The sequence below is a fragment of the Paramormyrops kingsleyae genome, chromosome 5, assembly GCF_048594095.1.
Source record: "Paramormyrops kingsleyae isolate MSU_618 chromosome 5, PKINGS_0.4, whole genome shotgun sequence".
Classification (NCBI taxonomy): Eukaryota; Metazoa; Chordata; class Actinopteri; order Osteoglossiformes; family Mormyridae; genus Paramormyrops; species Paramormyrops kingsleyae.
The window spans coordinates 37,647,318-37,715,127 of NC_132801.1; the positions used below are offsets into that span (position 1 = coordinate 37,647,318).

The 67,810-nt window shown below is 46.4% G+C and overlaps 1 long non-coding RNA gene and 1 other non-coding gene across 3 annotated transcripts; both read right to left on the reverse strand.

Annotated features, from left to right (window-relative positions):
• Window positions 1-40,429: 40,429 nt before the first annotated feature.
• On the reverse strand, window positions 40,430-41,454 carry LOC140590931 (uncharacterized). 2 transcript variants are annotated; one of them, XR_011991835.1, is made up of 5 exons: window positions 41,132-41,454; window positions 40,911-41,021; window positions 40,756-40,794; window positions 40,590-40,652; window positions 40,430-40,476 (listed from the first exon to the last, which is right to left on the reverse strand). It is a non-coding gene; the product is annotated as an uncharacterized lncRNA (long non-coding RNA). The 2 variants fall into 2 exon arrangements; XR_011991834.1 differs by having other exon boundaries at window positions 40,430-40,479.
• A 13,759-nt stretch (window positions 41,455-55,213) lies between these two features.
• On the reverse strand, window positions 55,214-55,296 carry trnal-uaa (transfer RNA leucine (anticodon UAA)). The gene has a single exon. It is a non-coding gene; the product is annotated as a tRNA-Leu (tRNA).
• Between the last annotated feature and the right edge of the window lie 12,514 nt (window positions 55,297-67,810).

Genomic DNA, 67,810 nt, shown 5'->3' on the forward strand with positions numbered 1-67,810 from the left:
ATATACTGGCTGTCCCAACCAGAGATACAGGAAGATCCTGTGTCTCGGGATTTAGCCAGCCGAAGCGGGACTCTTCTTGAGGAGATCACCCCGCTTACGGAAGCACACGTCATCGCAGACGTCCGCGATAATTTACGGCAGGTGTATGAGAGGATAACGGAGAGGCGGCTCCAGCCGCTCACCCTCTCCGCGACAGCCCTACCTCAACCCTGCCATGGCCGGAGAAAGAAGAAGAGACGTAAGGAGAGGTCCCCGGAAGCCCAACCGGTGATCTACCTGAGGGCATGCTCTTTCTCTCCGGCTCCTCTTTCCGTCACCCCGGAGGACATCACAGCCACCGCGAAGGAACCTTCGCGGGCAGCTGCCCCCTTCGAGGGTACACGGCTAGCCCTTAAAGGGGCCCGGGCCGTCTGGGACGCTATTCCCCGGATCCCCGAGGCCCTTAAAGGGACAGTGCATGCCCGCCCGGCGCCTATCCTGGCACCTGTTTCGGACCAGCCTGCTCCGGACCTGCCAGCAGCACTGGCTGCTGCTACGGCTGCTCTACCAGCGGCACCGCCTGCTGCAGCTGACGCCGCCCTGCCCACGACACCGCCTGCAGCACCAGCTGCTACTGCCGCCGCTCTGCCCGCGGCACCGCCGGCTGATGCTGACACCGCGCTGCCCGCGGCACCACCCGCTGCTGCTACGGCCGCCCTGCCCGCGGCCCCGCCGGCTGCTGCCGCCAACCTGCTGGCTCCGGACCTGCCAGCAGCACCGCCCGCTGCTGCTGAGGCCGCCGCCGATCTGCCCGCGGCTGCGCTGCCTGCTGCCGCCGCCGATCTGCCTGCGGCACCGCCTGCTGCAGCTTCTGCCGCTCTGCCAGCGGCTACGCCTGACCCGCCTGTTCTTGCTGACCCGCCTGTTCTTGCTGACCCGCCTGTCCTGCCTGACCCGCCTGTTCTTGCTGACCCGCCTGCCCTGCCTGTGGTCCCTGCTGCTGCTGCTGCCGTTGCTGCTCTGCCCGCGGCACGGCCTGCCGCAGCTGCCGCCGCTTTGCCAGCGGCACCGCCGGCTCCGAACTGGCCTGTAGCAACAGCCGCTACTGCCGCCGCTCTGCCCGCGGCACCGCCTGCTGCTGCTGCCGCCGCTCTGCCCGCTGCACCGCCTGCAGCACCAGCCGCTGAGGCCACTGCTCTGCCCGAGGTACCTGCTGAGGTGCCCGCAGAGGCGCCCCCTGCTGGCTGCTCGCCTGAGGTGCCCGCAGAGGCGCCCCCTGCTGGCCGCATGCCCGAGGAGGCCGCTCTGCCTGCGGCACCGCCTGCAGCTCTGGCTGCCGCTCAGCCCAAGGCGCCTGCCGGGGCGCCCCCTGCTGGACTCACGCCCCAGGTGTCTGCTGAAGCGCCCCCTGCAGCTCCGGCCGTCGCCACTCTGCCCGAGGTATTCGCTGGGGCGGCCCCTGCTGGTCGCTTGCCCTGCTCGCCTGACCTGCCCGTCCTGCCCTGCTCGCCTGACCTGCCCGTCCTGCCCTGCTCGCCTGACCTGCCCGTCCTGCCCTGCTCGCCTGACCTGCCTGACCTGCCCGTCCTGTCCTGCTCACCAGCAGCCACGCCCGCAGCTTCCCCTGCTGATGCTGCCGCGCTGCTTACGGCGGCCCCTGCGGACCGCTCGCCGGCCCTGCCCGTCTCATCGGTCCAGCTCAGATCGCCTGTCGGCACTGCAGCCACGCCCGCGACTGCCGTCGCCGCTCTGCCTGCAGCACCGCCTGCAGCTGGCTGCTTACCTGAGGTGCCCACGGAGGCGCCCCCTGCTGGCCGTGTGATGGCGGCGCCCCCTACTGGCTGCGTTATGGCAACGCCCTCTGCTGGCTGCTTGCCCGAGGTGGCCACGAAGGCGCCCCATGCTGGCCGCATGATGGCTGCGTCCCCTGCTGGCTGCGTGACGGCGGCGCCCGTTGAGGTGCCTCCTGCTGGCCGAACGCCCAAGACGCCCGCCGAGGCGTCCCCTATTGGCCGAGTGACTGCGGCGCCCCCCGAGGCGGCCCCTACTGGCCAAGGGACTGAGGCGTCCACGGTAGCCACAGAGGCGCTCCCTCTTGTTCCGCCTGTCCTGCCGGCACCTGAAGTGTCTGTCCCGCCTGTCCTGCTGGCACCTGAACTGCCTGTCCTGCCGGCACCTGAACTGCCTGTCATGCCTGTCCTGCCGGCACCTGAAGTGCCTGTCTCGCCTGTCCCGCCGGCACCTGACGTGCCTGTCTCGCCTGTCCTGCCGACGCCTGAGCTACTTGAGGTGGCTGCGGTTGCGCCCCCTTCCGGTTGCAGGTTGGTGGCGCCCACAGAGGTGCCCCCTGCTGACCGGACGCCGGAGGAGCCCGCCGAGGCGCCCCGTGCTGGCCGCACGACTGAGGTGCCTACTAGGGCGGTCCCTGCTGGCCATGTGTTGGTGGTGCCTGCTGCATCGCCCCCTGCAGGCCACGTGCTGGCGTTACCCACGGCTGTGATGGAGGTTCCGGTGCGACCCCCGCCTACACCCACGCCCGCCGAGGTGCCTACTCTGTCTGCGGCACCTCCTGCTGGCCGCACGCCCATGACTTTGGCTGCCCCGCCTGCGGCCACGCCCGCGGCTTTGGCTGCCTTGCCTGCCGCACCTCCTGTTGGCCGCACGCCCAAGCCCGGTTCATCGGTCCAGCCCTGCTTGCCGGTCCAGCCGGCCCAGCCCTGCTCGCCGGCCCAGTCCTGCTCGCCTGTCCAGCCGGCCCAGCCCTGCACGCCGGCCCAGCCCTGCTCGCCTGTCCAGCCGGCCCAGCCCTGCTCACCGGTCCAGCCGGCCGCGCCCGCGGCTCCGCCCACTGCCACAGCCAGGCCCGCGGCCCCACCTGAGGCCGCCGCTCTGCCCGCGGCCCCGTCTAAGGCCGTCGCTCTGGCTGCTCCGCCCGCGGCCACACCCGCGGCTCTGGCTGCTCCGCCCGCGGCCACGCCCGCGGCTCTGACTGCCCCTCCTGTTGCCTCTTCGGAGGCTTTGACTTCTGTTCGCCCTACACTAACCTCCCTCTTGACTCCCTCACCCTTGCCTCAGCAAGGCCGACACACCCCAGGACCGCGCCTGTCTGTTTCCCGTAAGGGACGGGGACACAGACGTCGGTCCCTGGTCCCGCCTACCCTGACTCCTGGCTCGCCCGTGCGCCCCCTGGCCGTGGTTCGGTGGCTGCCTGCGGGTCCTACGGCTCCGGCTCGGCTGTCGCCTCCGGATCCCCCTCCGGTGTCTCGTCGCCCGCCGGTGGTCCCTCCGTCAGCGCCTCGTCGGCCGCCTCCGGGCCCTCCCACTTCGGCTGGGCGTCGGAGGGCGACTACCCTGGCTCCGGCTACGCCTCCACCTGCGCCAGTGTTCCCTCCTGCTCCCTCCTTGTGTCCTTTGTCGGTCCCTACGTCTGTCTCCTTGTCCCCTGTGTGGTCCCCTCCTGCTCCGGCCTCCCTTCCGCCTGTGGCCCCTGCGGCTGCCTTCCCTCGCCCGCCTGGGTTCCCTCGAGCTCGCCCTATTCTTTCTCCTCCCTTTGTTCCGTCTCCTCGTCCCTTTGTCCCTCCAGTTTTGGCTCCTCGTCCCTCTGTGCCTCCTCCGTTCCCTTCTGGTCCCTTTGCTCGTCCTGCCTTTTCTCGTCCCTCTGTGCCTCCCGTGTTCACTCCCGGCCCTTTTGTTCCTTCATTTTCTGTCCCCTCTCTGTCTCCTTTCTTGATCTGCCTGTCTGCGTTTCCTGTCTTGTGTCGGGTCCTGTCGTTTTTCTGGTCCTTGTTCTTGTTCTGTGCCTCTGTCTTGTTTCCAGTGTCTCGTTGACGTTCTGCTTTTGTCTTCCAGGTCCTGTTCCCCGGTCTCGTCCGTCGCCTCCTCCCAGGCGCGCCCGGTGTGCGCGCCTTTGGGGGGGGGTTCTGTCACGATCCGCTCCGTTCGATCCCGATGTGTGCCACGCCCCTCATTATCCACGTGTGCTTTCCCGATCGTGCCCAGCTGTTCCTTGTTGTCTCGGCTTGTCTTTAGTATTTAGTCCGTGTCTGAGTCAGTCTTCCCCAGATCCGTCATTAACGTTTGTAGATGTCTCTGTCCTGTCTTCCGTGAATAAACCCTGGTTACCTGCATTAACGGATTACCTCGCCTGTTTTCCGGCTCGCTCACTCACCCATCATAACAGAATAACAGTGTGTCATGATTTATGAGTTGAATGCTCTCAAAGCAGCTATAATTAAATGTATATGTTAAAACCCAGGACAAATTTTAAATACTTTTAAGCCAAATAAAAACATTTTTATTATTGCAATGATCTGGATTTGGAAACACAAACTTATTACTAGAGAACAATGAATTTTTTTTTAACTTTCCTTCAGTCTGGGGTTTTTGTTCAGAAACAATAATATAATAACAAAACCATTTCTCTTTTAGCACTTCTTCAATGTCTTTAAACAAATTAATATAGGCTATATTTAATCAGCCTGATGATGAAAGTAACAAGTTCAACTATGATCAAGTATTCGGTTTTTTTTTTTCAAAACTAATACTGAATGTCCTATATAACTCAAATATTAATTTCACCACTGTAGCTAGCTACCTGGATATTCATTGCCTCTCCGAAACGACTCGGCCAGTGACCTCTGTCTCAGGGCTGGCACTGCTGGGGGTCTGTCTGGAGGATTTGCCTCCTCTTCTCTCCTTTTTTGCAGCTCGGCGTTCTCTTTTTCGTGTTGTTTTATGTGTTTGTGTAGATTTGTGGTGTTGCCACAGTATCGAATAGACTTTCTACAAACATCGCAGTTTTGCAATATTTTCGTTTACTGCAGTAAAATAACTCCAAACAGCGCTCCTCTTTCTTTCCGTCATCTCAGAACAACCAAAAGTGCTTGCGCTTTGGCGCTGCTGAGTCACGTGACGAAAGGACAACTAATAACAGCAGAGCAGGGAGGAGCAACGGTGCATACGAGCTATAAAAGGAGCGGGGTATTTAGAGACATGTCCGCTCTTTTATGAAACAGGAGCAATGTACTTTAGCGTAAATTAGATGAAATTTAAATAATAGTATCGATCTCGGAAGACTACTATCGATCCAATATCAATACCAACGTTGGTATCGATACTATCGATATTAGGATCGATCCGCCCACCCCTACAGTGCACTCCCAGGACATCCCTAAGACTGCTGTTGTTACACCTTTTGGTCTGTTCGAATTTCTTCGGATGCCTTTTGGGCTCAAAAATGCAGCCCAAACTTTCCAGCGTTTGATGGACAGTGTTGTGCGGGACATGCCTTTTCTGTTTGTTTATTTAGATGACATTTTAGTTGCCAGCACCAGTTTGGATGAGCATTTAATTCATCTTCGGGCATTGTTTGCACGTCTAAGTGCTCACGGGTTAATTGTAAATGTTACCAAGTGTCAGTTTGGTGTCCATTCTGTTGACTTTCTTGGCCACCGCATTACCTCAGAGGGGGCGGTGCCTCTCCCAAAGAAAATCGCTGCTGTTTGGGATTTCCCACAGCCAGTCACGGTCAAATCCTTGCAAGAGTTTCTGGGAATGGTTAACTTTTACCATCGTTTCATCCCTGGGGCTGCCCGCATTATGTGCCCCCTATACTCTGCACTTAAGGGTGTTTCTTCTAACCACAGCCGACCACCCCCCCTACGTAATGGAATTGGCCAGAATGGACCAGAAAGAATCCAATTTGCCCAATTGATTTTTTTGGAGGGAATCAGACATTCTCTCCAGACTTATGTGGTCTAGAATTAAATCTCTATACTGAGTAACACATAAATTATTTTTTGATTTCCAGTTCATGAAGATAGTTTTCTTTGCAATGCCTAAGGCAGTAAGGATCATGTGCACTTTATTTTCTTCCATATCTAATACACTGGTGTAACCCAGGTTACTAGCCCTCATCCAACCTAAGGGGGGGGGGGGGTATCTGTATATATAAACATCGTTTTATTTTACTTAATGAGGAATTAAATATTAGCAATAAAGCCGTAGGAATTGTCACATCTAGGAAATGATGAGTACATATATAAATATAATAGAACGGAATAGCTGAACGTAGCTCCGCCCACTGCTGATTGCATCATCGCACGCAAGCGTTTTTTTTTTGTTCACCTCGTGAGGGAAGCAATGGGGGATAGAGCAGCGTTTCATCTCTTTTCGCGATATTGCTGTGGAAACAAATAGAGAGAGGAGTTGTTTTTTTCTTTTCTTCCTTTTCTTTTCCGTTTCTCTTCCATTTTTTAGTTTCTGTACCTGGATTTATCCTTGGAATTGAATGAGAGGTTTCTTGAACTTCCTGATACACGTTGTTTCTGCCATCCGCAAGGAGCGCAACGTTGGCAGAATCTGGCGAGCCAGACCACTTTCCCGGACTCGGACAATTGTAGTAAAGCGGCGAAGTGCTAGGACCACTTTGTGTTTTACGCTTTCCCTGGACACGGTGGTGGAAGCCAAATTCGATTTCCCCCCTCAGTCCGGAGTTGCATTTCATAGGGGAACTTTGAACTGAGTTAGACTTCAGTTTTCAAATTAATTTACCTCACGGACATTTACATTTAAGGGTTTTGAAATTGTATTTTCTATTTACCTGTATTCAATTTCATTTTGTAGTTCCTTATTTTGTTATACCTTTCGGTTTCAGTGAAAGGGTTGTGGAAAGAAGCAAGGTAAATCAAAAGCTTGTAGCTGAGCTTAATCAAGATCAAGAGTCAGTTGCATTAAAATTAAATTTCATTTCAGTATTTCGAGTGTGGTGGTTATTTCCCTTGTCTCGTTGCAACACTGGCTTATGAGCGAATGTGATGATCTGATCTGGTCCATGTAAGAAGGTTCATGCTCACGTAGCAGTGTGATACCGGTTACACTTCCATCACCTAAAATGCACAATGTAGTTGAGGTTGGGATATGGCAATTAAACCAAATTTATAGATCCTCACATATCCTTTGCCAGAACTTCTGAACTGGGGTGCAGTACCATATGGCATGCATGTAGTTCTCCACAAATTCACCTGAGCAGTGGATGCATAGGTTTGAGTGGATAAGGCCCATTTGGAACATCCTTTGTCCTGTATAATGAGTTCTATGCAGAGTGTTGTATTGTATAAGCTGTAAGTTCGGGTTTTTAGTCATTTTGAAGGTGTTTAAACATATTTCTTTCCAAAAGTTTTGATCTGAATCGATGGATAGATCTTTCTCCCGTTTTGAGATTGGAAGGGAAATTGAGTCATCCATTTTTGACAATAACTTGTACATTTTTGACAATAATTTGGGGCTATAAAGATTTAAAAATTCTAGCACCCATGGAGGTATTTCTAAGTTAATCCGTTTAAGATTGAACCTAGCCTGAATAATGGACTTCAGTTGCTGGTACTCAAGAAATTTACTGTTGCTAATTCCGTATTTTGAGACTAGTTCGTCGAATGAAATAAATTTCCTGTTTTGAATAACATGTTCAAGATTTCTAATCCCTTTATCATGCCATAAGGGAAAGTTCAATGTTATCTTTTTTTGGCAAATATCTGGATTGTTCCAAATGGGTGTTAGTTTGCAGGGAATAAGTGGAGACCTAGTAATTTTTCAAAATTCCCACCAGGCTATTAATGAGGTGGTAATACTAAGGCTCTTAAAACATTTATATCGCTTAATAGTAGGACTTATAAAAGGCAAATCAGACAATTTTACCTCTCTCCAGCCATGGACTATCTACTGGGCTTGATTTGATCCAATTTGATATATACTGCAGTCTGTGGGTAGTGATAGAAACTTTGGCTTTTTGCAGAATTTTCAAGGATATTCGTGATGGTTTGTTCTTCCATAAAAATGACGAGATGCTTGAGTCTAGTGATTTAAACCAAGCCATAGAGGGTTTATTAGGGATCATTGAGAACAAGTAATTGATTTTAGGCAGGACCATCATTTTAATGGTGGCAATTCTACCCATGAGTGATATAGGTAGAGATTTCCATCGCATGAGATCATCTTCTACCTTTTTTAATACTGGAATATGATTCATCTGTACTAGATCTGAGAGCCTGGTGGAAAAATGTATGCCTAAGTATCTAAGGTTACCTGACTGTAAAGGAGTAGTAGTTGTGTTTTGGAAACTACAATTCAAAGGCAAAACTGTTGATTTGCTCCAGTTGACGGAGTAGTCTGATATAGATAAGAACTTATCTATAAGTGATATTGTCTTCAGAAGAGAGGTTGATGAATTCCTAAGAAAAAGTAATATGTCATCTGCATAAAGGCTTATCTTATGGTCTGTTTTTTCTGTTTGAATTCCTTTAATATCTACATTTTGTCTAATTGCTGCTGCTAGTGGCTCAATGAAGATAACAAAAAGCGAGGGAGAGAGTGGGCAGCCCTGCCTGGTGCCCCTCTGCAAACGGAAGCTTTGGGAAATTAATTTGTTTGTCCTAACACATGCATTTGGGGAGCAGTATAGTGTTTTAATCCATCTTATGAAGGATGACCCAAATCCAAATTTGTGTAGAACTGCAAATTAGGGATGTAACGGTATCAAAACTTCACGGTACGGTAATACCTCGGTATGAATGGCACGGTACGGTATTTATTGAATCATTTACAGGAAAAACAAAACTAATGAAGAGGCTCGAAAAAAGTGCCAGAAGTGTTTATTAAACAGTTTACATGAACACTGAACATATCAATGGCATACAAATTAGCCATCTATCTGTAAACTTTGAAACAGGAACTTCAATTTTTCAATTTTAATAACAAAAAATTATTAAACCATGTAAAAAAATAAAGTTTCAATTTAGTATTTCCATCTCTTTTCCTTCGCCGCTACTAGCAGAGCATGTGAGCGGAGCGGACCGTGAGCGAGGAGCGGAGCGGGCGGAATTTGGTCAGAGCGCGGAGCGGTTTTTTAATTAAGGCTGGAGCAGTCGCTTTGTCTCGCTCCAATTTCGCAACGATACCGCTCACACTACAATTCTGAGGCGTGCCCAAATCTACGCAGAATTCATCTGTACAATTATCAAGACTGTTACACAAATTGGCCGAGATGGAATTCGCAAAGTATTTCACAAAGGAAACTGATAAATCATACAAGTGTACTATTCTTATCAAATGTATAGATGACAAGAATGTACAGCAAGAACAACAATGTGGTGAAACTGTTTCAGTGAGTAAAGATTCACTTTGGAATCACTTTTCTCAGAAACATGAGTGTACTACGCGAACAAGTGGAAGCCAGAGCAAAACGCGTGCAAGTTTTATATGGTTGTAGCATATCAAGTCTATAAAGTAAATTAAAGTATAAAAGCCTATAAAGTAAATTAAAGTAAAAAAGCCTATAAAGTAAATATTGGTAATCAAATAAATTCGTTTTGTCATTCAAAGTAGGTCTAATAAGATTTTTTTTTTTTTTTCACGTAACGTAAAATTTTATTTTAGAGACGCGCTGCATCAACAGAAAAAAATTGAGGAATTTAAAACGTGTCTGTATATTCGTTAGGCTATTAAGCCCACTGATTCCTTTATTTTTAAGCCTATTTTTGTGTGGAATGCCATTTCCAAACCTGTCCGTTGTTGCCGATAGGTTGCTTAAAAATAAATATTTTCTGTTCTGACTGGCAATGTTGCCGTTGCTCATATTTCTTTATGACATAAGGCTTCGGTTTAAGGTGACATTTGTTAGGCATGCAGATTATTTGTCCCTCTTTTAAATTGGAGCGAGCGTGGAGCGATTTGACTGGAGCGGGAGGACATTTTAGTGGAGCGAGGAGCGGTGTTGAGCGGAGCGGCTTAGTGCGAATTAGAGCGGAGGAGCGGGCGGAGCCAACAGCCTCGTGAGCGAGGAGCGGAAATTCTCACCGCTCCGCTCACATGCTCTGGGTACTAGCAGCACCCGCCATTTATGCATTACTGGATCTGTAGCGACAACAGACCGCAAAGGATGATGACCACGCCTGGGCTGATGGGAATTGTAGTTCCCGCTACCTCCAGTTCGCCATTCGCCTGAGCAAACTTTTCTCAGAAGACCTATCGTTTTATCGAGTCATGCGTCCACGGTAGTATCGAAAAAATTTGCTATTGCGGTACGATGGTATTTAAAATACCGTTACATCCCTACTGCAAATAGAAATTTCCAGTTGACTCTGTCAAATGCTTTCTCCGCATCTAGAGAGATAACTGTGGTTTCTGATTTGTTAATGGAGCAGTAGTCTATAACATTTAGTAATCTACGTGTATTATTGGCTGCGTGTCTACCCTTGATAAAACCTGTTTGGTCGGGATCTATAAGGAATGGTGTGACTTTTTCTAATCTTTTGGCAAGAACTTTGCAAATTATTTTAAGATCTACGTTTATCAATGAGATTGGGCGATAGCTGGATGTTAGTGTTGGGTCTTTACCAGGTTTTAGAAGCAGGCTAATGTTGGCAGAGTTCATGTTTGAAGAACTCTGCCAACATTAAAAAAAGATCATGCTGAATTTGAGTAACCATTCTGATAAAAACGGGTGCTAGCGTTGGCCAAAATACTTTGTAGAATTCTGCTGGGAAACCATCTGGACCTGGAACTTTCTTATTTGTTAGAAATTGTATGGCTTCATTGAATTCAGATATTGATAGAGTAGAGTTCATCAATTTGTTCATCATTTAGTTTTGGCAGATTTATATTGCTAAGGAAATTGTTGATGTCATCATCAGATAGATTAATCTGTGTTGAGAATAAAGCTTTAAAAAATTCTTTAAAAGATTTGTTAATTTGTTCAGGGTCATGAGTTACATTCCCGGTCGAGTCTTTAATAGAACAGATTGATGTTTTTTCTTTATTGAGTTTTAACTGATTAGCAAGGAATTTCCCAGATTTATTGCCTTGTTCAAAGTTTTCCAAACGCAATCTGTTTACCAGAAATTGTGTCTTCTTATCATTTAAATCATTAAATTCCAATTTTAGTTTTCTCAGGTTGCTAAGTATATGCTCTTGCGGCGAGGAAGCATACGCTGTTTCTAGCGATTTAATCTGCTGTTCTAATTCTGCAACATACGTTTTTTCTTTATTTTTTTATGTGTACAGTGTAGGATCACACATGCACATATCACAGGGCCTAAATTCCAGGTGGCCTGAGACAAGGCCGAGCCTGGTACGAGAGGCACCAAAGGGGGGTTACACACATAAACACACACACACAGATAACAAGGGAGGCCAGCACTCCAACTTTTATTGCCCAAAGATTTAGGGACCTACAGACAAGCAGAGTGGACCTAATGGACAGGAGTCCCTCGACTTGGCACACAACCCCCTCCCCATACATTCTGCCTTACATATCACTCACCCAAAAGACGAACACCCTAAAGAAAGTTTCATTTAAGTTTGGCTTTTGTATACCCTGTATATTGATTTACTCACGACTACTAGCCTCAATATACAGATAAGTTATGTTTGGATGTGTCCTTAGATAATCTTAGTGTTTTGTGTGCCACCCTTATAACCATGTTCACGGAGTACCACCTATTTTACCCCTTTGCACTTGAACACATATAAATTTAAATAAATAGATAGGTATAGCTACCATTGTATATATGTTCTCATGGTATACCAGAATAATCTGGAAAGTGAGTCCTAACTTTTAGAGAGTCTTCTTTGTTAAAACCCCCCCTTTTCTTCCAACATTCATTTGTGGTCCTTATCTGATCTTGGTGGACCGTCACCAAGTTTCTTTGTTCTAACATGCTATGTTAAAAGAACTGAATTAATGTGTATCTTATCCATTCTGGAGAAGATGAATTGGCATAAGCCACACCAAACAAAATATGTTGTTTCCATATGTGAAACTTATATTGATATTACCACAAACTAACGGCCACGCCTATCTATGGATAAGATGTGCTGTTTGTAATATGAATATTTGATGTAATATCTGCACAAAGTGTAACATCTGTTGAGGTGCAACCCAAAACACCTGTATCCTATACTGATGTGAATCAGTCACATAGATAAAATAACTAATTGTTTAATCAATTAATGCAGATGGTATGAGGTATGTACCTGTGAAGCTGGTATGGCATGTTTGGTGTCAAACTGATTGTTAATCACCCCTGATTCCAAATCTGGTCAGTGATTACCATAAAAGTGGATGTATCAAAAATTATAACAGCTTAATGAAAATCATCAGTAAAGGGAGAATCAGTCGGGCCATAAATCCCAAAAGGACTGATACAGACCCCCTTCCGAAAGCCCGCCAAATGGATGGCCAGCCATTGGGCCAGGAGTCGAATTCCTGGTCATCCCTATTCATGAACTTTAGACCATAAAAACCTGGACCTCAGAACAAAGGTGCACAGAAAACAACATCAGCCGGGGCAAACAGATCATCAAGCGCAGAGAACAACCATCAGCCCGGGAGAAGAGAAGCCCACAAGAAGCCCTCCGGTGAAGGCCCAGCTGAACAGAGAACAGCACCCAAGACAAAGCTTCACCAGGAGAGAGAATCCAAAGGGGCTCCACTCCACTGCTCCAAACACCGCGCCTTCCTGAGTGCCATCAGCTCAACAGCTCTGCCATCAACTGCCAAGACCCCCCCCCCACACTCTTCAACCAGATGAACCAACTTCTTTTCATTCTAACAACTTAAGCTGTTCTGTTAACCTGCTATAAGACTTTAGGGTCGTGTTCCACAAACTGTGCTTGCTTTGCAGAACAGTATTTCCCATTTAAGGTTACTCATTTAAATCCGGTCATTGCATTTTCATAATTACATCGTTTGTTTTATTCCGTTATTTCGTGTTTGTTGTTTGTGTTAGGTGTAATGTCTGTCTTATGTTAGCTGTAGTGTTAGCTAGGAATAAATGCATGTCTTTTACACAACTTTAGCCTCCGTCATTGAGTGTCTCACGATAAAGTCCCTGCCTCTGTGTGATCTTGCTACACGCTCTGTACCTCAAACTCGCCTGAAACATTGCGAGACTCTCTCTCATCGCCCGTGAGGGGAGCTTTGCTACCAATCGTTTACATTACCTGGTGATGCAGCTCACTGGACGAGCCTTCTAACCCAGGTTACTAAGCGATACTGGTAATTAGTGAATCCCATTTAAGTCTCACATTAACAGACTCACAGGGATACCGCAATTGAGTTTGGAGGAGCCGACCATTCAGCATAACGATTGGTTAATAATCAGCATTAAATAATAATTAATTAAACTTTAATTAATTTCAAACATATTGGTGGAGATATTAAAAATTACCTGAGCTAATAATTCCTACAACAGCAAGATATTATTTTTCCTCTCATTACTGCCTTTCCTGCTTCCCATAGAATACATGGTGAGATTTCTGGTAAGTCATTGTTATCTAAATATGTTGCCCACTCATTTTTGAAATAATTAATAAAATCTTGTTCTTTAAGTAAGGATGTGTTGAATCTCCAGTTCCTACTTGGTGGTGTGCCTCTTTCCTTTGCCAGTAAAAGAGACACTGGTGCGTGATCACTGATAACGATGGAGTGTATCTGGGTTTCTGTGATGTTCCTCATCATGGAGCTGCTAATTAGAAAGTAATCTAAGCGAGAGTGTGAGTGGTGTACTGGTGAGAAGAAGGTGTAATCCCTGGAAGTGGGGTGATGTGAACACCAGGCATCGCAAAGACCAAAATCATTCATGTATTGTTTAAGAATATCTGCAGACTGCCAGTTCCTTTGACTCACTGCCGTGCTGAGCCTGTCAATTTCTGGGTTCAATACCAAGTTGAAATCTCCTCCTATTATAAGTGTGGAGTCTGACTGAACAGAAAGTGAAGTGAAGAAAGCATGAAAAAAGGAGGGGTCATCAATTGGTCTGGGAGTTTTTCCTTGCCACTGTCGCCTATGGCTTACTCACTGGGGGCTTTGGGTGGGGATGCTGTAAAGCGCTTTGGGACAATGTAATGTTGTGATAATGCGCTATACAAAAATAAATTTGTTGTTGTTGTTGTCTATAAACACTAGCAATGCAGAAATCCATATTTTGAATAGATTAATTAAGTATTATAAATCTACCTTCTGTATCTGTTATAGTATTGTCAACAGTGAAGTTTATACTTTTATTAATCAATAGGGTTACGTCTCTTTGTTTTGAGTTGGGGTATGATTCTCGCTTTGGGTGCGAGAGGTCCCGGGTTCAAATCCCGGACGAGCCCATGTGCAGTGCGGTTAATATAAGGGGATCCCTTAGTTTGTGTGGTAGGCTTTCCCAACCTACCTGCTGGTGCTCAGTACCTTATACCACGATAACTAGTGACCAAGTAGAAGATAACCAAAGTCAAAATTCTATGACAATCGATGCTGTGATACATACTAGTCTAGCTTGTGCTCATTTAACCTCTGCCTGTCACTCCTTCCCTACTGAATGACACAAATGGCATGATTTTCAACTTCACTCTTTTTGCTTTTGTTTCACGTCAATTTCCCTTTACATTTGCAAGTGCATTGTCGTAGTGATTTCAGCAGACAGATACATATTGGCAGAATTTAGCAGACCCACCTTCGGCAATCGATTGTGATCTTCAATGGACATTGACCGTAAAAGAGCAATCTGCTCGAGTCTTTGCAAAACCCAACACCTCAAAGATAAAGCTCAAACATAGTGTCCACACATGCAGGAGGACCTTGTGCAGATGAGGCAAGTAACTTCTGGAAGTGATTGCAATCTTCAATGGACATTGATTGTAAATGAGCAATCTCGCAAAACATTTGCAAAACCCGACAGGAAAACGATAAAAGAGAACACTCTTGTCCTGACGTGTAAAATGCATTCTGCAAACTGATGGGGATCTTCAATATACATCGACAGTAAAAGAGCAATCTTCTCAAACATTTGTAAAAATCGATAAGAAAATCATCTATGGACATTGAGCGTAGAACAGCAATGTTCCTCATGACACTTCAGCTTTACTAGATGTAACATTCATGTGCTTCTTGCATGACCAAGACTCTATGGAAATCAGCATATCCAAACCCATCAAAGATAAAAGGAACTGTGTCTTCCTGCTGTCATTTAAAGCATGATTTTCTGACTCTTATGTTGAAAACGTGGCTGTTCAGAAAGGAATGTACACAACTGTGTACAAAAAGTGCACGGTGAGATTTTCTGCTGCCAAGCAAAATCATGAAATTGAAAAACTCTGATTTTTGTCCCACACACCATGTAACAACTGACAGCATGAGGGGCTCGTTGGTCTAGGGGTATGATTCTTGCTTAGGGTGCGAGAGGTCCCGAGTTCAAATCCCAGACGAGCCCATGTGCAGTGCGGTTAATAAATGGGGATCCCTTAATTAGTGTGGTAGGTTTTCCCAACCTATCTGCTGGTGCTCAGTACCTTATACCACGATAACTAGTGACCAAGATGGAGATAAGACGAAATTCTATGACAATCATTTACAAATGTTTTACAAACATTTGTAAAAGTCGATAAGAAAATGATCTATGGACATTGAGCGTAGAACAGGAATGTTCCTCATGGCACTTCAGCTTTACTAGATGTCGGGGAGAGTGATCAGCTCCCCCGGCTGCCGGCCCACAGAGTATGAGACACGTGCTGTTTTACTTGCTGCAAGGGTAACCACACCACAGTGTGAGCTACAAGGGTGTGGCTCCTCGACATGGTTTATTTATACTATAAGGTAAACATGTGTGATCAGGTTACATTGTGGGTGTGAACAACATTTGGAATGGGATAGAAGCAATGGGAATGTGAGAGTGGAAACAGGAACAACAGAACGTGCCAGAGGTGGGCTCATCTGCTGCACATGGTGGAAAATTACTGTTAAGCATTTACACAGTTGCTACATGGAACAAGTAATGCATTCTTCAGAATACACGTGAGTGATAATATATACAGTTATGCATTCTTCAGAATACACGTGAGTGATAATATATATACAATTTCAACCCAACAGTCCCTCCTGTTTATCATGAACCGTGTATTCGACATCCGCCATCCACATCCTGTCTAAACATTTTCTGTGGGCAGCATCACTAATCAACGGTGTCATCATGTTCTTTGTCAGCGAGGAACTCTTGTTGGCTCAGGGCAGTGTATGCTACAACAAAAGAATTAACAACCATTCTGCTAATCACAGCTTTACAACATGGTACAACGCAAATGGAAAGAACACAAAGAAAAATCAAACATGTGATAACCATTATTGCAAGAAATTTGAATAGTCCGTGCCAGCCCCCTTGAAATAGCCAATCAAACCAAGATGTGCTAGGGTGAAAGTCCGCGGCCATGGCTCTCCGAAGATCTCTGAGACAGTTCATGGCTTCAGTCATATTAGGGGAATGGACATTATCTGGAATGTATGTACAACAAGTATTGTTCAATAAAACACAAACACCGCCTTGGGCCGCTGTTAACATATCGAGCACCATACAGTTTTGAATCACCATCTGCCTCGTGACATCCAATTGTGCATTTTGTTGCTCATTAATTACAATAGAATTATTAATAAAAAGCCCTAATCGATACTCAATGGTTTCCAGGCGTAAAGTGTTCTTTGCTACCCCGACCCAGGGAAACAGTGATAATAAAACCTTCTGGTCTGTGGACCAATGTTTGAACTCTGGGGGCACATCAGTTCCCCACACGCTGTCATGTGGCCGTAGGGCTGGCGTGGCAGAACGTCGTCTGCGAGTGGAACTTGAAACAGAACTGGTTGATACAATAAAGGTATGATCTGAAATGAAGATGGGCGCGCAAATCCCATACCAATTAGGTGGCAGCATAAAGTAGGCACGACTACCACATAACCAGGCTACACCTTGCACCCAATAGGACCCATTGCTGGGGCCTGACATGTTGACTGGTGCACCTTCACCTGAAACAGCAATTTGGTCATAGTTCGTGGTGTTACCCAAAAGACATGTACCATTCATCTGGTCATGACACATTGTATGGTTAAATGTTCCTGGGTCCTTGTTCATAAAAACAGAGAATGGAAATAAGGAATTGGATTTAGTGACATTGAAGTCGATCCAGAACAGGAGATTACAAGTGCCATTAATAAGCCCTGGGGCATAGGGATTCGTGTCATTAATGGTGATACCAGAATGCTGATATCCAACCCCTCCAAACGAAGATGCACATTTAGCCTGGGATTTATTCATGGGCTTAGCAAATATTGTGGGACCTTCCGCATGTATGGGCATATGTGAGCATATGTAACAGTTGGAAACATTGGACTTCGTAACTGTGTCGTGTACGTAGCGATACCAGTAATTCTGCATATAGGGATGTGAGTGGTTAGTTGTAAGAGGTCTCAAGTGGGAGCCATCGTGCGTCCACCTGGGGGCACGGCGAGTGTTATCCGATGCCGACCTCATCCACAAGAGCGCACTCCACCGACTACAGTCAGGGGGACCAGAAGCCATTTCACAAGGAACCGCTTACAGTGAGCCATTCTAAAAGTGAGTGCAGATCAGTTGGTTTCTTCACCGGGTTGAGACGTCGGCACCCTATTGGTTACCGCACCTTTGTAGTGGACTTCCACTGCTACTCCGTTGGTTGTACTGGCTCCTGTAGGGGTTTAATGAGCTTGCAGTGACTCCTGTGAATCCACGATGCCCGCTCCGCTATCTTCACGGCTGTCGGGGTCGTGAGGAGCACTTGATACGGCCTGTCCCACCTGGGAGAGCTCCAGTCCTTCCGAAGGAGGACCTTGACGAGAACCCAATCTCCTGGCTTGAGGTTGTCCTGTAATACAGAAGCAGAATTTACTGGCAGACTACTGGGTCTTTGTAATTCCTGAGTGCGCAGCAGTTTGCTCATCCAATCTGCAAGTGTTGTTTCCCTGTGTGCCTTTGTTATGTCACTCATCTCTGTGGCTAGGGGAAAAGGCCTACCATGCACTATTTCGAACGGAGTAAGACCTGCTGGGGTTGGCATGATTCTCATCCACAATTTTACCAGAGATAAGCATTCCGGCCATGGCCTCCCTGTCTCTTCCACTGTTTTTCTTAGCCTAGTTTTTAGGGTACCGTTGGTTCTTTCCACTAATCCTGCACTATGAGGATGGTATGCGCAATGATTCTTTAGTTTAAACCCTAGCGCTTGTGAGCACAGGTCCATTGTTTGATTTACAAAATGAGTACCATTATCCGATCTGATGGTTTGGGGAATGTCATATGTAGGGAAATAACTGCCTACCAAACATTTTGCCACCGTTATCGCATCACAGTGTTTTACTGGGTATATTTCGACCCACTTCGAAAACGTATCAATTATTACCAAATAGTACTTTTTTCCCTGTGACCATGACAGCTCTATAAAGTCCATGTGAATGATTTAAAACGGGTGTTCTGCTACCGGAAACTGCCCTCTCTTTGGTCTCAGGTTGCCCTGGGAATTATGCTTACAACAGATGAGGCATGATCTACAAAAGTGTTTTGCATAATCAGAAAAATTTCTAGTATAGAAATGTTGATGTATTATATGTACCATCCCTCCTGTTGAGACATGGGTATTCCCGTGGCTCACCAATGCCGCTGTTTTGTATAAATTTTTTGGAAGTACGGGCTTATCGTCGATGTGGTAGATATCATTAATCTGGATTGCTCCTCTATTGAGCCAGGTTTTTACTTCTGAGAGCGGCGCATGTTTTTGAGAATCACATAGTATATCTGCGTCAATCAGTAGGAGATCCGTCATTTTCAATGTAGGTTGTTTCTGTGCTGCTGCCTTTGCTGTTGCATCTGCGAAACTATTTCCTACTGTAGCTAAGGTGGTGTCAGTTTGGTGGGCTCTACATTTACATAGTGCAAGAGCAGATGGTAGCTGTACGACATCTAATAATCGTAATAGGTTTGTGTGTGCTAGGGAGGTGCCCTTCGATGTTTTAAATCCCCTGTTCTTCCATACTTTGGAGTGATGGTGAACCGCTCCGAACACATATTGGCTGTCAGTGTATATCGTCAATGATCTGTCTTTGTACAATTCACGTGCTCTGATGACAGCATACAATTCTGCCGCTTGGGCTGAACATGTTGGGGGAAGTGCATTAGCTTCAAGTACTTTATCAGTCAAAACTACAGCATAGCCGACCTTATTTCTCCCTGTACTGTCTTTTGACGCCGAACCATCAACAAATACAGTTACCGAGTTGGATAGTGGCGTTTGAGAAATATCATGTCTTGGTTTTGTTTGTTCCTCTACTGTGGCTTTGCATGAGTGTTGTTCCCCATCCATAGCTGACGGTAGGAGGGTACTCGGGTTCAAAGGGCCACATCTCTGCAATGTGATATTTGGTTGTGAAAGTAAAAGTGAAACTAGAGTGAGGTGTCTAGCATGTGTCAGGAAAGGGAGTGGTGTCTGTAACAGTATCAGTGAAACTGAGTGTGGAACTTTCAAAGTGAGCGGGTGGCATAACACTAATTCTGCTGACATTTTTACAGCTTCCGCTGCTGCTGCACAGGCCTGTAGGCATTGGGGGAAACCTGCTGCAACCGCATCTAAGCGTTTGGAGTAAAATGCCAATGGTCTGTCTTTAGACCCGAAAGGCTGTGTCAATACGGCTTTCATGTAGCCTTGACTTGTGTCAACACATAGGGTGAAGGGCTGTTTGTAGTCTGGCAGAGCCAATGTAGTGTTAGTTTGCAGCATTAGTTTAAGGTTTGTGAATGCTGCTTCCCCTTCTCTGGTCCACTCAATTTTGTCCCTTAGGGCCATGTCTTTCCCGTATATTAGGGATTGTAAGGGTTGGACCAAGGCTGCATAATCTGGGAGCCATGCCCTGCAGTAGTTGCAGAGTTCTAAAAAGGACATCTTCTGTTGCTTCGTGTGTGGTTTGGATGCTTCCTCGATTGCCTTTTTTCTGGATTCTAGTAGTGAACGACCATACTGGGAGAGTCTATGTCCTAGATACACTACTTCAGTCCGGCAGTATTGTAATATCTGTTTTGATGCCTTATGCCCGGTTTCGTACAGATGCCTTAATACTGTTAGTGTAGCTTCTTTACAGTGTTGTTCTGTGTCCGAGGCTATCAGTATGTCGTCCACGTATAGTAACACCTGACTATGGGCTGGCGTGGGACATGTGCTCATTGAGTGCCTGAGGGCCATGGTGTACACATGTGGACTCTCTGAGAACCCTTGTGGGAGTCTGGTATATGTATACTTTTGTCCCCTATAGGTAAAACCAAAGAAATGTTGTGACTCTGGATGTAGGGGTACTGAGAAGAACGCATTGCTCAGATCTACTACCGAAAAATATTTTTTGTCTGGTGTCAATGAATTGAGTAGGAGATGGGGGTTTGGGACATCTGGTGCTGCATGTTACACGATGTCATTGATTAGTCTCAGATCCTGTACCATTCTCCATTTACCCGTATTCACTTTTTGCACTGGGAAAATAGGGGTGTTACACGTGGACTCTGGCGCCCCTCTCAGTATCCCCGATGCCAGCATGTCCTGCACCACTGGGGCTATGCCTTGTTCAGCCTCAGGCTTTAATGGGTACTGACGTACCACTGGGCGGTAATCTGATCTCAGGGTCACTTTGTAAGGAGGGAACCCTTTAATCAATCCTACATCCATAGGGGAATTGGACCACAATCCCTTAGGGATGTGGCCCAGTTCTGGGTCCTCCAGAACAGTCACGCCTTGGCTGATAATAGATCTTGTCATTCAGGTTCGTCTAAATGTGTCACAGGTGTGACTGTAATTCTCCATCTGAGGGGGAACCTCCAAACCCCTGTGCTTCTATCATGTTTCCAATCTGAATTTGGGTCTGGCTGATAATAGGCAGATCTGTGAGAGGCATCTTCCACGAAATACCTGAGATCTTGCCATCTACCCTGGGGTGGCTTTGATAATGACACATGGGGCACCTTTTCCCTAAATAAATTTTGTTGTTTAGGACCCAATAACACTGAGGCTGCAGCGTAGCCAGTCGTGGGATTAACATACAGATACTGCAATGTGACCTGGGGTGGTCCCATAGCGTGAAACTGCCGATTATATCGGTAGTCGGGGCCAGGTGTGGGTTTGTACCACATGGTCACATGAAGGCCATTGTCGGGCATAAATTGGACCTTATCTGCTCCCTGCTTTACTCTAGTTTTCCTTAGCAATTCCTGAGCTTGTGGTGTTTGGCTTAGGTATAGAGACCAGTAATACTGCGGAACTGACGACCCATGGACTACTAGAGCATGCTTGTCTATTATTGCTTTCATACCTGTGGTCGTGGCAACAACACTTATGCCCACCTGGACCATAAGGTCTCTTCCTAGTAAATTTACTGGGCATGACGGGCTCACCAGAACTTGGACCTCACACTCTGTCCCTGTCTCTTCATATCTTACCGTTATGGGATCAGTTAATTGATGGGTCTCAGATTGCCCTCCGGCCGTTCTCACATATACTGTTGAGGTAGAAAACGTTGCTTTTGGCGGAATTGTAGTTAACACTGTTCTACAAGCTCCCGTGTCACATAAACAATCATATGTCTTTACATTTTTATAAAAAACTGCCGCCGAGGCAGTTCTGCAGGCTGTTTAAGCGCTATCAGCTGGCACACCGCCTGAAGGTCAACCTCCTCCTCCTCTCTATCTAGTGGGGGCCCTAGCGGGGGTGGAGGAGATGGTGCCTGCGGTTTCTCAGCTCGGCGTCACGGCTGCTGCCTACACTGCCTAGCTATATGACCTGGTTTTCCACACTTCCAGCAGTTGTTATCATACTGAGGCGAGTTTTCTGGCCTACCACCTCATCCTCGACCTCTACCTCTACCTCCTCGGCCTCTGTAACCACCCCTGCCCTGGGGGCTTGAATAGACTACTGCGATTGTATCGCCAGAGGCCGCGAAGGTCGCTTCTCCCTTTTGTTTTTGTGCTTTTTGTGCGTGCTGGGCGTACTCTATAGCTTGCTGCACTGAGCCTGTATTCTGATGGACCCAATGTTTATCTATATACCGTTTAAGTTCAGGGCTTAGGCCGGCAAGGAATGCCCTTTTTAATTGTTGTTGGTATACTCCGGCCTCATCACTATCTGGAGGAATGCCTGAATTACTTCTGAAAACTGGTCTCAATCTGTCCAGGAAGTCTTCTGGCTCTTCCCCTTCTTTCTGTCTGCATTGTGAGATTTTACCGTAATCTGCTCTCCTTAAAAATCTTTCTCTGACTCTTCCTTCTAGCTGCCTTAGGCTGTGTCTCAGGGCGGTTGAATCATGCGGAAGAGGTGTTCCGTCGTGCGCATGCCCTGTGAAATCTCCTGCAACTCTGCCCCATTTGTGATTAAACAGTTGCCTCAGGCAATGGAACATTTCTCTCCCATTTAGGTGGAAGCTGCCTTGAAGTTCTAACACCGCTTCCCAAAATTCTCCTACACCTTCCTCAACAGGGGGAATCCCTTTTAAAGCAGCTGACCTATCCTCTGCTGTCCAGGGTCTGTACACTAACATTGTTTCGGGACCTGTTCCGTCCTGCCCCCTATCAGGATTCGCGACTTCCACCATGGGGCATTGGAACTTGATGCCCCATCTTCGCTACTGGGGTGGAATTTAGTTTTGCATGACTCTAAGTCTTTCACTGGATACAGTGAAAGATCCTTGCTTCGGGTCATCATTGGATGGAAAGGAGATTCTGGTGCCAATGGCGCTACTGGAGCAGAGCGGGGTGTTGGCACTTTAGGCGCTGCTGTCGGCTCGTTTTTTGGTACTACCTCCGGTATCAGCTGCGACAGCGGAGCAGCGGTAGGTGTTTCCTGTCTATGTGGGGTCTTTGCTGCACTTTCCTCATCAGGAGTGACTAGTGCTACGGCTGCAAGTTTTTCTTTCCTTTTTCCTTTCTTTTCCTGTCTAGTTGCGTCTCTTAATTTACTTTGTTCCAACCATTTTTCTGACAGCCTGTACTCCTTCTTCCGTCTGTCCAATTTTCCGCTATTCTTAGTGCACAGCATTTCTAGTTTTAAATCGCTCTGTAGCTTGAGAAGGTCTGTTGTATGGAGGCTTCCTCCAAACCCGTGCTTTCTTCTCCACCTTTGATTACTTATAGTCCCTGCTCCTCTTATATATCCTTCCATAAACTTTTCATCTCCCTCTAAGGATGGCTGTTTACTTTGCCCCTTCCCCATCCTTTTACTTGTCTATTGTTATTACTGCAAGGGTCCTGAGCAGAAATTCTCTGGCACGAGATTAGGGAGAGGACACTAACACGGCCTTCTACTGCACACTATCTGTGCAGCTGTGTCAATTTTCAGGGAAGGAACCCGTCCTTGATCTCCCAATCACCAGTACGTCTTTCTTCTCAGGCAAAGAAACAACAGGACTAGTAGAATCAGCCTAGGATTCTATAAATCACTTAGTCCTCCACATTCACACAAACATTCATACCCGGTTGATTACGGCCAACTCTAGCCTATAGTCAATTGACTGTCATAGACTATTTCCTTACGGTGAAATATAACCAAACGTCTCACCTCTGGGGGTCAGTCACGACGATCGGGGTCCGTCAGGCATCACCAGTCGTCGAGCGCAGTTCTAACCACCGGCCTGGTCACGAATTCACGTTCCAGGACTTTCTCAACCCGTCCTAGACGAGTGGCTGTACAGACTTCGGTGTCGCTCCTCTCGGCGCCCCGGTGATGTCCTCAGGATTCCCGATCCGCACGGATCACTGGTTTGTGAATCCGGCTCGAAGGACCAAGATTTATGTCGGGGAGAGTGATCAGCTCCCCCGGCTACCGGCCCACAGAGTATGAGACACGCGCTGTTTTACTTGCTGCAAGGGTAACCATACCACAGTGTGAGCTACAAGGGTGTGGCTCCTCGACAGGGTTTATTTATACTATAAGGTAAACATGTGTGATCAGGTTACATTGTGGGTGTGAACAACATTTGGAATGGGATAGAAGCAATGGGAATGTGGGAGTGGAAACAGCAACAACAGAACGTGTCAGAGGTGGGCTCGCCTGCTGCACGTGGTGGAAAATTACTGTTAAGCATTTACACAGTTGCTACATGGAACAAGTAATGCATTCTTCAGAATACACGTGAGTGATAATATATACAGTTATGCATTCTTCAGAATACACGTGAGTGATAATATATATACAATTTCAACCCAACACTAGATGTAACATTCATTCGCTTCTTGCATGACCAAGACTATGGTAAACAGCATATCCAAACCCATCAAAGATAAAAGGAACTGTGTGTTCCTGGTGTCATTAAAGCATGGTTTTCTGACTGTTATGTTGAAAACGTGGCTGTTCAGAAAGGAATGTACACAACTGTGTACAAAAAGTGCACGGTGAGATTTTCTGCTGCCAAGCAAAATCATGAAATTGAAAAACTCTGATTTTAATCCCACACACCATGTAACAACAAACAGCATGAGGGGCTCGTTGGTCTAGGGGTATGATTCTCGCTTCGGGTGCAAAAGCTCCCGGGTTCAAATCCTGGACGAGCCTCTGTGCAATGTGGTTAATAAATGTGGATCCCTTACAGTAGTTTGTGTGGTAGGCTTTCCCAACCTATCTGCTGGTGCACAGTATCTTATGCCATGATAACTAGTGACCAAGATGGAGATAACCAAAATCAAAATTCTGTGACAATCAATGCTGTGATACATACTAGTCTAGCTTCTGCTCATTAAACCTCTGCCTGTCACTCCTTCCCTACTGAATGACACAAATGGCATGATTTTCAACTTCACTCTTTTTGCTTTTGTTTCACGTCAATTTCCCTTTACATTTGCAAGTGCATTGTCGTAGTGATTTCAGCAGACAGATACATATTGGCAGAATTTAGCAGACCCACCTTCGGCAACCGATTGTGATCTTCAATAGACATTGACCGTAAAAGAGCAATCTGCTCGAGTCTTTGCAAAACCCAACACCTCAATGATAAAGCTCAAACATAGTGTCCACACATGCAGAAGGACCTTGTGCAGATGAGGCAAGTAACTTCTGGAAGTGATTGCAATCTTCAATGGATATTGATTGTAAATGAGTAATCTCGCAAAACATTTGCAAAACCCGACAGGAAAACGATCAAAGAGAAAACTCTTGTCCTGACGTGTCAAATGCATTCTGCAAACTGATGGGGATCTTCAATACACATCGACAGTAAAAGAGCAATCTTCTCAAACATTTGTAAAAGTCGATAAGAAAATGATCTATGGACATTGTGCGTAGAACAACAATGTTCCTCATGGCACTTCAGCTTTACTAGATGTAACATTCATGTGCTTCTTGCATGACCAAGACTATGGAAAACAGCATATCCAAACCCATCAAAGATAAAAGGAACTGTGTGTTCCTGCTCTCACTTAAAGCATGATTTTCTGACTGTTATGTTGAAAACGTGGCTGTTCAGAAAGGAATGTACACAACTGTGTACAAAAAGCGCACGGTGAGATTTTCTGCTGCCAAGCAAAATCATGAAATTGAAAAACTCTGATTTTTATCACACACACCGTGTAACAGCTGACAGCATAAGGGGCTCATTGGTCTAGGGGTATGATTCTCGCTTAGGGTGCGAGAGGTCCCGGGTTCAAATCCCGGACGACCCCATGTGTAGTGCGGTTAATAAATGGGGATCCCTTAGTTTACAGTATGTGGTAGGCTTTCCCAACCTAACTGCTGGTGCACAGTATCTTAAAACTAGTGACCAAGATGGAGATAAGCAAAGACAAAATTCTATGACAATCAATGCTGTGATACATACTAGTTTAGCTTGTGCTCATTTAACCTCTGCCTGTGACTCCTTCCCTACTGAACGACACAAATGGCATGATTTTCAACTTCACTCTTTTTGCTTTTGTTTCACGTCAATTTCCCTTTACATTTGCAAGTGCATTGTCGTAGTGATTTCAGCAGACAGATACATATTGGCAGAATTTAGCAGACCCACCTTCGGCAATCGATTGTGATCTTCAATGGACATTAACCGTAAAAGAGCAATCTGCTCGAGTCTTTGAGACAGAGCAGGGACCTCACGGAGGACAGAGAGACAGACCAGGGACCCCACGGCGGACAGAGAGACAGACCAGGGACCCCACGGCGGACACACAGACAGAGCAGGGAAACCATGGCGGACACACAGACAGAGTAGGGAAACCACGGCGGACACACAGACAGAGCAGGGAAACCACGGCGGACATACAGACAGACCAGGGACCCCACGGCGGACAGAGAGACAGACCAGGGACCACACGGTGGACAGAGAGACAGACCAGGGACCCCACGGCGGACAGAGAGACAGAGCAGGGACCCCACGGTGGACAGAGAGACAGACCAGGGACCCCACGGTGGACACACAGACAGAGCAGGGACCCCACGGCAGACACACAGACAGAGCAGGTACCCCACAGCGGACACACAGACAGAGCAGGGACCCCACGGCGGACACACAGACAGAGCAGGTAACCCACGGCGGACACACAGACAGAGCAGGGACTCCACGGCGGATAGAGAGACAGAGCAGGGACCCCACGGCGGATAGAGAGACAGAGCAGGGACCCCACGGTGGACACACTGACAGAGCAGGAACCCCACGGCGGATAGAGAGACAGAGCAGGGACCCCACGGTGGACACACTGACAGAGCAGGAACCCCACGGCGGACACACAGACAGAGCAGGGACTCCACAGCGGACTGACACACAGAACAGGGACCCCACGGCGGACAGGGCCACAGGGCTGGGACCCCACGGCGGAGAGAGAGACAGAGCAGGGACCCCACGGCGGACAGAGAGACAGAGCAGGGACCCCACGGTGGACAGAGAGACAGAGCAGGGACCCCACGGTGGACACACAGACAGAGCAGGGACCTCACGGAGGACAGAGACACAGAGCAGGGACCCCACGGCGGACAGAGCCACAGAGCAGGGACCCCACGGCGGAGAGAGAGACAGAGCAGGGACCCCATGGTGGACAGAGAGACAGACCAGGGACCCCACGGTGGACAGAGAGACAGAGCAGGGACCTCACGGAGGACAGAGAGACAGACCAGGGACCCCACGGCGGACAGAGAGACAGACCATGGACCCCACGGCGGACACACAGACAGAGCAGGGAAACCACGGCGGACACACAGACAGACCAGGGACCCCACGGCGGACAGAGAGACAGAGCAGGGACCCCACGGCGGACACACAGACAGAGCAGGGACCCCACGGCGGATACACAGACAGAGCAGGGACACCACGGCGGATAGAGAGACAGAGCAGGGACCCCACGGAGGACAGAGTGACAGAGCAGGGACCCCACGGCGGACAGAGAGACAGACCAGGGACCACACGGTGGACAGAGAGACAGAGCAGGGACCCCACGGCGGACAGAGAGACAGAGCAGGGACCCCACGGCGGACAGAGAGCCAGAGCAGTGTAGGATCACACATGCACATATCACAGGGCCTAAATTCCAGGTGGCCTGAGACAAGGCCGAGCCTGGCACGAGAGGCACCAAAGGGGGGTTACACACATAAACACACACACACAGATAACAAGGGAGGCCAGCACTCCAACTTTTATTGCCCAAAGATTTAGGGACCTACAGACAAGCAGAGTGGACTTCACGGACAGGGGTCCCTCGACTTGGCACACAACCCCCTCCCCATACACTCTGCCTTACATATCACTCACCCAACAGACGAACACCCTAAAAGAAAGTTTCATTTAAGTTTGACTTTTGTATACCCTGTATATTGATTTACTCACGACTACTAGTCTCAATATACAGATAGGTTATGTTTGTATGTGTCCTTAGACCATCTTAGTGTTTTGTGTGCCACCCTTATAACCATGTTCACGGAGTATCACCTGTTTTAACCCTTTGCACTTGAACACATATAAATTTAAATAAATAGATAGGTATAGCTACCATTGTGTATATGTTCTCATGGTATACCAGAAGAATCTGGAAAAGTGAGAGAAACCAATGGGTCCTAACTTTTAGAGTCTTCTGTTTTAAAACCCCCCCTTCTCTTCCAACATTCCTTTGTGGCCCTTATCTGATCTTGGTGGACTGTTACCAAGTTTCTGTGTTCTAACATACTATATTAAAAAGAACTGAATTAAGGTGTACATTATCCATTTTGGAGAAGATGAATTGGCATAAGCCACACGAAACAAAATATGTTGTTTCCAGATGTGCAACTTATATTGATATTACCACAAACTAACGGCCACGCCTATCTATGGATAAGATGTGCTGTTTGGAATATGAATATTTGATGTAATGTCTGCACAAAGTGTAACATCTGTTGAGGTGCAACCCAAAACACCTGTATCCCATACTGATGTGAATGAGTCACATAGATAAAATAATTAATTGTTTAATCAATTAATGCAGATGGTATGAGGTATGTACCTGTGAAGCTGGTATGGCATATTTGGTGTCAAACTGATGGAAAATCACTCCTGATTCCAAATCTGGTCAGTGATTACCATAAAAGTGGATGTATCAAAAGTTATACCAGCTTAATGAAAATCATCAATAAAGGGAGAATCAGTCGGACCATAAATCTCAAAAGGACTGATACAGACCCCCTTCCGAAAGCCCGCCAAATGGATAGCCAGCCATTGGGCCAGGAGTCGAATTCCTGGTCATCCCTATTCATGAACTTTAGACCATAAAAATCTAGCACCTCAGAACAAAGGGGCGCAGAAAACAACCAGCAGCTGCGCAGAGAATAACCGCCAGCCCGAAGGAGAACATCAGCCGGGGACAGATCATCAAGCGCAGAAAAGACCATCAGCCCGGGAGAAGAGAAGCCCACAAGAACCCTCCGGTGAAGGCCCAGCTGAACAAAGAACAGCACCCAAGACAAAGCTTCAACAGGAGAGAGAATCTAAAGGGGCTCCACTCCACTGCTCCAAACGCCGCGCCTTCCTGAGTGCCATCAGCTCAGCAGCTCTGCCATCAACTGCCAAGACCCCCCCCCCCCCACTCTTCAACCAAGTAAACCAACTTCCTTTCATTCTAACAGCTTAAGCTGTTCTGTTAACCTGCTATAAGACATTAGGGTCGTGTTCCACAAACTGTGCTTGCTTTGCAGAACAGTATTTCCCATTTAAGGTTACTCATTTAAATCCGGTCATTGCATTTTCATAATCACATCATTTGTTTTATTCCGTTATTTCGTGTTTGTTGTTTGTGTTAGGTGTAATGTCTGTCTTATGTTAGTTGTAGTGTTAGCTAGGAATAAATGCATGTCTTTTACACAACTTTAGCCTCCGTCATTGAGTGTCTCACAATAAAGTCCCTGCCTCTGTGCGATCTTGCTACATGCTCTGAACCTCAAACTCGCCTGAAACATCGCGAGACTCTCTCTCATCGGCCGTGAGGGGAGCTTCACTACCAATCGTTTACATTACCTGGTGATGCAGCTCCCTGGACGAGCCTTCTAACCCAGGTTACTAAACGATACTGGTAATTAGTGAATCCCATTTAAGTCTCAAATTAACAGACTCACAGGGATACCGCAATTGAGTTTGGAGGAGCCGACCATTCGGCATAAAGAATGGTTAATAATCAGCATTAAATAATAATTAATTAAACTTTAATTAATTTCAAACATATTGGTGGAGATATAAAAAATTACCTGAGCTAATAATTCCTACAGCAGGGACCCCACGGTGGACAGAGAGACAGAGCAGGGACCCCACGGGGGACAGAGAGACAGAGCAGGGACCCCACGGTGGACACACAGACAGAGCAGGGACCCCACGGCGGACACACAGACAGAGCAGGGAACCCACGGCGTACACACAGACAGAGGAGGGACTCCACGGCGGACAGAGACACAGAGCAGGGACCCCACGGCGGACAGAGCCACAGAGCAGGGACCCCACGGCGGACAGAGAGACAGAGCAGGGACCCCGCGGCGGACACACAGACAGAGCAGGGACCCCAGGGCGGACATACAGACAGAGCAGGGACCCCAGGGCGGACACACAGACAGAGCAGGGACCCCAGGGCGGACATAGAGACAGAGCAGGGACCCCAGGGCAGACAGAGAGACAGAGCAGGGACCCCACAGCGGACACACTGACAAAGCAGGGATTCCACGGCGGACACACAGACAGAGCAGGGAAACCACGGCGGACACACAGACAGAGCAGGGAAACTACGGCGGACTGAGAGACAGAGCAGGGACCCCACGGCCGACAGAGTGACAGAGCAGGGACCCCACGGTGGACAGAGAGACAGAACAGGGACCCCACGGCGGACAGAGAGACAGAGCAGGGACCCCACGGAGGACAGAGAGACAGAACAGGGACCCCACGGCGGACAGAGAGACAGAGCAGGGACCCCACGGCGGACAGAGTCACAGAGCAGGGACCCCACGGCGGACAGAGAGACAGACCAGGGACCCCACGGCGGTCAGAGAGACAGACCAGGGACCCCACGGCGGACAGAGAGACAGACCAGGGACCCCACGGAGGACAGAGATACAGAACAGGGACCCCACGGCGGACAGAGAGACAGAGCAGGGACCCCACGGCGGACAGAGACACAGAGCAGGGACCCCAGGGAGGACAGAGAGACATAGCAGGGACCCCACGGCAGACAAAGAGACAGAGCAGGGACCCCACGGCGGACACACAGACAGAGCAGGGACCCCACGGCGGACACACAGTCAGAGCAGGGACCTCACGGCGGACACACAGACAGAGCAGGGACCCCTCGGCGGACACACAGTCAGAGCAGGGACCCCATGGCGGAAAGAGAGACAGAGCAGGGACCACACGGCGGAGAGTGAGACAGAGCAGGGACCCCACGGCGGACAGAGAGACAGACAAGGGACCCCACGGAGGACAGAGAGACAGAGCAGGGACCCCACGGTGGACAGAGAGACAGAGCAGGGAGCCCACGGCGGACAGAGAGACAGAGCAGGGACCCCACGGCGGACACACAGACAGAGCAGGGACCCCACGGCGGACACACAGAAAGAGCAGGGACCCCAGGGCGGACACATAGACAGAGCAGGGACCCCACGGCGGACAGAGAGATAGAGCAGGGACCCCACGGCGGACAGAGAGACAGAGCAGGGACCCCACGGCGGACAGAGAGACAGAGCAGGGACCCCACGGTGGACACACAGACAGAGCAGGGACCCCATGGCGGACAGAGAGACAGAGCAGGGACGCCACGGCGGACAGAGAGACTGAGCAGGGACCCCACGGTGGACACACAGACAGAGCAGGGACACCACGGCATATAGAGAGACAGAGCAGGGACCCCACGGAGGACAGAGTGACAGAGCAGCGGCCCCACGGGGGACAGAGAGACAGAGCAGGGAACCCACGGCGGACACACACACAGAGTAGGGACACCACGGCAGATAGAGAGACAGAGCAGGGACCCCACGGAGGACAGAGTGACAGACCAGGGACCCCACGGCGGACAGAGAGATAGAGCAGGGACCCCACGGCGGACAGAGAGACAGAGCAGGGACCCCACGGCGGACACACAGACAGAGCAGGGACCCCAGGGCGGACACACAGAAAGAGCAGGGACCCCAGGGCGGACACATAGACAGAGCAGGGACCCCACGGCCGACAGAGTGACAGAGCAGGGACCCCACGGTGGACAGAGAGACAGAACAGGGACCCCACGGCGGACAGAGAGACAGAGCAGGGAGCCCACGGCGGACAGAGAGACAGAGCAGGGACCCCACGGAGGACAGAGAGACAGAGCAGGGACCCCACGGTGGACACACAGACAGAGCAGGGACCCCACGGTGGACAGAGTGACAGAGCAGGGACCCCACGGAGGACAGAGACAGAGCAGGGACCACACGGCGGACAGAGAGACAGAGCAGGGACCCCACGGTGGACACACAGACAGAGCAGGGACCCCACGGTGGACAGAGTGACAGAGCAGGGACCCCACGGTGGACACACAGACAGAGCAGGGACCCCACGGCGGACAGAGAGACAGAGCAGGGACCCCACGGCGGACAGAGAGACAGAGCAGGGACCCCACGGCGGACACACACACAGAGTAGGGACACCACGGCAGATAGAGAGACAGAGCTGGGACCCCACGGAGGACAGAGAGACAGAGCAGAGACCCCACGGTGGACAGAGAGACAGAGCAGGGACCCCAAGGCGGACAGAGAGACAGAGCAGGGACTCCACGGTGGACACACAGACAGAGTAGGGACTCCACGGCGGATAGAGAGACAGAGCAGGGACCCCACGGAGGACAGAGAGACAGAACAGGGACCCCACGGCGGACAGAGAGACAGAGCAGGGACCCCACGGCGGACACACAGACAGAGTAGGGACTCCACGGCGGATAGAGAGACAGAGCAGGGACCCCACGGTGGACAGATCAGGCACCCCATGGTGGACAGAGAGACAGACCAGGGACCCCACGGTGGACAGAGAGACAGACCAGGGACCCCACGGTGGACAGATCAGGCACCCCATGGTGGACAGAGAGACAGACCAGGGGCCCCACGGTGGACAGAGAGACAGTGCAGGGACCCCACGGTGGACAGAGAGATAGACCAGGGACCCCACGGTGGACAGAGAGACAGACCAGGGACCTCACGGTGGACAGAGAGACAGACCAGGGACCCCACGGTGGACAGACAGACAGACCAGGGACTCCACGGTGGACAGAGAGATAGACCAGGGACCCCACGGTGGACAGAGGGACAGACCAGGGACCCCACGGAGGACAGAGTGACAGAGAAGGGACCCCACGGCGGACACACAGACAGAGCAGGGACCCCACGGCGGACACACAGACAGAGCAGGGAAACCACGGCGGACAGAGAGACAGACCAGGGACTCCACGGCGGACAGAGAGATAGAGCAGGGACCCCACGGCGGACACACAGACAGAGCAGGGACCCCACGGCGGACACACAGACAGAGCAGGGACCCCACGGCGGACACACAGACAGAGCAGGGAAACCACGGCGGACACACAGACAGAGCAGGGACCCCACGGCGGACACACAGACAGAGCAGGGAAACCACGGCGGACACACAGACAGAGCAGGGACCCCACGGCGGACACACAGACAGAGCAAGGAAACCCCGGCGGACAGAGAGACAGACCAGGGACCCCACGGTGGACAGAGAGACAGACCAGGGACCCCACGGCGGACACACAGACAGAGTAGGGACTCCACGGCGGATAGAGAGACAGAGCAGAGACCCCACGGTGGACAGATCAGGCACCCCATGGTGGACAGAGAGACAGACCAGGGACCCCACGGTGGACAGAGAGACAGACCAGGGACCCCACGGTGGACAGACAGACAGACCAGGGACCCCATGGTGGACAGAGAGACAGAGCAGAGACCCCACGGTGGACAGATCAGGCACCCAATGGTGGACAGAGAGACAGACCAGGGACCCCACGGTGGACAGACAGACAGACCAGGGACCCCACGGTGGACAGAGAGACAGACCAGGGACCTCACGGTGGACAGAGGGACAGACCAGGGACCCCACGGAGGACAGAGTGACAGAGAAGGGACCCCACGGCGGACACACAGACAGAGCAGGGACCCCACGGCGGACACACAGACAGAGCAGGGAAACCACGGCGGACAGAGAGACAGACCAGGGACTCCACGGCGGACAGAGAGATAGAGCAGGGACCCCACGGCGGACACACAGACAGAGCAGGGACCCCACGGCGGACACACAGACAGAGCAGGGACCCCACGGCGGACACACAGACAGAGCAAGGAAACCCCGGCGGACAGAGAGACAGACCAGGGACCCCACGGTGGACAGAGAGACAGACCAGGGACCCCACGGTGGACAGACAGACAGACCAGGGACCCCATGGTGGACAGAGAGACAGAGCAGAGACCCCACGGTGGACAGATCAGGCACCCCATGGTGGACAGAGAGACAGAACAGGGACCCCACGGTGGACAGAGAGACAGTGCAGGGACCCCACGGTGGACAGAGAGATAGACCAGGGACCCCACGGTGGACAAAGAGACAGACCAGGGACCTCACGGTAGACAGAGAGACAGAGCAGGGACCCCACGGTGGACAGAGAGACAGAGCAGGGACCCCACGGCGGACAGAGAGACAGAGCAGGGACCCCACGGCGGACACACAGACAGAGCAGGGACCCCACGGCTGACACACAGACAGAGCAGGGACCCCACGGAGGAGAGAGAGTCATAGCAGGGACCCCTCGGCGGACAGAGAGACAGACCAGGGACCCCTCTGCGGACAGAGAGACAGACCAGCAGGGGTAGAATTACTTTGTTCGGGGGGCACAGCAATCTTTGCCTTTTATCCCCTCAAATATCGGAGGGCACTTAGGCATTTTCCCGTAGGTTTGGAGGGCACCAAGGCAATCAAGAATTACTGGCCAGGGCACTGAGGCAAAAAGGTATATAGCCGGACACTTGAAATATTTAGCATTCTGACATTTTCAAGGGCAATAAATGCATTAGCACCCTGTGAAATAGTGTTAGACTAGCTATTGAAAAAAAGATGCTGTTGCCTTCATTCACCTACTCAGTAATGACGAAATGTTTTATGAAAAAAAACAGATCCAGCTATTGTCAGTGATAAAAACTTTAATTTAATGAACATTGTTCATTGACATTGAACACTAACATGACTAACAGAACTTCAAAATAATGCATGAGTGACCATATTCAAGCCAACTAACTAACACTCGCCAACTGTCCCGAACCACTCAAACACTGTCCCGAGACACTGAAACACTGTCGCGAGCCACTCGCTAACTGTCCCGCCCAGTGCCACGAGCCACTACGAACTGTCCCGCCCAGTGCCGCGAGCCACTACGAATTGTCCCGTCCAGTGCCACGAGCCACTATGAACTGTCCCGGAACATTTCCGCGAGCCACTACGAACTGTCCCGCCCAGTGCCACGAGCCACTACGAATTGTCCCGCGCAGTGCCACGAGCCACTATGAACTGTCCCGCCCAGTGCCACGAGCCACTACGAATTATCCCGTCCAGTGCCACGAGCCACTATGAACTGTCCCGGAACACTTCCGCGAGCCACTACGAACTGTCCCGCCCAGTGCCACGAACCACTACGAATTGTCCCGCGCAGTGCCACGAGCCACTATGAACTGTCCCGCAACACTTCCGCGAGCCACTACGAACTGTCCCGTGACAGCATCTGCAGGACAGTACAGTTTATGCTCTAACTCCTTCTCCGTTTTCACTAAAATTCAATGCACATCTGGTATCAATTATTTCAATCTTCTATGAATTATTACAGTCTATTATAAATTATTACAACGTCAAGTAATGACAGATAATTTCCATAACAATAGATGCGGTATGATTGGGAAATACATGCATAACCAGTGAAATTACCTAAAAAATGTGGTTATTTTCTGGGTCTTAGAAGCAGCGGCCGTCATCTCAACCTGCTTTCTTTTTTTCACCTGATCTTTCATAGGCATTTTAATTAGAGATGCACCGATTGCAAATTTCTTGGCCGATTCCGATTTTACAGTAAGTGTGACCTGCCGATTCCGATTTTTGCCAATTCCGATTTTTTTAAAGAACTGTAATGAAAGCATATGACATTCATTTAAATTTATTTTATAATAAAATAAATTATTAAACATGACAGGATCTTCTCACGACAAAATAAAAATATAAAATAAAGTGTTTTGTAAAGTATAAAATAAATTCCGGTATATAACATTAGTATAGTTATACTAACAAAAATCTTTTCCCCAATGAAATTTTTTATAATAAAAGAAATCCATAAACATTACAGATCTTCTCACAACAGAATAAAGTGCTCTGCACCTTGAAAATTTAGAAATATATAACTAACAACTTACTAACAAATATCTACTTTTCCTCAATGACTATTATTATGGAAGAATTTTTTTTGAACATAATTACATGTAATTACTCTCACAACAATAACTTTAATAACAAATAACAAATCTGTTGGAGTTTTTTGAGGAAGCTACTCAGGAAGTTGATGATAAGAAGGCCTATGATGTCATCTACTTAGATTTCCAAAAGGCTTTTGATGTTGTTCCCCACAAGAGGCTCTCACTTAAACTGAAAGCGACAGGTATTTTAGCGACCTGGATTGATAACTGGTTAACGGATAGGAAGCAGCGAGTAGTTATAAGAGGCTCAATGTCACAGTGGGCCTGCGTTCATAGTGGGGTACCGCAGGGTTCAATTTTAGGACCACTTTTGTTCCTAATTTACATAAATGATATAGACACCAATATATACAGTAAACTGGTGAAATTTGCAGATGACACCAAGGTGGGTGGTGTAGCAGATACTGAACTAGCGGCTCAGCAGCTACAGCGGGATCTTAATTTAATTAGTGACTGGGCTGACACCTGGCAGATGAAATTTAACATAGACAAATGTAAGGTACTCCATGTAGGGAGCAGAAATATAAAGTACAGGTATTTTATGGGACCTACTGAAATAAAGGTAGCTGATTATGAGAAAGACCTTGGTGTGTATGTTGATGCTTCCATGTCTCATTCTCGCCAGTGCGGGGAAGCAATAAAAAAGGCCAATAGGATGTTGGGGTATATCTCCAGGTGTGTGGAGTTTAAGTCAAGGGAGGTAATGCTAAGATTATACAATTCCTTGGTGAGACCTCACCTAGAATATTGTGTACAGGTTTGGTCACCATATCTTAAAAAGGACATAGCGGCCTTAGAAAAGGTGCAGCGTAGGGCCACAAGAATGATTCCTGGTCTTAGAGGAATGTCATACGAGGAAAGGTTATTTGAGCTAAATCTGTTCAGCCTCAAGCAAAGGAGACTGAGGGGGGACATGATCCAGGTCTATAAAATTCTAACAGGTTTGGATGCTGTTCAACCGAATAGTTACTTCAGCATTAGTTCAAATACAAGAACTCGTGGCCATAGGTGGAAATTAGCGGGAGAACATTTCAAACTGGATTTAAGGAAGCACTTCTTTACACAGCGTGTATTCAGAGTATGGAATAGTCTTCCTGATAACGTAGTGCAAGCTGAATCCTTGGGTTCCTTTAAATCAGAGCTAGATAAGATTTTAACAACTCTGAGCTATTAGTTAAGTTCTCCCCAAGCGAGCTCGATGGGCCAAATGGCCTCCTCTCGTTTGTATAGTTCTTATGTTCTTATGTTCAAAGAGTACACTCTCTTAAAACAGGTAGAAATAACAATGCTAGTACTAAATGCTATTACTTGAACATTAAAGGCAAGTTTTTCTTGACCAAGAGAAGCATTTCTGCATTGTCACCAGTTAATCGTTTTCTCCTTTCATCTACCACATGTCCAGCCAAGCTAAACAAGCGCTCACTTTCGACACTTGTACATGGAACAGAGAGATAGGCTTGGGCAAGTTGAGCAAGTGCAGGGTAACGATCTTTGTTGATCCTCCAGTAGGTCAAAGCATTTTCGCCTCTGCTGCTGGGCAACTCGGAGAGGTAGCTTTGAACTTGCACAGATGAGAGGCTGGACAGCAACTGCTCTATCTCAGCATTCTCCTTCAGTATTTCATCATGAACTGAAAGTAGTAGACTACATGGCTTTTTGGCAGGAGGCACTTCTGCGGCAGGACCAGGTACTGGAGAAGCTTCTGCAACAGGTTCATTGGGGGCCTGGTCTTGTCTGGTCTTCCCCTCCAGTGTAGCCAAAAGTGCTTGTTTCACTTGGTCTTTACCATCTGCTGAAAAGTAGCGATTCTTGTACCTTTTGCATAAACAGAAAAATAGACAAGAAGGTTTGGTCACATAAAACTCATATATAATGTTATATATTATGAATGATAATAAATAATAATAATAATAATAATAATCATTATGAGACTTTATGTAACAGATGCCTATTTAACCTACCTGGGATCAATAATGGTGGCCAAAGTATATAGTGGCTCCTTTTCAATCTCGCCGAATCTTCTCTGAACTGCCTCCAGCAGTGTAGTTTTTATCTTGCCCACTCCATGATCTGCATTTGTCCTTTTCTCCAAAAGCCGTTTAAGAACAGTGATGGCTGGAATGACGTCTGCGGCTGTTGCTGTCGAGGAGCTAATTTCTTTTGTGAGTTCCTCAAAAGGCTCAAGCATTTTCAGGACGTTCTATACTGTGCGCTGAGTGTAGCCGGCAGCTCCTGCTCCGCTGCGTATGCCCCCAATGCGCGTCTCTGTTCCACCAGCGATCGCAGCATATAGTAGGTGCTGTTCCACCTGGTGGGAACGTCTTGCTGCAATCTTTTACTGGGCTGACCAAGCTGTGCCTGAATGTCATGAAGACGCGAATAAGAGAGGGTTGAGTGTTTAAAATGTCCGACGATCTTCCTGGCAATTGCGAGCACAACGGTGATGCTTCGCTGTCAGAGCACACCCTCGTTCACGACCAACTGTAATGTGTGAGCCATGCATGGCAAACTTGCCAAGTTGGCCTCATCAAGTGCTTTGCATATATTTCGTGCATTATCTCGAAGCACAACGTGAACCCTGTTCTTGCCCAAATCCCACCGCTGCAACATTTTGTCAAAAGTTTTCGCTAAGTTGGCAGCAGTATGGGATCCCTTAATTTCTTGACAGTGCAGAAGTAATTGTTGTCTCTGAAAATCTTTGTCAACCCAGTGAGCAGTCAGGCTCATCATTGACATTAAGCTAAAGTTACATGTCCAAATATCAGTAGTAAAACTTATGGCTGCTTTGGGATCGGCTTGTAATAGGCTTTGTGTGTGTTTTGACACAAGGTTAAACAACTCGGGTAAGGCAACGTCGGAAAAGTACCGCCGGCTCGGTATAATATATTTTGGACTGAGGTAATTCATCAAATTTCTGAAACCTCTGTCTTCGACTATGGAGAACGGCTGGTCATCAAGGGCCATAAATTCCATAATTTTCCTCGTGATTGCTTTGGTCTTTTCACTGCTCATCCCAATAAAGCATAGTACAGGCTGCTGACCTGTGGCTGACGAGCTTTGGCTTGGACTCGGCGCGCTAGCTTTAGCCACTTTCCCCTTTTCAAACTGGGCATATTCAGCTAAATGATAGCGTTTTAAGTGTCTTATTAGGTTTGTTGTTCCGAACGTTTTTGAGCTTGTTCCCCCACTATGTATTTTTGCTTTACAAACGTTACAAACTGCGATCTTTGTGTCATCTCCACTCACAGAAAAGAACTTCCACACCAACGACATGTTATCACCAGACTGTGAGTGCGCGCGTAGTTGTGACGTAATTGCCTGCGCTGCTGCTGGCAATAAAAGGATCGGCAGACGTGAGACTGACCGGCCGGTCACCGATCTGGGTCGATCATACAAAAAATCGGCCGATTCCGATCACTAGCCGGTCAATCGGTGCATCTCTAATTTTAATTGGAACTTTGTGGCCTTATAACAGGTCCTTAGCATGTATTTCTCGATGTAAATCGATGATTGTTCACGTGTCAAAAATACCCCCAATACAGCCTCACTTTCAAAAGAACTTCTAAACGTTCTCACCCTCCCTATTCTATGCACATGTTGCTATTAGTTTCGGTGGGAGGTAAGCATCGGCTAGAATAGCCGCTCTGAATAATTTAACCATGGAGGCGTGGCTAACGTAGAATTATGGGATGCGCTTATCAACCCAGATATCATGGACATGGCGACAGAGAAGTAAAAAATGGAAGAACTTGTTCTTGATTTCATAAGTTTATTGACTTTATTATGATCTAAACATACATAATAGGGCACAAAGGCAACTGAGGAAGAGGGCACTGCAAGTATCTGCCGGCAAGAACTTGTAAATATTCAGGGCAGCACGGCAAATTGCTAAGGCACGGCGGCTTTTGCCGTCGATGCCGTCAATAAATTCGATCTCTGGACCAGGGACCCCACGGCGGACAGAGAGACAGAGCAGGGACCCCACGGCGGACAGAGAGACAGAGCAGGGATCCCACGGCGGACAGAGAGACAGAGCAGGCACCCCACGGCGAACACACACACAGAGCAGGGACCCCACGGCGGACACACACACAGAGCAGGGACTCCACGGCGGACAGAGAGACAGAGCAGGGATCCCACGGCGGACAGAGAGACAGAGCAGGCACCCCACGGCGAACACACACACAGAGCAGGGACCCCACGGCGGACACACACACAGAGCAGGGACTCCACGGCGGACAGAGAGACAGAGCAGGGACTCCACGGCGGACAGAGAGACAGAGCAGGGACCCATTTTTCTTTTCAGATTGACAAATTAAATTTTTCAATCAACATTTATAAAATCACAATTTAAATGCAAAAATGTCAGTATACAGTATATTCTACAATACTGTCAAACACACTGTAAATACATAGCAGTAAAAAATAGATTAAAAAACAAAAACTCTTTCAACATGATTGCCTAAACTTCTGAAATGTTCCCTGATTTGTAATTCCTTCCTGGACAGGAATCAGGTGAAGGATCGTCTCCTACAAACAGTTGTAAAATACAATGCATAAAATATTACATCACTGGATGCAATCAACTACAAACCGCCAAATATTTAACTCACTGTTGAGGTGTGCTTGATCTTTGAGTTGAATAGATTAAAGAATCCACTTCTGCTAAATGTAACAAATAATCAATATTTTTAGTCAAAGCTATTTAGGTTGATGGCATTTTATTTATTCCCTTTCTTTCAATTATACTCTGAATGTTCAGCTGTAATACAAACCTTCAGTCATATTTTTTTTCTTAGCAGCTTTGAACTTTGCAGGCGGCATCGGATAGTCTTTCACTGCATCGGTTCCAAAAACCCAGAATATGAAGTTTAATAACATTTATTTGTCCCATATTTATGAATCATTTAAGTGTTAGGATAAATGTCTGTAAATGGTTACCTTGTGTGATATCTGAGTCTTCTTCAGAATCAAATAAATCTGGGGGAAAAGTTAAAACACTATTTCACAAGTTGACTTATGGCTAAAATCATGTTAATGGACTAAAACACTTTAGTAATGGTTGTTCATTATAAACAATTTTTCCATTTTCTCACCAAGTTCAAAATCTTCATAATTTTTTCTCTTCCGGACTCTCCGACTTTCAACCTCATCTTCTGTGTCGCACTCAGTCATCAACGCAAAATGATCACAAAGTGATTTGTCATCTATGATAAACCCACACGATTTAGCTTAGGTAATAGGAAACATTTTATATTAAAAAAAATAAAAATAAAAAATAAATAAAATTCTATACATTTTTATTAAAGTGAATTACCTGAGGATATCTTCACTTTTATTAGAGGAAATGATTTCCAAGTCTTTGATGGTGGCTCCATCTTGCTGTGTTTCTTTAATGCATTGCCATTGGGCCACCATATAATTTTCTGATTCATATTGACCCATGAAGTTGGAATAGTTAATTCCTCTTCTTTTTTCTCTTCTTGCCACATGGCTAATGACCACATCTGAAACAATACAGCAGAAAATATAACCTGCTAGCAAATATTACTGTTTAGATGAATAGGTGAGGGAAAAATACAAAAGAAATTTACTTGTTTGTGATGCATGAATCAGATTTTCTCTGAGCCATGTAGCATTGGAAACACAGCATATCCATCATCATGAGGTAGGCAAACAGCCTTACGTTCCATGATCTCAATGAAGATTGTTCTTCTTTTCGAAAAACGCTGAAGATTTTGTTTACTTATGAACACAATATTCAGGAGTTTTGAGCTACAAGGGGCTTCAAACAAATCATGGGTGTACTCTTCCCTAATCACATCACATACCAACTAATTTCCCTGCTTCCTATGCACAAATGCATAAGATGCGTCACCCAACAGAAAACAGCCATCCTTAATTTTGTCTGAAATGTAGTATGAAGAGTTGGCAATGTTGTTAGCAGTTGCTCTGCCAACTTACTCCAATTCAGTCAGTCTTTTGGCAACCTGAACTACAGGATTCTGGCCTTTTTTCACAAGTTTATCTTCTGTAGGTGGTTTTCAAAAGGAAATGCTGAAACATCATTTAAAGAGCACTTGAATAAAGATACATCGTCAGGTAAATGAACAAGGCTGTGAATGTTGAAAACAGTAAAGGTTCCACCATAGAGGTCTTCACACTTGCCAACAAAATGTTTCAGTAGATCTTTCGCATACTGAATGAAATGGCATCTCCTATTTTTGTTTGTTTCCAGCAAAACTGACACTGACACAGCCAGTTCCAGGAAATGAAAATACAAAGGCTCAGACACTACATCTTTCAACACAACTGGTCCTGTATACAATAGGAAACTGCGGAATTCAGTTGCTTTCCACCTTTCCAAATCGGTCAATGGCCTTGGCTGACGAGCAAACTCACGAGGTAGAGATCTACTTAAAGCAGCAAGGTTCTCAGATATTTGTCCACGTTGTCTAACTGAAAGCTTAGATATAGGGGGTCCTTGAGTCAAAAAGTACAGTATCCTTCTGACAGCACCCAAACAAACAAGATGCATGTAATCCAAGCTAAATTGTGAAATACATGTTATTCCATGAGCTGCTAGTGGTGTTAAACTTGTTTGATGTCCTGGGTACTGAAAGCTATTAAACTGGTCGTCTGTTCGCTTTGCCACAGCCTGTTTACCATCAAATACCACTCTACCATTCCATTTTCCTTTGATTATACAACGCTCACATGAAAAGTAAGAATTGTGGGCTTTGGTGCACTTTAAGTATGCTCGTGCAGGAGCATCACAAACAAAAGCCTTTATGACAATTTTGTACAATTTTTCTTCTAACTTTAGTCCATGCTGTATTAGATGTGACAATTCAGTGAGAAAATCTTCAAGAAAGTCCTCAACTGGTTCAGGTTTTGAATTACCACAATACAATGCAACAATAAAAGGTTTTGAATATTCAGTCTTACACAATATAGGCCAAAACTGTGTCTTTGTACAATTAAACCACCATTTTGTAAAAAATGAAATTCCTTCACCGAGAGCCCACACTAGCGGCTTAAAATATGTTATATCCATATCACTTAAAATGTTTTCTATGCCAACTACCATTTTAAAACAACATCAACCTGACTGATACGAACGTTTTGTGAAATAGCATCAATAGCAGCTAACGAGCTGACGCGATGGCGCCAAACTCACTAATTTCAACTAAAAGAACGCGAAAGATCGGCCTCACAAATAACAAATAAATAAATTAATATTAACTTTTACGTTAGACGTTGGTCAACTTCATGATTGCCTATATGCTTACTTTTTGGATTGCCTGCACCTAAGATCCACCTCTTCGATCGGTTCCGAGTGTTTCTAAAACCAGTCTCCAAGAGCATCTGGCTGCAGACCTCCACCAGGAGGATCTCCACTAGAGGGACAGGAAAACACGTGAACTCCACGAGAGAGTCCGGAATTGACGTTATGCAAACTTACGCCATGGAGGCAGTACCAGATATCACATGATCTCCACGCACAGCCTGGATTTGTCAGAGGGAGAGTGTTTAGCTTTTTCGACAGAAAAAAGTGGGTAGAACAAGCAACAGCGGTAGCATTCGAACGGTGATTTTCTTTTTCTTCTTCTCCAAATTTAGCTTTAAATTGAATACTTAAGCTTAGACTGATTGTGTCTACTGAAAAAGAAAAAAAAATATTTATAAATTTATAAATACATTTATAAATAATTGTCTTTTGCGCACAAGTTATATTATTTGGAAGGAACAGGTTAGCTGCGTATAGCTGTCATGTTGTAAGAGGTTTATTTCAGCACGCAGTACTATGTTTGCTAAACCTGGCATTAGGGTACAATAAGATACAATTGCAATTAATATTACTGGAAGGAGTAAATACAACGCTGCCGCGCACTACTTTGACATTAAGGCTGAGGTATAGTCCATGTGAATGGTCGCAACAGAGGTGAAGCGCCAAGAACAATACTTTTTTCCTTCATTACCGGTAGTCAATAATAAAACAGGTATACACAGCTACAATAAATACAATAAATAGCTGTCAGTAATGACAAGAAATGTTAGGAGAACTTGGTGAGGCGAACAAATCAACAAACCGAGTAAAGTGGAAAACAGTATATCTTGACGCAACCGAACCAAACATGAGTGTCAACAATATTAAAGATGCACAAAATACAGCCTGCGTGCAATAAATTGTGACCAAGTTATATAAGTTATTATGTAGTATTTTTGATTATTTGAATATGATTAGCAAATTGACGGAATATAGGGTTATGCATATTAATATTGACACTGATGTTTTGTTCGGTTGCGGTAAGACAGATTATGTTTGCAACTTTAATCGGTTTGCTGATTTGTTCACCTCACCGAGTTCAACTAGCATTTTTTGATATTACTGATGTCATGCGATAAACGCGGAAGCAGGCGAAGGAAGCCGTGAATATGCACAAAAGGGATTTATTTTCCGGGGTAACACACATCAAGACACGTGAAGTTAATGACCGGACTTGGGGAAACGAACGGAAACGCGGACTAAATACACTGGACTAATGACAGCAATCAGAAACAGCCGTAAAACACAGGGAATCCACATGAGGTTAACGAGGGGGGCGTGGCACAGGAGGATCGGCTCCGGCTGGGCGTCGGACGGCGCATTCGCCGGCTACGGCTGCGCCTCCGCCTGCCGCGGCTTCCCCCTCCTGCCTGCCTGCACCGGTGTTCCCTCCTGCTCCCTCCGTCACTCCCTCGTCCCGTTCCCTTGGCCCCTGTGTGGTCCCCTTCTGCTCCCTTCTCCCTCTCGCCTGCGGCCCCTCCGGCCGCTGCCCGTCGCCCGCCTGGGCTCCCTCGGGCTCCCCTTTGTCCCCCTTCCGTTCCGGTCTGGTCTCCCCTGTCTGCTCCTCCTCCCTTCGTCCCGCCTGTGTCTGTTCCTCGTCCCTCTGTTCCTCCTCTGTTCACTCCTGGCCCCTTCGTGTCGCCTGTGGGTGTTCCCTCCATGTCGCCCTTTTCTGTCTGCCTGTCTGCGGTCCCTGTCCTCTGTCAGGTATTGTCGTTTTTCTGGTCCCTGTTCTGTGTCTCTGTCCTGTTTCCTGTTCCCCGTTGATGTTTTTGCTTTTGTTTTCCAGGTTTTGGGCCCCTCGTCTCGTCCGTCGCCTCCTCTCGGGCGCGCCCGGTGTGCTCGCCTTTGGGGGGGGGTTCTGTCACGCCCCGCTCCGTACGATCCTGATGTGTGCCACGCCCCCCTCATTACCTCGTGTGAATCCCCGATTGTGATCACCTGTGTCCTGTTATGTCTGGCTAGTCTTTTGTATTTAGTCCGTGTCTCAGTTAGTTTCCCCAGATCCGTTATTGTAATGTCCGTGGATGTTCCTGCGTGTGTGTGTCTTGCTGATTAAAACCCCTGTTTACCCGTGAGAACGGCTCTGCTTGCCTGCTTCCCCGCTCGCCTGCAAGCCGGAGTGTGACAAACGTCCATTTCCAATGTTAAATATAATTTAAATCGATGTCCGGATTCGCTAGTGGAGTCACGTGTTTCCGTCCCTCTAGTGGAGATCCTCCTGGTGGAGATCTGCAGCCAGACCCTTCTCCGCTCAAGCGGGAGACCGTTGGAGAATGCAGGAAGTACGCATGGGCGAAGGCGGTTCGCCGCTCAGCCCAAACCGAGAGCATTTTTTAAAAATATATCTGCAAAATATTAATAAATGTTTGCAGAGTGCTACCAGAATGATTTTTCAACTTTTAAAAATAATATATTATATTGTTATATTTCAACACGAGATCAACATAGTTGCAATGCTGTTCCTGCATGCTCACAGCAATCATTGAAATCTCAGCATCATATTTACGTTGAAACAATGCTGTCAACATAAAAACAGGATTTCAGCTGTTATTCAACGTCGTGACAATGTCGGATGCCTGCTGGGTTACAACATCTCACCGTTTGCATTTTGGTAAACACATTTTTCACACGATTACAGTTTTTCTCAGTTGCTTTGATGCATTTCTCACAACAGAATTGAAGTTCTCAAAACTGCTCGTTCAATTCCCACAACCTCTAGTCCAGGGGCCTCAAACTCCGGTCCTGGAGAGCTACTATCCAGTAGGTTTTCTGTCCAATTGGCTTCTGATGAGCCACACCTGTTCCTGGTATTTACCTGAGAACAAGTGTGACTCATCAGAAGCTAGGTAGGATAGAAAACCTGAATGGATGGTAGCTCTCCAGGACCGGAGTTGGAGACCCCTGCTCTAGTCAGTTGTGCAGATCATAACAGCAATTTCTGGTTGTTTTCGTCATTTTGCAATTGCTTTAGTACACTCAGGCAGATGCTTATGTGCAATTCTCAGCTATATCATACATCAGCGGTTGCTTATGTCATTATGATCAAAATACATTGTGCTAGCCCTCTTTTACATAGTCATACACTCCAGACAAACATAATTTTGTCATTGCGTAAGTCATTGCAGTCAAAAGTGTTCAACAAGATATCATTAGCTGTCAAGTGTATTTTAAAGGTTTCTACAAAACTATTTTGGTATGTATTCACAATACTAATGATTCCTGCACCATTTTCATATACATGGATGAGGTTGGCTTCAACTTGGCCAAAGGAAGGAGATAATCTGATTGGACAGAGAGCTACTGTTGACATGCCAGGCCAGCGGGGTGGGAATATCACAATGTGTGCGGCTATTTTGGACAATGGGGTCCACACTCGTATCCCTCTTGTGGGGCCATACAACACCTAACATCTGCTGACCTTCTTGAACACCCTGTAGAGGGATCCCATTCCTGAAGAGGAGATTGCTGAAGAAAATGTACTGCAGTATGTGATCATTTGTGGTAATGAGAGTTTCCATCACTCCAACCCAATCAGGCAATGGTTTGCCAACCACCCCAGGATGCTGATGGAATTCCTACCACCATATTCCCCATTCCTCAATCCAACTGAGGAGTTCTTCTTAGCTTGGAGGTGGAAGGTATATGACTGTAACCCACATACACAAATGACACTGCTTGCTGCTATGGAAGCTGTGTGTCGGGATATAACAACAGACGCCTGCAGAGAAGACATTCTAGGAGGTCCTTTCCACGCTGCATTGCACAGGAAGATATCCATTGTGATTGGATGAGAACATGTGGCCCAATATACAGGATCACCTGCAACTTTAGAAAGCATTTAGAGTTTCAGTATGTATATATTGTTCCCCTTTTTGATTTCATATGTTATTCATGAGGCATTGAAATGCATTTTTTTGCTAGATTGCAATTGCAGTGCATGGAATGTCACCATATACCTGTGCAATCAGTAAAATATTCTTCTTGAATCAATCTCCCGCAGTGTCACGGTTGTGGGCATCTCGGGCACGGGAACGAGGCATGGTGCACAAAGAAGGGGCGGACGACCCACTTGCGGCTCCAGGAAAACAGAACAGGGTTTATTAAATAAAACAGAAAGAAACTACAAAACCAAAACAGACCACGAGGGGTCAAAAACTAAATAACAAAAACCGGATACACATCTAACATAGACACGACGCAACGCAATGAACCAGCGGGGAACAGAACACAGGCAGGAACTAATATACTAAGGGGTAATGACTAACACAGGGCAGGTGAGGCTGATTAACAAAGACTAGGGAAACAGGACACAGGTGAAACCAATTAACTCAGACACTAACCATCAGGGAAACTAAACACTAACCAAGGAAGCATATAACACACGGAAGGTACATAGGTAATAACATAAGGCAGGGGAACAAGAAACAAAACCAAAACCAATTACTAAATCAGACACCAGGGTTTAACAAGCACAAAGGAAAAAACCAGGGAGCTAAATACAAAAACAGAGGAGGTGGGATTCGAACACAAGACAAGAGGGAACTCAGGACAGAGGGGCAAACAGACAGCACATGCTTAATACATTGAGCCACGAGACCAGACAGGAGACAGGGGAGAACAAGGACTGACGTGAATGACGGAATGACCAGCACCACCTGCTGGTCAAATGGGGAAGGGGCACGGAAGGACCACAGTGGGGGGCTGACCCTGACACGCAGTCAGTGTTTTTTATTTTTATGTTTCCTGCCCTTGTCATTCAGATGTTTTGTGCATCAGAAAATGTTTACATTGTGTATATTTTATATCGATAACATGACTTTACATTTTGGCTGTCATGTCCGTGGACGATAATTCATGAACTTGGGATTTTGATAGCACTGACATATTCAATGACATAAATACTCGTTTTTGAGGCATGGACAAAGTATTTTGAAGAGGTTACTTGCTTTTGTGGGTCATCCATGATGTTTTGCCATTTGCACTAAGTGTTTTGAGAAATGCACTTGCTGTTATGCAACTGTTAAGTCTGTTGTGAGAAATGCACCAAAGCAACTGAGAAAAACTGTAATATATTTAAATTTAGAAGCAAAATGAGAAACCATGGCATCGTTCTTTTTAAAATCATTGCTATAAAATGATATAATTTTAGAAAAAGGAAAGCCTCTAATTATTAATTAAATAAAAAAGGCAATGTTAGCCGCACATCACGCTGAGATCGTCTTGAACCTGCTTTGCGTTGTAAACAAGCCGGTCACAGTTCCTCGTCATGAATGTCTTTATGATTCTCGGAAAGCTGGGGTGATCAGGTGGATTTCCATACGAGTCGAAAAACTCTGCGGAGCTGTCATGGTTCATAAAAAGCGCCAGCCAGTGTTCTCCGGTGGCAGAACTAGGATGTGTATTGACGATGCAGACTGCGGGTAATTTATCAAGCTTTACTTCCTCCAGCTCATCACAAGCTAATACCCCATAAAAATGTCTCGCAGTCCATCAGTTTCTACTAAGGATATTCGATAGCTCCAGGGTATTCATGACTAGTAGTAATCGTACAAGACGTTTCTCCTTTGGTTAATCTTGATTATATTGTCGAAGGTCATGTAAACTATCAGTGTGACAGTCCTGGTCAGAGGTTGACGGAATCTCATCTCCAGACGCATGTTTCCACTTTTAACCATAGAGATCAGTGACAGGATCGTTTTTCAAATCTCTCCCCGTGGCCAGAACCAAGCTGTAATACTCACGGGCAACATTTCCCCTGTTAAAATCAGGCTGAAACGGTTTAGAGGGGTATTGCTGGCCATCGGCATAAAGCGCTACAAATTCAGTATCGTAATGTTGAAAATTGAAAGGGTACGCTCATACGCTCCCATAAAACCCATGTTGTCTACTAGCCCGATGACAACGGTTTTAGGCAACTGCCCGAGAAACAAGTTTTCTTGCGCGCAGACCTGGCTGCCTGCAGCAACGCTGAATGTTTTCATGCAGACTCTCTCGATCGGGTATTTCACGTTGGCTGTCAGCAAGGCGATCGCGAGACCCAGTTTGACAGCCGTCGACACAGAAACTTTTTTAACAAAGAGTGAATCCGATACGATTTTCAGTGAGTACTGTTAAGCATCTCCGCTCATGAGACAAAACTCATCTTTGTTTCGAACCAGTTTAATTTTGGCATCGACTCCATTTAGCATTAACCTCTCTTGAAAAAATATGTCAGAGTGTATGGGTCCCATCAAATCGAAAACGCCGCTTCTTTCTGAAAATGCTGCTCTTTTCTCTAAGCCCTTGTTATCGCCATCAGGGTCGGTCTTGTCCATAGCACCGGAACTGTCTTTATAAAACAGCTCGCAGGAAAACTGCCTGGATAGCGTTCCGAAACTGTAATTTAAAGGGAAAACAGGAGGCTTCCGGCAGGCACTCTATCATGGCTCTGTAAGGGTACGTATTGCTAGACTGGCTTACTAGCCTGTCGCCCAACGATACGTCCACTTGTGAGAAAATTGAGGCTAATTTATGACCCCCACCTTCGCGGCAGGGTCAATGTTTGTCCCGTTAGCTTTTGTGATTCGACACCGTAGATGCAGTAGCGTGTTGTTGAGGTCTAGGTAATCTTCCCCATTACCAGGGGTCCATTATCTGTCAAGGCTGAGAGTGGCGGCACTTCTACGTATATATTTTTATCGATGCTTGCTTTTGTGTATGGCACTGCAAAAATATCCAATTTTGATTTCATGCACTCCTCTGACAGGTTGTGTATGAGGGCCATAGTTTTAGAAAATGTATCTTCTTCTCTGTACTTTTTTGGATGCCTTCTTCTTCTCTCGCTTCTTTTTGACTACTGAGCTTCTCTTGGTCGAAACCTTGCGTTTTTTAGCATCTGTAATTCGATCACCAGGGGGTCTTTGACGCTTACCACGCGCCAACACCATGAGCCCCGAGCCCTCTTGCTGTCGTGTTGTTAATTGCCCCGTAATCGCACCTGAAATTACATCCTTTGCAATATTTTGCGCTGCCGATTTTAAATGCGGCTTCGCCATACCAGGGCTGGACTGGGACAAAAAAAGGGCCCTGGCATTTTTGCTCAGACCGGCCCACCACAATCGGTCGGACACAACCAACAAGTACACCATCCTTGCGGTAATTTTTTTGGCCCGCAACTTCTCCGCACCCCCCTTGCCCTTGCGCTTTTGCTTCTCCATCCTAAATCCACTGATTTCTGGCTCTGAGCCACTGACTGCATCTGACACAAGAAACAGAGGGGGAGGGGTGGAGCCTGTTACAGTTTTTTCCAATCATTTTCACACTTGTCTCAATACCATGTCCACTTTTTCACAACACTTCACACAGTGGGCTGTACCAATACACACCTGAGCACATCACTTAACCTTTGGTGCAAAATGCCCTACAACCACCAAAACGTTTCACAATTCACGCAAAAGTGACTCATACTGCCATAACAATGACAAATGCTGTCACCCAACAACACTGCTGGGGCACTCAATGTTCAATGGGCTAAAAAACACTAACATCTTTCAGCATTGCAAATTACATATATAAAGTGTGGCTGTATCCTCCAGTTTGGCACAAATTACTGTCATGTTGCATTGTAAAAATGAAATAAACAAGAACTAATTTTGTGTGTAAAAATTGTAATACCAACCAATTCTAAAATGCTGCAATATATTTCATTAGAAATCATGTAGGTGTTTCCGTTTCTTTTTTGCAGTATGTAAATATTTCATTCCTAGCAGAAAATGCCAATCCAAAGATGGCCCCTTTTGTACATATGGCAAATTGGCACTAACCAAACAAATTCCTAGATAGGTTCTTAGCTGAAATTTCAGGCAGTTTCATTCAGCTTTCCAGCTTCAACCATTGTAAAATGCTTGGGGTGATCTAGGGCAGGGGTCTCCAACTCCAGTCCTGGAGAGCTACTGTCCAATAAGTTTTCTATCCTACCTGGCTTCTGATGAGTCACACCTATACTCAAGTAAATACCAGGAACAGGTGTGGCTCATCAGAAGCCAGGTAGGATAGAAAACCTACTGGACAGTAGCTCTCCAGGACCGGACTTGGAGATCCCTGATCTAGGGGGATGGTGGTGGTCTAGTGGTTAGGGATCTGGCTGGGCTCCCATTAGGAACACCGGAAGATGGTGAGTTCACTCCCAGGGGGTGCTACCATTGTGCCCCTGAGCAAGGTGCTTGACCCCAACTTGCTCCAGAGGGACAGTCCCTGTAGTTACCGTACTTCACTGTAAGATGCTTTTGATAAAACTGTCTGCTAAAAGAATGTGAATGTTATACTGTAATATATGTGTTGCCATACCTACTGTTTTTGCACAGATTACATTGTGTTGCCTTGCAAAAAGGAAAGGGACACTCCATGGCCTCATTTGTATAGATGGTGTAGATGGTAACGAAGCAGCAAACAAAAACAAAATTAGGAAATTTCTGCTAAAAGCATAATTATTTGCATAGTGTCCTTTGTCTGTCAAAATGCAGCATGTTTCAATTGACAGTGCTCTATATTTCATTAGGTTTTGACCTGAAAGTTAACTGTTTTGAACAGATTATCTAAATGTCTGAAAAATCGGCTGTAGCTGTATAAAGTTTTGCTGGTGGCGAACACTGACTGAGAGAAGTATTCGTGAAATTTGGGGGAAGTGGTGATTGAATGCATATTGTGTCAAAGCAATGCAAACGTATACATAGTTTAGCTCACATGGTCCAATGGTATGGTGCATGTGTTAAGTGTTGTGAAAAAGTGGACATGGTATTGAGACACGCGTTAAAATGATTGGAAAAAACTGTAAGAGATGATTAGGCCAGCCCAGTGTCAGTATGGAAAATGAACCAATGGGCCGCTGTCCCTGCTTTATGGGCCGGTCGTTGGCCAATTTAAAAAAAATAATAAATAAATAAATAAAATCATATTATATCGAGCGGCCCCCAAGTGCGTCGGCCCACCGGGCATTTGCCCGGTATGCCAGATTACCAGTCCAGCCCTGCGCCATACTGAAAGTCCTTTTCAGAAATGGTACTGCCATTCTGAGGAGTCCTCGAAAAAGACCCCCCAGCCCCCCTCCGTACATGACAGGTGCGCCGTTGTATCCAGGGAGTCCGTTACCAGCTTGGTTTCTGTAGTATTCCACATATCTATGTGGATCTGAAAAACCGTCGGCGCTGTACATTATTATTATTGGGGGTAGTGCTTAGCCGGCCTGAAAGGCAGCTTCACGATCGTTTTTCCGTACCGGAAGGGTATCGCCTTGTTCTGGTCAGACTTTAACTCGATGACTATATTATCAATGTGATTCTTGCAGAGCGACACGTAATGGATCCTGTCGTATCATATTGTGACCATCAAATTGTGAGTCCCCGTAATATGTACCCCCGTAAAAGAGGCACGAAACTGTCACCCACTCTTTGGTGCTTGACAATGTCTGAATACACGTAAATTGTGTAAAATCCGGCGCATATGTCTGCGGGATTCGGAGCCGATGGTCTATCATCAATCTTTTGAAATACATCAGGAACAAACCCCAGCATCCTTGCAAGGCTACCTTTCGCTGTGGTGGACCAACCATATATACTTTGTTTTTTATCACTCCATAGTCAAGTTTTAGTTTTGACATTCCTAGAGCATCGTTAATTTCACTGATTAGGTTTTCAATATCTCTGTAATGCCCCGCTTTTAGCTTGTATTGCAGGATTGGTGGTATTGACACCCCGCCGGCCACGTAAAATAATGTGTCTTCTTCCACCAGTGTATCCCACATTCGCGGGTAGTGGATTTCCGCTAATCCTACTTCCCATTTACCGTTCAGATCAATCGGCTTGGCTAGTTTTGTTGTGTAGCTTGATATGGTATTGTGCGGGAAAACATCCATAGATGCGTTGCTAGGGAGCGTAACATAAAAACCGCTTTCCTCCTCCATGGCTGCTTTTGATGTGAATGCATGCCACAAATACGCACCATCGCACTTATACGTCAACTATTTGGCTAGCGGGGACCCAGCTGTTAAATTTGTCAGGCCACCCCAGCCATTTCACTAAAAACATTTTTTTACCCCTTTGCGTTTTTTCCGCAACGACTTTCTCAATTTTTAAGTTTTTGTCTTTGTCTATTCTGATCTTTTGTAGCTCTTCTGCATAAAATGTGCCGTCTATGATCTCCCCATCATAATCTTTTATCCTGATCTAGGCAGACGTTCGGTGACTGTAAAATACTCGTCCGCTCATATCCTTTGGTAAATTTCCCCCGTGCTTTCGATACCCTGACCACATCACCGATATTAAACTTATAACGACGCTTTTCAGCTGCACCAGGTGTCAAGCCATATATGTTGTTGAAGACCTGTCCGGCATTCTCCGTATTCACCTCAACCGGCTTCATTTTAATGGTGCTGTGGCAGGTGTTATTGTAAGCACTCGCCAGATCTTGTACAATGTCCACATACCTTCTTGTATTATAAGCCGTAAAATAGCGCCACATTCGTGTCTTTAAAGTGCGGTTAAATCTTTCTACTATGGATGCCTTAACATCATTACCGGTTGCGAAATGTATTATCCCATGTTTCTCCGTAAGCTTATGAAACGACGTGTTAAAAAACTCTGTCCCTCGATCGGTTTGTAGCTTTTTGGGTATCCTGCCTTCAGAGAGAATGTTTTCAAATGCTTTTTTTACCTCTGCACCTGTCTTGCTTTTAAGGCAACGCACCCATGCGTATTTTGATAGAATATCTATGCACGTCAACATGTATTTAAAATCATCATTCTGGTCTGCGTAAGCCGACATGTCCACCAAGTCAGCTTGCCATTGATAATCGATATTAGTCACAAAGACTCTATTCCTTTTAAAGTTAAATCTGATCGGTTTATGTAATGTGTATGCATCAGCACCAGACAGCCATGTCGCAATAACTTGCTTTTTATCCACAGTATGTCCACTTTGGTCATTTATCTGTGACCTGTATAATCTATCGACAAATGACCCAGGGTTTGATGGCGTATAATAGACACGTTTCAAGTGCTTGTTATCCATCGTGAACCTCTAGCAATAATGACTCAGTGTTTTCATGACTCAAATAATTTTATTTAGAAAAGCATATAAAAATTGCCAACCAATCACATTTTGACGTTGTTCAGCATTTACACACCAGCCAGAGTCTGCTCAAACTTGTGCATATCCCAGAAATCACTAATTGCACCATCTACAGCACACTCATAATCTTTCCCTTCAACATCTCGTTTCAGCTCGCGCAATTTCTCACGTACATTAATTTCGGTTTTAAGTTCAGAAATTACTTTCTAGACTGCACCTTGGACTTTGACAGGTGCGGGGTGAGGGTGAAACATCGCGACCGCTTTCGTGATGATATATTTGAACCATGGTCTATACAGCTTTTTGATCAGATTTTCAAAATTGTTAAAGAAGTAAATCGGTTCAGGTTCGTAGAGACACGTGTGCCTCCGCTGGCTCGGGTGTTTCACAGAACATCCGACACAGGTCTCCTGCATGTCATCTTCGATAACCCGATCCAGAATACAGGGCAGTGCCCCTTTGATTATCTTCATGGCAGAGTCGGTGATGCCCCCATCCACAGCATTTTCAGATAATGACAGCGCCGCATTAGGTCGGGGGCCTCCTGCGGAGGTTGTTGTGATCCCGGCCACACAGCCCAGGTCGGGCTAGAAGGGGGTGGTGGTGGTGGCAGGAATGGTGCCCCATACGGGCCCCATGATGCGGGCCGCCGCAGGATGAGTTGAGGATGCTCTAGCGGTTTGTCCAGTCGCAGTTCAAAAGTTGATGCCCGAGGCAATGATGGGTACCACTGAAGGTACGGGTCTGTATCACCCATTCGCAGGCCAGAAGGCGATGCAGGCTCCAGTAGGGTGGCTTCAGGAGATGTCGGGCTGGATGATGTCAGTTCGCTCGCCATTGCTTGCTGGGGGGGATGTGTCTCGTCCTGAGTGATGGCTCACAGGATGGACGGGTTTTAATATGTTTTCAACTTGGTTAAGCACGGCCTTCTCTCATCTCATTGGTTGTCATCAAAAAAGGGTTTACCTGGGGTGGGGTTTGAACCCATGCAGACATGCATCCATTGGATCTTAAGTCCACCGCCTTAACCACTCGGCCACCCTGGTGAACATGGAATATTCTGCATCAATGTGCGTGTGCAAGCTTCGAATCGCCTAGGTCGTCATTTCGCCCCGCATTGTTGAAACGGATCGCACGCACATGTTCGAGCTGCAGGGTCTAAAATGTTTGCTGGTTAAATGTTTTCTTCAACCTAACACTGGTAAATATCACTAAAAGTTTTTCTTCTTCTCCTTCTTTAAACATGTTTTTAAATGTGTTGGAGTAGGCCGTCTCCACCGGGTCCGTGGATGAGAAGAGATTCACAGCTGACACGGGGAGAAGTTGCAAACAACCGGTTTATTCTCTTGACTGATTATAATCCGGGAGGGGCCGTCTGACATACATTCAGCATGTACAGGAGGAGGCTCTGCCATATGTATCAGCTGTATCCCTTTTAAAGCCCTTTGGGCATCCCCCCCCTTTCTCGGTACCTTCCGTTTACGTGACAACCACATGTTTGACACTTGCCCTCGTTAGCCGGCTCGTAGTTGTCCTTCTGGAAGGCTAAAAGATAAGTAGGGGCCGCTGATGTTCTCTGTCACCCCCCTATCTGTTCCGATTAGGTAGCCTTGCCTTCCCGGCGCGCCAGTCAGTTCTCGTTTTGATTAGTTACAGCCTTATAGAATCATTCCCTTTATTTCCACTTATAAAATTATTCCCTCAATTTCCCCCTTTTGATCTCCGCAAGGAGATCACCCTGATTATGCTGATTAGTAATATTTTGCCTTATGTACGAAATTTTGCATTCCCCCTTTTGATCTCCGCAAGGAGATCACCCTATTGGCGGGGGAGGTGTAGTTCAAAGCTGTCCAAATGACCTTTGCCCCTCTCCGGCCCGACAGGCAGGAGAGGCATCATCCGCGCATAGGTGTCATCCCGCTTCTCGATCACGGTAGTGATGAGACGAACTGACAGTGCGCGCAGGCAGGGAATACAACAACACCCGCAAGTAACTAAAATCGCAGCAAAAGTAGCAAAGGATAATAAAAGCAAGCCCATTAAGCCTTTCCACTGTCCGAACGCCGAGGTCAGCCAAGCATCCCAGATGTTATTGATCCCGGAGTGTGCATGCATCGTTTTGGAGAGGGTCCGGAGACCCTCGAGTGCCCTGGTCACTGAGCCGTCTGGTGCTGTGTTATTGGGAATGTAAGTACAGCATACTTCCCTGAACATAGTGCACACTCCCCCCTTTAGGACTCCAAAGAGTTCCACACACAATCCTGTCCATCCAGCCTAGGAAAGAGGGCAAAAACCCTGAGCTTCAGGGAAATTCCACTCCCAGCCCGCCACAGGCGCGCCACCCCTTCGGGGTCCATGGCTGGCATGGCTCACAAACCACTAATCATTAACACTTTAAGCATTTTAAGCATCACACATAACACACTTGTTTCCCCCAACATTCCCCTGTTTATCTTGATCTTCATCCTGGTCCTAGTGTTGTCTGGCGGTGGATGAGGTGCTTTTGGTCTTCCTGGTCGTTGGAGCAGGGGTGGACTACCCTGCTCTGGTTGCTCAGGTCAGGGGATTATTCTGCCCCTTCTGTTGAGACCTGAGTTGCGTCTAGTTCAGCCGAACTGACGCTCTGAGTTCCTTCCCTCAGGGCCTCCTGGATCTCTGCTGTGGTTCTCCCTGGGTCCTCCGCAGCCGCGCACTGGCTCCAGTGAAACCACGTGTCGCCTTTGCCTTTCAGACGAATCGCGTGTGACGTCCTCTCAGTAACCTGGAAGGGGCCCATCCACCTGGGCTCTGACCACTTCCGTTTGATGACTTTCAGGAGGACCCACTCCGCCGTGTGTGGTTTGGCTGGCTGGTTCTCTGGTGTCGCCTCATGGATCTGTTTAGAGAAATCTGCAACGAGACCTTGCAAACAATCATAATATGCCCTAGGATTTTGCTCCCCCTTCTCGTCGGGGGTCCAGCTTAACCCTTTCTGGGGTCCTGGGAACTGCCTGCCTATCTGGAGCTCAAAGGGGGTGAACCCGGTCCCCCTGTTTATGGAACACCTCACTGACATCATTGCCAGTGGTAAAGCATCAACCCAATTCATTTTGGTCTGCGCGCAGATTTTTGCCAATTTTTGTTTTATTGTTTGGTTCATTCTCTCCACTTTTCCCTGGGACTGTGGATGATACACAGTTCCAAACGCATGTCTCAATTCCAACGCTTTCTCCACCGTCCGGAGTTCCTCGTTCTTAAAGTGGGACCCATTGTCTGACCGAATACTGTTGGGAAACCCGTGTCGCGGTATATACTGATTAATCAGAAACTTTATCACGGATACCCCATCCTCCTTCTTTGTGGGCCATGCTTCTGGCCACCCTGAGAATGCGTCCACACACATCAACACATATCTGAACCCTCTCACTGGAATCACCATGTCTGTATAATCTATAATGATTTCTTCCCCTGACCTGGTACACATTGGAAACTGCCCTTTCTCAGGCTTGACTGTGGGTCGCGAGTTATACAAGGTACAGGTAGCGCAACTCCGTACATATCCCCCCACCATCTCTTTCATAAATGGATGCCACCAGCTTGTCAGATTCTCTAACATTTGTCTCACCCCTGCATGACCCACCCCGTGGGTTTTTGCCAAGATTGTCTGGCGAAGGCCTGGGGGAAGGGCTTCCCTTCCTTACTCTGCCACTCCCCTCCTTCTGCTAGTTTCAGGGCCTCGATAACCGCTATCACCTCGGCTGGGCTGACTGGGCTCCCCCCCAGTCTGTCTGACTTCAAGGTTACATAATCCTGGGCAGCTGTTCTGGGGTAAGCAGTGTGGCTGAGGCTACCCCTTCGAGACCCACATATAAGTTCTCAGAGGCAACTTGCCACTGCCGGCCTTCTAGTTGCTCAACAAACAGTTCCTCATACCAATCAGTACTATCCCTATCGTAGGAAAGGGTCACATGAGGAGGGTCAGGTGGGGGCACATAGGGCTCTAGGAGCGAGATCCAGGGTCGCCACGCTGAGTAGGCCGCCAGGATGCCAGTCAGGCTGGGTTCCAGTAGGCCCCAATAGATGTCTGCCAGGGCCTGACTGTGGACCGGCTGTACCAGCCACTGTCCCGAGCCCGCGGTGTGGCCGTCGCACCGCAGGCGAGTGCCCTCCGGCAGGGTGACCACCAGTCCATCTGCACTACACAGGATCGAGGCCCCCAGCTTCACCAGCATGTCCCATCCCAGGAGGTTCACTGGAATGGAAGAAGACACCACGAACGGGTGGAGAAAGGTCTGTTTTCCCACCGCAACCTTCACCAATTTAGTCACTGGCAGTCTCTGTTCTTCCCCCGAGAAGTTGAGGTAGACAGATGTTGTTGTTGTGGAACCACGTTAAGAGTGGAATACGTGGCTCCCGTGTCTACCAGAAATGGCAGTTCTTTGTCCATGACCATAAGGGACAGCTTAGGGTCTGCCTCCAGTGTCCTTCTGCCCCACACCTAAAACAGGCACCTGACGGCGGTCCCCTTTGCAGCACGCCCCTTCCCCAGCCCCGGCCCCTGTATCCCCGGCGCCAACCGCCTCGGCCCCTTCCCCATTGCTGGCCCCACCCTCCCTGTTGGGAGGTGGGTGGCCCGTTCCAAGGGCCGGGCGGGTATATGGGTGGTCCCCCTGGGGACACCCCCGCCACCATCTGCTTTCCCTGCTCTTTCCTTTTAGCTTCATTAGCCTATTGCCTCGCTTCGCCCACCTGCAGCTTCAGCAACTGTGTCTGTAGTTCCATAACCCCCTGGGGTCGGTGGTCCCGCCCGCGGGATCTGACAGAAATTTCGCAAAACCGTTTAGATAACTCCGCAAGTTTTTGTCATATACACATTTTAAAAATACCCTCAGAAACCTTGGACGGTCTACTTTTCAAATATATATAGGTAGAAACTAAATATATTTTTACAGCTTTGTGATACGAATAGAAAGAACAAGAGTGACTGACTTAAGCGTCTGCGTCTCGAAGCGGCTCTGATCACCCACCCACTTGCAAATCGCGCTATTCGCATGATAATAACATGATAATTTATTTATTTAGACAGTTAGTATTGGGTAAAGAAATATGTGAATATGCCCATTGTGACCGAAATAAACAAGAGCACATGTCTGGGTAGTGTTTACACTGATCGGCTACAATATAGCACACGGATACGTCTCTGCTGCTGAAGCTTTGCGCCAGTGTTGCCACTTTCAGCAGCTGTGTTTATGGCTCAGTGGGCTAAGCCTGTGTGCCTGCAATCACGTGGTCGGCAATTCAAACGCAGCGTATTTAGAACGAGAATAGCGATCTTCCACTGAGAGCGGTCCTACATGCTCCCGATACAAGTAAAACAAAGAAAGGTGACACGATTTGCTTTTTTGCCTATTTAACCTAATTTTAAAAACTTTAATACTTCTGACAATGGAAGTTTTGAAAAGAAGACAGATAACGGATTTAGTCAGTGTTTTTTTCATGATTTTACATAATGATTTCAGCGAGATATAAACTGAAATACACAAGAAAGATACGCGGTCGACGATGCCCTCGTCCCCAGAGCGTTAATAATAGTCACTGCATCATATTTATCGCTTTCTATATTTATATAGTCACAGTTTTTAATTTTTCATTCCATCTACCAATAAATTGTGAAAGGGATTTTATTGTTGCTACTTTTCTTGCGTTTCAAACTGCCTTTCCAAAGTGATGGGTGTGGGGTGCAGTGACATTCCAGACTGATGGGCCATTGACAGTATGCAAACTACTACAGGTGTGAGGACACCTACCTCTTCAATATTCATTGTGAAGGCCACTGACTTTGAGAAAAAGAGTGTCACTCTAAAGTGCTAACACAGGGTTTCCGTGGGTCTTAAAAAAGTCTTAAAAAGTCTTAAATCACTTTTCCGTGAATTAAGGCCTTGAAAAGGTCTTAAATCAGACCAGCAAGTCTTAAATTCATATGATCATGGCATAAATTTTTGTGAGGGATTGTTTCCTCATGTGTTTTGATTTTAAAGAGAAGCGAAAGCGTAATTTCTGTGCTACATGGCTTAGATTGCTCAATATTCATTGAACGGTAGATGGCGTTATGTGCTGCTTCATCTGTCAGTAACCCGAAGAAGAACTTGACAAGCATGCACAGATGAACCCTTTCTTCTAAAGCGCGCTATTTAGACATGTAGTGCGATTGGAAGGCCGAAGAATACGTATATTCTTATGATTCTTATGATTATAATATCATAATTCTTATGATTATAATATATTCGTATGAATTTCCCTACGATATTTTTTTTTTCCTTAAATTTTCTTTATTTGGTCTTAAAAAGATCTTAAAAAAGTCTTAAATTTACTCTTAGAAAACCTGCAGAAACCCTGTAACACTTTAGTAATCAAACTACATAAAATTTCAGAATGTCACTTTCACCTATGTGTAGCCAACCCCTGTGTCTATAAGCTTCAGAGCTCAAAAGTCTTAAGAACATAAGAACTATACAAACGAGAGGAGGCCATTCGGCCCATCGAGCTCGCTCAGGGAGAACTTAACTAATAGCTCAGAGTTGTTAAAATCTTATCTAGCTCTGATTTAAAGGAACCCAAGGATTCAGCTTGCACTACGTTATCAGGAAGACTATTCCATACTCTGACTACACGCTGTGTAAAGAAGTGCTTCCTTAAATCCAGTTTGAAATGTTCTCCCGCTAATTTCCACCTATGGCCACGAGTTCTTGTATTTGAACTAATGCTGAAGTAACTATTCGGTTGAACAGCATCCAAACCTGTTAGAATCTTATAGACCTGGATCATGTCCCCCCTCAGTCTCCTTTGCTTGAGGCTGAACAGATTTAGCTCAAATAACCTTTCCTCGTATGACATTCCTCTAAGACCAGGAATCATTCTTGTGGCCCTACGCTGCACCTTTTCTAAGGCCGCTATGTCCTTTTTAAGATATGGTGACCAAACCTGTACACAATATTCTAGGTGAGGTCTCACCAAGGAATTGTATAATCTTAGCATTACCTCCCTTGACTTAAACTCCACACACCTGGAGATATACCCCAACATCCTATTGGCCTTTTTTATTGCTTCCCCGCACTGGCGAGAATGAGACATGGAAGCATCAACATACACACCAAGGTCTTTCTCATAATCAGCTACCTTTATTTCAGTAGGTCCCATAAAATACCTGTACTTTATATTTCTGCTCCCTACATAGAGTACCTTACATTTGTCTATGTTAAATTTCATCTGCCAGGTGTCAGCCCAGTCACTAATTAAATTAAGATCCTGCTGTAGCTGCTGAGCCGCTAGTTCAGTATCTGCTACACCACCCACCTTGGTGTCATCTGCAAATTTCAGCAGTTTACTGTATATATTGGTGTCTATATCATTTATGTAAATTAGGAACAAAAGTGGTCCTAAAATTGAACCCTGCGGTACCCCACTATGAACGCAGGCCCACTGTGACATTGAGCCTCTTATAACTACTCGCTGCTTCCTATCCGTTAACCAGTTATCAATCCAGGTCGCTACAGTTCCTAAAATACCTGTCGCTTTGAGTTTAAGTGAGAGCCTCTTGTGGGGAACAACATCAAAAGCCTTTTGGAAATCTAAGTAGATGACATCATAGGCCTTCTTATCATCAACTTCCTGAGTAGCTTCCTCAAAAAACTCCAACAGATTTGTTAAACAGGATCTACCTCTCCTAAATCCATGCTGGCTATCCCTCAAAATGTTATTTGAGTCCAGGTAATCTACCATTTACTCTTTGATTATAGCCTCCATAACTTTACCAGTTATACAAGTTAGACTGATTGGCCTATAGTTTGACAAATTACTTCTATCCCCTTTTTTGAAAATGGGCGTTATGTTGGCATGCTTCCAATCAGAAGGTACCACACCTTCAGATAAGGATTTTTGAAACAGTAATGTTAAGGGTCGGCAAATAATTTCCCTCATCTCTTTTAACACTATAGGTAAGATGCCATCAGGGCCCTGTGATTTATTTTACCTAGAAATGTCTATAATGTGATTTTTTACAATTTCTCAGCATGTCTGAAAATAGGTTTTTGAAAAGTATATGTTTAAAGTTGATTTTAACAAAAAATAGAATAATAACATTATAAGAGGTCTCAGATTATTGGTGCTGAGTTTGTGCTGAATAAAAGCAAATGTAACACTTTTGGATAAATGTTTTTTAGATAGGTGAAATATTTTAAAATGTCAAGGCATGTCAGACTACCCCGAAAGTGGAAAGAGGCCTCAGACCCCATGGGATTAAGGTCGCTCTTTTCCTTATCTGCTTCCTGTAGTGTACTACATGCTGGTTCCACACATGGGAGTCTGCTCCAGGGAGATCCGGGTTGCCCAGTATAGCTGACCTAACTGCCTCTGGGACCCCCTCCATTACTGCCCGCCTAAACAACTCCCGCTGCACCCCTTCCTGCCCCGGGTGGCACCCGGTTCGACGGGTCCAATCCTCCTTACATTTATCCAAATATTCTCTAGGGTGAACCTTAGGGTCCCATGTAAACTTTGGGACGGCTGCTCCACTAGGGGCGGGGGAAACTTCTCCCGCATGGCGTCACCCAAGCGCATCACCACCATCGTCAGACACATATTGTCTGCATATGTAATAGTCCCTGCTCTGTCTTCTACACCCTGTAGGGACTGTTTAGTCAAGCAACGGGCTGCCACCGCCCGGAAATCTCCCAGTGCAAGCGTCATGCCCTGAGTGAGTTGGTCTAACTTCTCCATCCACTGTCCTCCCCCCTCTGCCGGGGGGGCATTTTATCTGCCAAGGCCTGCACATCTCCTATAGAGAAAGGTTTATACCTTTCCCTTCCACTGCCTGCTCCCCGCAATACACTGTTAAAAATGATTTGGGCTTTTAGTCAGAGGGACTATTGTTGTCAAGTTGAGAGAACTCATTGCCCATTACAACACAGCAAGAAGAGTTACAACAACTTCAACTTGAAAAAAGCGCGGAAACTCATTAAAAACTCATAATAATCCGTTCAGTTCACTTCAGAAAATAGGTCAAGGTGGACATTTCAACCAACACGCATGCGCCCGCAGTGACGTCACGCGCCATGATCAACTCTGGAAAATCCGAGCTGACCGCCATCTTTTTTCCTCGGAGCCGAGCCGTCCAAGTAAGTACATTTAAAATTGTTTTAACTTAGTTCATCTGTTGGTAATGTGCATTCGTCGTCTAATGTCTCTCCTTCTCAAGTGATCCGTAAACATAACCTGTGATGAATATTTCATGTTCGTTCGTTTTTTGAAAATACGTTAGCATGTTAGCGCCGGAGTGTCACAGCAAGTATTTAATGTAGGGTTGAGCCTCATATTCGACATTAACAAGTATTCGGCACCGATAATATACTCTTATACATGTGAAACGGTGCGAGACCCGTCCTCATTATTATGGAAAAATGTGTGAACAGTGGGAACCAGAGCATGTGAGCGGAGCGGAGCGGTGAGAATTTCCGCTCCTCGCTCACAAGGCTGTTGGCTCCGCCCGCTCCTCCGCTCTAATTCGCACTAAGCCGCTCCGCTCAACACCGCTCCTCTCTCCACTAAAATGTCCTCCCCCTCCAGTCAAATCGCTCCACGCTCGCTCCAATTTAAAAGAGGAACAAATAATCTGCATGCCTAACAAATGTCACCTTAAACCGAAGCCTTATGTCATAAAGAAATATGAGCAACGGCAACATTGCCAGTCAGAACAGAAAATATTTATTTTTAACCAACCTATCGGCAACAACGGACAGGTTTGGAAATGGCATTCCACACAAAAATACGCTTAAAAATAAAGGAATCAGTGGGTTTAATAGCCTAAAGAATATACAGACACGTTTTAAATTCCTCAATTTTTTTCTGTTGATGCAGCACGTCTCTAAAATAAAATTTTACGTTACGTGAAATAAAAAAAAATCATTTATTTTTTTTTAGACCTACTTTGAATGACAAAACGAATTTATTTGATTACCAATATTTACTTTATAGGCTTTTATACTTTAATTTACTTTATAGACTTGATATGCTACAACCATATAAAACTTGCACGCGTTTTGCTCTGGCTTCCGCTTGTTCGCGTAGCACACTCATGTTTCTGAGAAAAGTGATTCCAAAGTGAATCTTTACTCACTGAAACAGTTTCACCACATTGTTGTTCTTGCTTTACATTCTTGTCATCTATACATTTGATAAGAATAGTACACTTGTATGATTTATCAGTTTCCTTTGTGAAATACTTTGCGAATTCCATCTCGGCCAATTTGTGTAACAGTCTTGATAATTGTACAGATGAATTCTGGGTAGATTTGGGCACGCCTCAAAATTGTAGTGTGAGCGGTATCGGAGCGAAATTGGAGCGAGACAAAGCGACCGCTCCAGCCTTAATTAGAAAACCCGCTCCGCGCTCTGACCAAATTCCGCTCCTCGCTCACGCTCCGCTCCGCTCACATGCTCTGGTGGGAACATTATAGTTACCCGGGTCAACCCGCCAATTTACGTGACGTCGCGACTCGTACAAGAAGCTTTGCTCGCACTTAATCAACCTGGCACAACATTAACAGACAGCGAGATAGCAATAAAACACTGACCACCGCCGTAGTGTATGGACTATATTTTTTATGTTGTTAGATGCGGTATAAACACGTAGTGATAGGTGATTGTTTTCATGTGTAGTGATAGCCACACTATCACTATGAAGAGTTACAATAACTTCAACTTGAAAAAAGCGCGGAAACTCATTAAAAACTCACAATAATCCGTTCAGTTCAGCCGTCCAAGTAAATACATTTAAAATAGTCTCTCTCCACAACTCGTACCTCCTATGGCGCCATTTTGATGCTACCTGGCGCTCACCCGCCATTAGCATTCCATTGACTGCCATTCATTTTGACGCCACTTTGCGAATAACTTTACATCTGAAGCGTTTAAAGACTTTATTTGTCCATGGTTTATTTCTAAAGAAACATCACGATGTATAAAAGGCTCCGTTACCTTGTATCTCACGTTATGGCTCCGTAGCAGACGTTTTTGTAAAAAATTGTAAAAAGACTTCACTGGTCTCCGTTGAAATCTACGAAGTCACTCTGTCCATTTCTTTTACTGTCTATGTTTTTTTTGGGCCAGTGGAAAAGGAGCCCTATGCCGTTTAAAATCGGGTCGACCCGCTTTAAAAAAGAAAAAGTATTTCATACTACATGAAAAATAATTAACCCAATTTTGCTGATAACGATTGTATATGTTTTTTTCTTTCTTTCTTTGTATTTTTTCTGTACAGGGTTACTTCACTTCAGTGTAGCACTTCACTTCAGCACAGCGCTGTTTGGGGCAACTGCCCTTCAATGAGGTGGTCCTGCAAGTGTTGCAATTTCTCCTCGCCGAACCAACGCACACTAATTGTCCATTATAAGCTGAAGCACTGTCATCAGGCAAGGAACTATCCTCTTCCCTGTGTCTATGCAGACTGTGTGTGCTCCTTTAGGACAGAATCATCTCTGAAAAAACATTTAACTAGAGACCATAGTCAAGCCCGTTCAAAGCAGGTGACTGCAAGGTTAAATTGTGAACTGTGCAATTTTTCAGAGACTTGTAGTGATACACAGTATTTTGCACATTTGAAAATACACCTACAGAATAAGGAAACTGTTAAATGTCCCTTTAAAGACTGTAGTTTTCAGTCGAGAGTGTACAGTACTTTTCGTGCACATAAGAGTAAGAAACATCACCTCTGTACCGTTGACAATTTTCGAGAAAACCTGTATCAAACTTTTATTCAAGGCACTTTAAACTCTGAAAGTACAGACTTTGAGACACATTCAGACGATCTAGACTTAACAGATGATTTAATAGAGGATCAAGATCTGCATGATTTACTTGAACACAAAATTGCATCTCTCTTACTGCGTATGCAAACAAATTTGCATGTGTCTAAATCAACAACTCAGGAAATAATAAATGAGCTTTATAGTATTAGCTCAGTTGTAGAAGAGTGCACACCAAAAATAATTGAAAGTGTACTGATCAAGCATAATTGGGCAGAAAACAGTGCAGTCACTGCTGTTATAACCGAGATAGTTAAAAAAGTAAACCCCCTAAGTTTCTTGTCAAAAGACGGGCCTTTTGGCTCTGAATACAAAAGAGAAACGTTTTACAAGAAAAAATTTAAAGTCATTGAGCCGATTGAATATGTTTTAGATGCATCTTCAAGACGGAAATTTGTTTATATTCCGGTTTTGAAAGTCCTGACAGAGCTGTTAAGTCGTAATGATGTGTTAGATAAAGTCTTGGAGACAGGACATATTGAAACAATTGAACACTTGTCTCAGTACAAAACATACAGAGATGGTCTATATTACAAAGACAATAATTTGCTCTCGTCAGAAGATCTTAGCATTGCCCTAGGACTGTATATAGACGACTTTGAAGTTTGCAACCCACTAGGTACATCAAAAAAAAAGCACAAGGTCTGTGCAGTCTATTGGGTGATTTCAAATTTACCTATACGATATAGATCATCTGTACAGTCAATCTACCTCGCATGTCTGTGTCATAGCAATGATGTGAAGAAATATGGGTATGGAGCCATTCTTGAACCACTGCTAAAAGACCTTGAAGTACTTGAGCAGCAAGGATTGTGTGTTCAGAAATTGGGAACAACTGTTAGAGGTACTGTGCTGTATGTGTCTGCAGACAACTTGGGGGCCCACTCACTTGCTGGGTTTCATGAGAGTTTTAATGTCGACAAATTTTGTCGGTTTTGTTTAGCTAGTCGGCAAGATATTGACATTCACGAGGTAAAGGAGAGAGTCTTTCCACTCCGGACAGTTGAAGCTCACAAACAGGACCTTCTGGAATTAAACAGACATCAGTTAGTTTCTGTGAATGGAGTAAAGAGTGACTGTGTTCTCGATAGACTTTCTCATTTCCGCACAATCCAGGGCTTCCCCCCAGATTTTATGCACGACCTTTTTGAAGGAATAGTGCCACGGGAATTAAGTCTATGCATAAAGTCTCTGATATCCAAACATTACTTTACAATAGATGAGCTGAATTCCATCATTGAATCCTTCCCTTACAAATTTACAGATAAAACCAACAGACCTCATCCAATTTCAAAGTCTTTTGCATCGAAAAAATCTATTGGTGGGAATTGCCACGAAAACTGGACACTGTTGAGGCTTCTGCCTCTGATGATCGGTCACATTATACCAGAAGATGACAAAACTTGGGGGATTCTGTTAGATTTGAAAGAAATAGTAGAGCTTCTAGCTAGTGGACATTTTTCAGAAGAGACATTGGCCTACTTGGAGTGTAAAATCTCCGATCACAGGTGCCTATTAAAAGAGGTGTTTCCTGATTTCCACCTCCTGCCCAAGCACCACTTCTTAGAACATTATCCCGAACTGATTCGGAGATTTGGTCCCCTGGTTGATTTCTGGACCATTAGATTTGAAGCTAAGCACAGCTTTTTTAAAAGGGTGGTGCATGATTCTCACAATTTCAGAAACATCTTGCTCACACTATCAACAAAACACCAGCTTTCTT